Source organism: Rattus norvegicus, chromosome 1 (genome assembly GCF_036323735.1).
Source record: "Rattus norvegicus strain BN/NHsdMcwi chromosome 1, GRCr8, whole genome shotgun sequence".
NCBI lineage: Eukaryota > Metazoa > Chordata > Mammalia > Rodentia > Muridae > Rattus > Rattus norvegicus.
In genome coordinates this window covers 2,555,701-2,627,789 of record NC_086019.1, presented here as the reverse complement: position 1 = coordinate 2,627,789, position 72,089 = coordinate 2,555,701, and the positions used below count along the sequence as shown (strand labels likewise).

The 72,089-nt window shown below is 36.6% G+C and overlaps 1 protein-coding gene and 1 pseudogene across 2 annotated transcripts; one reads left to right on the top strand and one right to left on the bottom strand.

Moving 5' to 3' along the window:
- Positions 1-23,405: 23,405 nt before the first annotated feature.
- Positions 23,406-32,233, bottom strand: LOC134484849 (vomeronasal type-2 receptor 116-like). 2 transcript variants are annotated; one of them, XM_063280747.1, is made up of 6 exons: positions 32,028-32,233; positions 29,113-29,395; positions 27,882-28,685; positions 26,807-27,031; positions 25,455-25,578; positions 23,406-24,289 (listed from the first exon to the last, which is right to left on the bottom strand). In XM_063280747.1, exons 1-6 carry the CDS (start codon positions 32,231-32,233, stop codon positions 23,406-23,408), a joined length of 2,526 nt encoding a protein of 841 aa, XP_063136817.1. The 2 variants fall into 2 exon arrangements, with proteins under 2 accessions (XP_063136817.1, XP_063136816.1); XM_063280746.1 differs by having other exon boundaries at positions 29,113-29,405; positions 32,029-32,233.
- A 21,098-nt stretch (positions 32,234-53,331) lies between these two features.
- On the top strand, positions 53,332-68,422 carry LOC134484938 (vomeronasal type-2 receptor 116-like; annotated as a pseudogene).
- Positions 68,423-72,089: the final 3,667 nt, after the last annotated feature.

Here is a 72,089-nt window from a genome sequence, read left to right as displayed (position 1 = left end):
ATTCAAGCATCCTCATTTTGACCCTCCTTCTTGTTTAACTCTTTGGGTCAGAGGGTATATTCTGGGTATCCTGAACTTTATGGCTTTCCTGTTTACAAGTAGAGATTTTCTGCAATGCAGAAAATTAAAAATTGTCTTATTTTTAATAAGTCAATTGAAAATAACTTGTATTCTTAGTAAACAGTACTGGGCTTATTTGTGGACAAGGATAGGCAGTAAAAATTAGTCTGGTTTACAGAAATAGCATTATTTGGTTTTCCTTTAGGTTGTAAGCCCTCAAGAGTTAAGAGTATATTAGAAGTTATATTTGCCACAGCTCTAGTAGAATATTTGTATTCTTTCTAGGCCTTGTGGTTGTCCACCAGTTTTACAACTGGGTAGGACCTGGATATGATTTCACTATTGGAAACATTTATAGCCTCTTCAGTTAAGCTGAATTATTTTCCTCAGAATGGAAACTTCCTATTTTTAGTTTCAGCTTAGCACTTCTAGGTTCTGCAGCTGAAGTATAAGGTACATTCAGGAAAAGGGCATAGATTCTGGGATGTTGTTGTAAAAATATAAAAAATAAATTGCTGTTTTTTAAACAGTCAATGTCTGACACTGTGGTACCCCAAGATATCTGCTAGATATCTTAAGTTTCAGTCTGCAAAGCCTCTGACCCGCTTTGCTCCATCCCATATCACACTGCCAAAGGCCTCTCTCTGAGCCTGGCAGCAATTTCTCTACCTATCTAGTTCCCAAGGCTGGTCTCTATGCCAGATACCTACATCCCAGTGCTGAGGCAGCCCAGCATCTCTAGCCGCCGCACACTTTCTTACAATTAAATCTAGACATTGAAGAACACACAACACAATAAAATTTGATCCAATTGATAAGATATAATTGCCCACCTAAACATACAATACCCTGTACACATTTATATCAACCTGTAAAGTTACAGTACAGAATCTTAACATCAGCATCCTTGTTCTATTTTGGTGGCTTCTCTCAGTCTCCTACTCTCTTCTGTTCCAGTATTATCCTCTTCCTTCAAAATTCTCTCCCACCCCTCCTTCCTTCTCAACCAAGGACAGGCCTCAATCTCTCTTGCACCTGCCTCATCTGTGATATCATCCCACACTGGGAGGCACTAAGATGAATGACCATAACACAGTTTTCACAGCATTTTCAATTCCCCTATACAATGTCTAGAAATACAGTTTCTCCTATATGATACTGAATTTCATATTAGAGTGTCTGTGGATCTTGGAAGGTTGCTATCAAGCTAAGTAACACAAATATTTTGAATAATACTAAGTTACTGTATATACATTAAAATACTTTGTACATCTAATTCTATTTTTTACACATATTGTTTTTTTAATCTTTATATTGGTTATTTTACTTATTTACAATTCAATTGTTATTGCTCTTAAACAATTCCCTTCCAAACCACCCCCTATTACACCTGCTTCTATGAGGTGCTCCCCCATCAATCCACCCACGCTTGCCTCACCACAGTAGAATTCTGCTAAGCTGGGACATCAAGACTTAACAGGACCAAGGCCCTACATTTCCATCGATGCCAGATAAGGCCATCCTCTTCTACAAATGCAGCTGGAGCCATGGGTCACTCCCTTTTTATTCCTTGGTTGCTGATTTAGTCCCTTGTTCATCTGGGTATTCAAGTTGGATGATATTGTTGTTCTTATGAACATGCAAATAGCTTCAGTTCCTTTATTCCTTTCCCTACCATCACCATTGCTGCCCCTGTGCTATATCTGATGCTTGGGAACAAGCATCTGCATCTGTAATGATAAGACTCTGGCAGAGACTCTCAGAAGACAGCTACATCAGTCTCTGTCAGCAAGCACGTGTTGACATCAGCAAGAGAGACTGGGTTTGGTGACTGAATATGACATGGATCCCAAGGTGGAGCAGTCTCTGGATGCCCTTTCCTCCAATCTCTGCTCCACTTTTTGTCACTGTATATCCTTTAGACATGAGTGAATCTGGCAACATTTTTCAGAAGAGTGGGTGGTCCCATTCCTCAACAGGAGGCAGTGCCTTATCTCTCCAAATGGTCTCTACAGGTTCTCTCTTCCTTTGTTGAGTATTTCAGCTAATGTCATTCCTATTGTATCCTGGAAACCTCTTGCTTTCCTGGCATCTGGGACTTTCCAGTAACTACCTTCAGTTCCCCATCCACTATTGCTATACACCTCTGTTAAAAATCCTTACCCTCTCAAACTTTCCCTCTTGTTTTCTCACCCTTGATTCTGCCCTGCTTTTGCCAATTATCCTCTGCTCTTCCTCCCAAGTCTGTCCCACCCTCTAACCTCCCTGAGTATTTGGATCCACCTAATAAGTATGTCTGAAACATTCACAGCTTGGTCTTCGTTCTTGAACTTCATACTTTTTCTGTGTTGTATCAGGGTATTCCAAGCATTTTCCCCTAAAATCCAATTATCAGTGAGTACATACCATACATGTTCTTTTGTGACTGATTTTCCTTCACTCAGGATGGTATTATTTACTTCCATCTATTTGCGTGTGAATTTTATGAAGTCATTGCTTTTAATATCTGAGTAGTACTGCATTGTGTAATTGTACCACAATTTCTGTTCCCTTTCCTCTTTTCAGGGACATTTTAGTTGTTTCCAGCTTCTGCTACTATAAATAGTCTGCTATGAACATAATGGAGCATATGGCCTTGTTACAGGTTGGAGCATCTTTTGGCTGTATGCCCAGGACTGATACAGCTGGGTCCTCATGTAGTACTATGTCAATTATCTGAGGAATCATTCCACTGATTTCTAGAGTGGTTGTACCAAATTGAAATTCCACCAACAATGAAGGAGTGCTCGTAGTTCTCCATATCCCTGCTAGCATCTATTTTCACATGTGTTTTTGATCTTAGTAATTCTGACTTGCGTGAGGTGGAATCACATGTTCCTTTTGATTTCCATGACCCTGATGACTAGCCATGCTGAACATTTTTTAAGTGTTCCTAGCCATTCAAAATACCTCAGTTGAGAATTCTTTGTTTAGCTCTGTATCCTATTTTTGATAGGGTCATTTGATTCTTTGGAGTCAAGCTACTTGAGTTCTTTTTATATACTAGATATTAGCCCTGTATCAGATGTAGGATTGATAAAGATGTTTTACCAATCTCCTTGTTGCAGTTTTGTCCTATTGACAGTATCCTTTGCCTTACATAAGCTATGCAATTATATGAGTATCCCATTATCTATAGATGATCTTAGATCCTGTGCCACTGTTTTTCTTTTTTTTCCCATCGTTATTGACTTGATTATTTCTTATTTACATTTCGATTGTTATTCCCTTTCTCGGATTGTGGGACAACATCCCCCTAACCATTCACCCTTCCCTTCTATATGGGTGCTCCCCTCACCAGCCTCCCCCCATTACCTCCCTTCCCCCAATAATCACATTCACTGGGGGTTCAGTCTTGGCAGGGCCAAGGCCTTCCCTTCCACCGGTTCTCTTACTAGGCTATTCATTGCTACCTATGAGGGGTCATTCCTCATGCAATTCCATGTATAGTCTTTGGGTAGTGGCTTAGTCCCTGGAAGCTCTGGTTGGTTGGTATTGTTCTTCATATGGGGTCTCAAATAACTGAAAGTTCCTTCAGTCCATTCTCTAATTCCTACAACTGGGGTCCCATTCTCATTTCAGTGCTTTAATGATGGCATTTGCTTATATATTTGCTGTATTCTGGCTGTGTCTCTCAGGAGATATCTGAATCCGGTTCCTGTCAGCCTGCACTTCTTTGCTTCATTCAACTTATCTAGTTTGGTGGCTGTATATGTATGGACCACATATGGAGCAGGCCCTGAATGGGTGTTCCTTCTGCCTCTGTTCTAAAATTTGCCTCCCTATTCCCTCCCAAGGGTATTCTTGTTCCCCTTTTAAAGAAGGAATGAAGCATCCACATTTCAGTCATCCTTCTTGAGTTTCATGTGTTCCGTGCATCTAGGGTAATTCAAGCATTTGGGCTAATAGTCATTTATCAATGACTGCATACCATATGTGTTTTACTATGATTAGTTTACCTCACTCAGGATGATATTTTCCAGTTCCATCCATTTGCCTATGGATTTCATAAAGTCCTTGTTTTTGATAGCTGAGTAGTATTCCATTGTGTAGATGTACCACATTTTCTGTATCTGTTCCTCTGTTGAAGGGCATCTGGGTTCTTTCCAGCTTCTGGCTATTATACATAAGGCTGCATTGAAAATAGTGGAGCATGTGTCTTTGTTATATGTTGGGGCATGTTTTGGGTAAATGCCCAAGAGAGGTATAGCTGGGTCCTCAGGTATTTCAATGTCCAAATTTCTGAGGAAGCTGCAGACTGATTTTCAGAATGGTTGTACCAGTCTGCAATCCCACCAACAATGGAGGAGTGTTCCTCTCTTTCTCCACATCCTCACCAACATTTGCTGTCACATGAGTTTTTGAACTTAGCCATTGTCACTGGTGTGAGGTGAAATCTCAGGGTTGTTTTGATTTGCATTTCCCTTATGACTAAAGATGTTTAAAATTTCTTTTGGTGTTTCTCAGCCATTCAGCATTCTTCAGCTGAGAACCCCTTTTTTTAATAGGGTTATTTGGCTCCCTGTGGTCTAAATTCTTTGAGTTCTTTGTATATTTTGGATATAAGGCCTCTATCTGTTGTAGAGTTGGAAATTATCTTTTCCCAATCTGTCAGTTGACATTTTGTCCCAACAAGAGTGTCCTTTGCCTTACAGAAGCTTTGCAGTTTTATGAGATCCCATTTGTCGATTCTTGATCTTAGAGGATAAGCCGTTGTTGTTTTATTCAGGAAATTTTCTCCAGTGCCTATGTGTTCGAGATGCTTCCTCACGTTTTTTTCTATTAGTTTCAGTGGATGTGGTTTGAAGTGGAGGTCTTGATCCTCTTGGACTTAAGCTATGTACAGGGTGATAAGCATGGATCGATCTGCATTCTTCTACATGTTGACCTCCAGTTGAACCAGCACCATTTGCTGAAAATGCTATCTTTTTTCCATTGGATGGTTTTGGCTCCTTTGTCAAAAATCAAGTGACCATATGTGTGTGGGTTCTTTTCTGGGTCTTCAATTCTATTCCATTGGTCTATCTGCCTGTCACTGTACAAATACCATACTTTTTTTTTAACCACTATTTTTCTGTAATATTGTTTGAGTTCAGGGATAGTAATTCCCCTGGAAGTGCTTTTATTGTTCATGATAGTTTTAGCTATCCTAGTTTTTTTGTTATTCCAGATGAATACACAAATTGTTCTGTCTAACCCTTTGAAGAATTGGATTGGTATTTTGATGGGGATTGCACTGAATCTGTATATCGCTTTTGGTAAAATGGCCATTTTTACTATATTAATCCTGCCAATCCATGAGCATGGCTGATCTTCCCATCTTCTGAGATCTTCAATTTCTTTCTTCAGAGGCTTGAAGTTCTTTTTTTTTTTTTTTCATCTTTATTAACATGGGTATGGGGCTCAGAGCTAAACAAAGAATTCACAGCTGAGGAATGCCGAATGGCGGAGAAACACCTAAAGAAATGTTCAACATCTTTAGTCATAAGGGAAATGCAAATTAAAACAACCCTGAGATTTCACCTCACACCAGTGAGAATGGCTAAGATCAAAAACTCAGGTGACAGCTGATGATGGCGAGGATGTGGAGAAAGAGGAACACTCCTCCATTGTTGGTGGGATTGCAGACTGGTACAACCATTCTGGAAATCAGTCTGGAGGATCCTCAGAAAATTGGACATTGAACTGCCTGAGGATCCAGCTATACCTCTCTTGGGCATATACCCAAAAGATGCCCCAACATATAAAAGAGACACATGCTCCACTATGTTCATTGCAGCCTTATTTATAATAGCCAGAAGCTGGAAAGAACCCAGATGCCCTTCAACAGAGGAATGGATACAGAAAATGTGGTACATCTACACAATGGAATATTACTCAACTATCAAAAACAACGACTTTATGAAATTCGTAGGCAAATGGCTGGAACTGGAAAATATCATCCTGAGTGAGCTAACCCAAACACAGAAAGACATACATGGTATGCACTCACTGGTAGCCACTGATAAGTGGCTATTAGCCCAAATGCTTGAATTACCCTAAATGCCTAGAACAAATGAAACTCAAGACAGATGATCAAAATGTGAATGGTTCACTCCTTCTTTAAAAGGGGAACAAGAATACCCTTGGCAGGGAAGAGAGAGGCAAAGATTAAAACAGAGACTGAAGGAACACCCATTCAGAGTCTGCCCCACATGTGGCCCATGCATATACAGCCATCCAATTAGACAAGATGGATGAAGCAAAGAAGTGCAGACCGACAGGAGCCGGATGTAGATCGCTCCTGAGAGACACAGCCAGAATACAGCAAATACAGAGGCGAATACCAGCAGCAAACCACTGAACTGAGAATAGGACCCCCGTTGAAGGATCAGAGAAAGAACTGGAAGAGCTTGAAGGGGCTCGAGACCCCATATGTACAACAATGCCAAGCAACCAGAGCTTCCAGGGACTAAGCCACTACCTAAAGACTATACATGGACTGACCCTGGACTCTGACCTCATAGGTAGCAATGAATATCCTAGTAAGAGCACCAGTGGAAGGGGAAGCCCTGGGTCCTGCTAAGACTGAACCCCCAGTGAACTAGACTGTTGGGGGGAGGGGGACAATGGGGGGAGGGTGGCGAGGGGAACACCGATAAGAAAGGGGAGGGGGGAGGGGGATGTTTGCCCGGAAACTGAGAAAGGGAACAACACTCGAAATGTATATAAGAAATACTCAAGTTAATAATTAAAAAAAAAACATGGGTATTTCTTATTTACATTACAATTGTTATTCCCTTTCCATATTTCTGGGCCAACATACCCGTAACCCCTCACCTTCTTCTTCTCTATGGGTGTTTCTGTCGCCATCCTACCCCCATGACCGTCCTACCCTAAACAATCATGTTCACTGGGGCTTCAGTCTTGGCAGGACCAAGGGCTTCCCCTTCCACTGGTGCTCTTACTAGGCTATTCATTGCTACCTATGAGGTTGTAGCCCTGAGTCAGTTCATGTATAATATTTGGGTAGTGGCTTGGTCGCTGGAAGCTCTGGTTGGTTGCCATTGTTGTTCATATGGGGTCTTAAGCCCCTTCAAGCTCTTTCAGTCCTTTCTAAGATTCCTTTGGGGTCACTCAAGTATACTATCATATCATCTGCAAATACTGATAATTTGAAATCCTCCTTTCTAATTTGTATCTCTTTGACATCCCTTTGTTTTCTGATTGGACGTGCTACTATTTCGAGTACTATATTGAATATGTAGGGAGAGAGTGGACACCCTTGGCTAGACCCTGATTTTAGTGGGATTGCTTCAAGTTTCTCTCTGTTTATTTTAATGGTGGCTACTGGTTTACTGTAGATTCCATTTACTACATACGGCCCATGAACCCCTGATCTTTCTAGGACTTTTATCATGAAGGGGTGTTGATTTTATCAAATGTTTTCTCAGCATATAATGAAAGTATCATGTATTTTTCTTTGTGTTTGTTTATATAGTGAATTAGATTGATGGATTTCCATATAGTGATCTATCCCTGAACCCCTGGGATGAAGCCTACTTGGTCATGATGGATGAAATTTTGGATGTGTTCTTGGATTTGGTTTGCTAGATTTTTATTGAGTATATATGAGTCAATATTCACAGCTGAAATTGGTCTGAAGTTCTATTTCTTTGTTGGATCTTTGTGTGGTTTATATATAGGCGTGAGGGTAGCTTCATTGAAGGAATTAGTTAATGTTCCTTCTTCTACTTTGTAGAATAGTTTGGAAACTATTTGTTTTAGGTCTACTATAAAGCTCTGACAGAATTCTGCATTAATCCTACCTGGTAGTGGGACATGTTTGATTGGGAAACTTTTAGTCATTGTTTCTATTACTTTAGGAGTTATGGGAATGTTTAGGTGATTTATTTGGTCCTGATTTAACTTTGGTCCCTGTATCTTTCTAGAAAATTGCCCATTTCATCCAGATTTTTCCAGTTTTGTTAAATATAGCCTTTGTAGTTCAATCTGATCATTTTTTGAATTTCATCAGATTTTCTTGTTATGTCTCCCTTCCATTTATGATTTTGTTAATTATGATAATTATGATACTGTCTCTGGGCCCACTTGTTATTCTAGCTAAGGGTTTACCTATCTTGATTATATTCAAAGACCAAACTCCTGGTTTTGCTGATTCTTTGTATATCTCTTTTTTATTATACTTGATTGATTTCAGCTGTGAGTTTGATTATTTCCTGCCATATACTCCTCTTGAGTTTGCCTTTTTTTGTTCTACACTTTTATGTATAGTGTCTATCTGCTAATGTATGCTATCTCCTGTTTCATTGTGGAGGCACTCAGCACTATGAAACTTAAGATATCTAGCAGATATTTCATGTACCACAGTGCCAGACGTTGACTGGTTAAAAGACAGCATTTTATTTTTTGTATTTTTACAACAACATCCCAGAATCTATGCCCATTTTCTGAATGCACCTTATACTTAAGCTACAGAACATGAAAGTACTAAGCTGAACCTAACCAGGATGTTTCCATTCTGAGGAAAATAATTCAGCTTTACAGAAGAAGTTATGAACATTTCCAATAGTGAAGTCAAATCCAGGCCCTACACAGTTGTTAAACTTGTGGACCATCATAAAGCCTAGCAAGAATACACATATTTTACTAGAGCTGTGGCAAATGTAACTTCTAATATACTCTTAACTCTTGAGGTCTTAGAACCTAACAGAGGACCAAATAATGCTATTTCTGTAAACCAGACTGATTCTTAATACCTATCCTTATCCACAAATAAGCACAGTACTGTTTACTAAGAATACAAGTCATTTTCAATTGACTTTTTAAAAATACCAAAATATTCCATGACAAAACCAAATTTACCCAATACCTTTCTACAAATCCAGCCTGACAAAGGATAATAAATGGTAAATCCCAACATAAGGAGGCAAGCTACACCCTAGAATAAGATAGAAACTAATTGTCTTGGCAACAAAACAAAGAGAAGAAAAGCACAGAAATATTATCTCACATCCAAATACCAATATAACAGGAAGCAATAAGCACTATTCCTTAATATTTATCAACATCAATGGACTATATTCCCCAATAAAAGACACAGATTAACAAACTGGATACGCAAAAGACCCTGCATTCTGCTGCCTACAGGAATCACACCTCAGAGACAAAGACAGACACTACCTCAGAGTGAAAGGCTGGAAAACCATTTTCCAAGAAAATGGTCTGAAGAAAAAAGCTGGAGCAGCCATTTTAATATTGAGTAAAATTGATTTTCAACCAAAAGTCATCAAAAAGATAAGGAAGGGCACTTCATATTTATCAAAGGAAAAATCTGCCAAGATGTACTCTCAATCCTAAATACCTATGCTCCAAATACAAGGTCACTTCCATACGTAAAAGAAACATTACTAAAGTTCAAAGCACACATTGAACCTCACACATTAATAGTAGGAGATTTCAACACCCCACTCTCGTCAAAGGACAGGTCATAGAAACAGAAATAGAACAGAGACATATACAGATTAAGAAAAGTCATAAACCAAATTGACTTAACAGATATTTATAGAAAATTCTATCCTAAAGAAAAGGATACACCTTTTTCTCATCACTGCATGGTACTTTCTCCAGAACTAACCATATAATCGGTCATAAAACAGGCCTCAACTGATACAGAAAGATAGAAATAATCCCATGCATCCTGTCAGACCACCACGGGCTAAAGCTGTCTTCAGTAACAATAAGGAAAGAATGTCCACATATACACGGAAGTTGAACAATGATCTACTCAATGACAACCACAGAGACAAAGGTAGAGTCAAGGAAGAAATAAAGAAAGAAATTAAAGACTTTTTAGAATTTAATGAAAATGAAGGCACAACATACCCAAACTTATGGGACACAATGAAGCTGGGCTACGAGGAAAACTCATAGCTCTGAGTGCCTGCAGAAAGAAACAGGAGAGTGCATATGTCACCAGCTTGACAGCAACCAAAAAGCTCTAGAACAAAAAGAAGCAAATACACCCAGGAGGAGTAGAAGACAGGAAATAATCAAACTCAGAGCTGAAATCGACCAAGTTGAAAGAAAAAGGACCATAGAAAGAATCAACAGAACCAAAAGTTGGTTCTTTGAGAAAATCAACAAGATAGACAAAACCTTAGCCAGACTAACGAGGGGACACAGAGAGTGTGTCCAAATTAACAAAACCAGAAATGAAAAGGGAGGCATAACTACAGAAAAAGAGGAAATTCAAAAAATCATCAGATCTTACTACAAAAACCTATATTCAACAAAACTTGAAAATCTGCAGGAATTGGACAATTTCCTAAACAGATATCAGGTACCAAAGTTAAATCAGTAACAGATAAATCATTTAAACCACCCCATAAATCCTAATGAAATAGAAGCAGTCATTAAAGTTCTCCCAACCAAAAAGAGCCCAGTTCCAAACGGGTTTAGTGCAGAATTTATCAGACCTTCATAGAAGACCTCATACCAATACTATCCAAACTATTCCACAAAATTGAAACAGATGGAGCACTACCGAATTCCTTCTATGAAGCCACAATTACTGTTATACCTAAACCACACAAAGACCCAACAAAGAAAGAGAACTTCAGACCAATTTCCCTTATGAATATCGATGCAAAAATACTCAGTAAATTCTGGAAAACCGAATCCAAGAGCACATTAAAACAATCATCCAACAGGATCAAATAGGCTTCATCGCAAGCATACAGGGTTGGTTTAATATACGGAAAACCATCGACGTGATCCATTATATAAACAAACTGAAAGAACAAATCCACGTGATCATTTCATTAGATGCTGAGAAAGCATTTGACAAAATTCAACACCCCTTCATGATAAAAGTCCTGGAAAGAATAGGAATTCAAGGCCAATACCTAAACACAGTCAAAGCCATATACAGCAAACCAGTTGGTAACATTAAACTAAATGGAGAGAAATTTGAAGCAATCCCACTAAAATCAGGGACTAGACAAGGCTGCCCACTCTCTCCCTACTTATTCAATATAGTTCTTGAAGTTCTAGCCAGAGCAGTCAGACAGCAAAAGGAGATCAAGGGGATACATTGGAAAAGAAGAAGTCAAAATATCACTATTTGCAGATAATATGATATTATATTTAAGTGATCCCAAAAGTTCCACCAGAGAACTACTAAAGCTGATAAACAACTTCAGCAAAGAGGCTGGGTATAAAATTAACTCAAATCAATCAGTAGCCTTCCTGTACACAAAAGAGAAACAAGCCGAGAAAGAAATTAGGGAAACGCTGTGAATTCTTTGTTTAGCTCTGAACACCAATTTTAATAGGGTTATTTGTCTCCCTGTGGTCTAACTTCTTGAGTGCTTTGTATGTTTTGGATATAAGGCCTCTATCTGTTGTAGGATTGGTAAAGATCTATTCCCAATCTGTTGGTTGCCGTTTTGTCCTAACCACAGTGTCCTTTGCCTTACAGAAACTTTGCAGTTTTATGAGATCCCATTTGTCGATTCTTGATCTTAGAGCATAAGCCATTGGTGTTTTGTTCAGGAAATTTTTCCAGTGCCCATGTGTTCCAGATGCTGCCCTAGTTTTTCTTCTATTACTTTGAGTGTATCTGGTTTGATGTGGAGGTCCTTGATCCACTTGGACTTAAGCTTTGTACAGGGTGATAAGCATGGATTGATCTGCATTCTTCTACATGTTGACCTCCAGTTGAACCAGCACCATTTGCTGAAAATGCTGTCTTTTTTCCATTGGATGGTTTTGGCTCCTTTGTCAAAAATCAAGTGCCCATAGGTGTGTGGGTTTATTTCTGGGTCTTCAATTCTGTTCCATTGGTCTATCTGTCTGTCTCTGTTCCAATACCATGCAGTTTTTATCACTATTGCTCTGTAAGTTTGATTGAGTCCAGGGATAGTGATTACCCCTGAAGTCCTTTTATTGTTGAGGATAATTTTAGCTATCCTGAGTTTTTTGTTATTCCAGATGAATTTGCAAATTGTTCTGTCTAACTCTTTGAAGAATTGGATTGGTATTTTGATGGGGATTGCATTGAATATGTAGATTGCTTTTGGTAAAATGGCCATTTTTACTATATTAATCCTGCCAATTCATGAGCATGGGAGATCTTTCAATCTTCTGAGGTATTCTTCAATTTCTTTCTTCAGAGACTTGAAGTTCTTATTGTACAAATCTTTTACTTGCTTGGTTAAAGTCACACCGAAGTACTTAATATTATTTGGGACTATTATGAAGGGTGTCGTTTCCCTAATTTCTCTCTCGGCTTGTTTCTCTTTTGTGTAGAGGAAGGCTACTGGTCCATTATATAAACAAACTAAAAGAACAAAACCACATGATCATTTCATTAGATGCTGAGAAAGCATTTGACAAAATTCAACACCCCTTCATGATAAAAGTCCTGGAAAGAATAGGAATTCAAGGCCAATACCTAAACATAGTCAAAGCCATATACAGCAAACCAGTTGGTAACATTAAACTTAATGGAGAGAAATTTGAAGCAATCCCACTAAAATCAGGTATTAGACAAGGCTGCCCACTCTCTCCCTACTTATTCAATATAGTTCTTGAAATTCTAGCCAGAGCAATCAGACAACAAAAGGAGATCAAGGGGATACAGATTGGAAAAGAAGAAGTCAAAATATCACTATTGGCAGATGATATGATATTATATTTAAGTGATCCCAAAAGTTCCACCAGAGAACTACCAAAGCTGATAAACAACCTCAGCAGAGTGACTGGGTATAAAATTAATTTAAATCAATCAGTAACCTTCCTGTACACAAAAGAGAAACAAGCCGAGAAAGAAATTAGGGAAACGTTACCTTTCATATTAGTGCCAAATAATATATAATACCTGGGTGTGACTTTAAACAAGCAAGTAAATGATCTGTACAATAAGAACTTCAAGCCTCTGAAGAAAGAAATTGAAGAAGACCTCAGAAGATGGAAAGATCTCCCATGCTCATGGATTGGCAGGATTAATAGTGTAAAAATGGCCATTTTACCATAAGCGATCTACAGATTCAATGCAATCCCCATCAAAACACCAATCCAATTCTTCAAAGAGTTAGACAGAACAATTTACAAATTCATCTGGAATAACAAAAAACCCAGGATAGCTAAAACTATCCTGAACAATAAAAGCACTTACAGGGGAATTACTATCCCTGAACTCAATCACTATTACAGAGCAATAGTGATAAAAATTGCATTGTATTGGTACACAGACAGACAGATAGACCAATGGAATAGCATTGAAAACCCAGAAATGAACCCACACACCTATGGTCACTTGAGTTTTGACAAAGGAGTCAAAACCATCCAATGGAAAAAAGATAGCATTTTCAGCAAATGGTGCTGGTTCAACTGGAGGTCAACATGTAGAAGAATGCAGATCGATCCATGTTTATCACCCTGTACAAAGCTTAATTCCAAGTGGATCCAGGACCTCCATATCAAACCACATACACTCAAACTAATAGAAGAAAATGTGGGGAAGCATCTCGAACACATGGGCACTGGAAAAAATTTCCTGAACTAAACCCCAGTGGCTTATGCTCTAAGATCAAGAATCGACAAATGGGATCTCATAAAACTGCAAAGCTTCTGTAAGGCAACGGACACTGGGGTTAGGACAAAATGGTAACCAACAGATTGGGAAAAGATCTTTACCAATCCTATAACAGATAGAGGCCTTATATCCAAAATATACAAAGAACTGAAGAAGTTCGACCGTAGGGAGACAAACAACCCTATTAAAAATGGGGTTCAGAGCTAAACAAAGAATTCATAGCTGAGGAAGAATTCATAGCTGAGTAATGCCAAATGGCTGAGAAACACCTAAGGAAATGTTCAACATCTTTAGTCATAAGGGAAATGCAAATCAAAACAACCCTGAGATTTCACCTCACACAAGTAAGAATGGCTAAGATCAAATACTCAGGTGACAACAAATGCTGGCAAGGTTGTGGAGAAAGAGGAACACTCCTCCATTGTTGGTGGGATTGCAGACTGGTACAACCATTCTGAAAATCAGTCTGGAGGTTCCTCAGAAAATTGGACATTGAGCTCCCTGAGGACCCAGCTATACTTCTCTTGGGCATATACCCAAAGATGCCCCAACATATAAAAAAGACAAGTGCTCCACTATTTTCATAGCAGCCTATTTATAATACCCAGAAGGTGGAAAGAACCAAGATGCCCTTCAACAGAGGAGTGGACACAGAAAATGTGGTATATCTACACAATGGAATATTACTCAGCTATGAAAAACAATGATTTTATGAAATTCTTAGACAAGTAGATCGAAGTATAAAATATAATTCTGTGTGAGATAACCCAATCACAGAAAAACACACGTTATGTACTCACTGATCAGTGGATATCAGCTCAAACGCTAGAATTTCCCAAGGTATAATCCACAGGCCACATGAAGTTTACAAACAAGCATGACTAAAGAGGAATTGGGTCACCTCACTCAGCATCTGCTGTCACCTGAGTTTTTGATCTTAGCCACTCACACTGGAGTGAGGTGAAATCTCAGGGTTGTTTTGATTTGCATTTCCTTTTGACTAAAGATGTTGAACATTTCTTAGGTGTTTCTCAGCCATTCGACATTCCTCTTTTAAAAATAGAGTTATTTTGATCAGATTGTACTACAAAAGCCTATATTCAACAAAACTGGAAAAATCTGGATGAAATGGGCAATTTTCTACAAAGATACTGGGGCCAAAGTTAAATCAGGACCAAATAAATCACCTAAACATTCCCATAACTCCTAAAGTAATAGAAACGATTACTAAAAGTCTCCCAATCAAAAATGTACCACTACCAGATATGATTAATGCAGAATTCTGTCAGACCTTTATTGAAGACTGAAAAACCAATATTTTGAAAACTATTCTACAAAATAGAAACAGAAGGAACATTAACCAATTTCTTCAATGAAGCTACACGCCTTCCTATTTCTAAACTGCACACAAATCCAACAAAGAAATAGAACTTTAGATTAATTTCTGCCCGGAATATTGACTCATATATGCTTAATAAAAATCTAATGAACCAAATCCTGGAACATATCCAAAAATTCATCCATCATGACCATGTAGGCTTCATCCCAGGGGTGTAGGGATGGATCACTATATGGAAATTCATCAATGTAATTCACTATATAAACAGACTAAAAGGAAAAAAAAACATGATAATTTCATTATATGCCGAGAAAGCATTTGATAAAATCAACACACCTTCATGATAAAAGTCCTGGAAAGATCAGGAGGTCATGGCCCATATATAGTAAATACAATCTACAGTAAACCAGTAGCCAACATTAAAATAAAAAGAGAAAAACTTGAAGCAATCCCACTAAAATCAGAGTCTAGCCAAGGGTGTCCACTTTCTGTACTTATTCAATATAGTACTTGAAACCCTGCATTTCCAATCAGAAAACAGAAGGATATGAAAGAGATACAAATTAGAAAGGAGGATTTCAAAATATCACTGTTTGCAGATGATGAGATAGTATACTTGAGTGACCCCAAAAGATCACCCAGAGAACTATTAAGCCTGATAACCAATTTCAGCAATGTGCTGTGTACAAAATTAACTCAAACTAATCAGTAGCCATCTTCTACTCAAAGGGTAAACAGACTGAGAAAGAAATTAGGGCAACACCACCATTCATAATAGTCACAAATAACATAAAATACCTCGGTGTGACTCTAAGCAAGTAAGTGAAAGATATTTATGAAATGAACTTCAAGTGGCTGAAAAATGAAATTGAAGATCTCAGAATATGGAAAGACCTCACATGTCCATGCATTGGCAGGAATGATATAGTAAAAATGGATGTTTTGTTGAAAGCAATCTACAGATACAATGCAATCCCCATGAAAATTCCAAGAGGGTTTTTCACAGAGTTAGAAAGAGCAATTTAAGGGGTTGGGGATTTAGCTCAGTGGTAGAGCGCTTGCCTAGGAAGCACAAGGCCCTGGGTTCGTTCCCCAGCTCCGAAAAAAAAATGAAAAAGAAAAAAGAAAGAGCAATTTAAAAACCCAGGATAGTGAACACTACCCTCAACAAGAAAAGAACTTCTGAGGGAATCACCATCCCTAACCTCAAGCTGTATTACAGAGCAATAGTGATAAAATTCTATATGGTACTTGTACAGAGATAGGCAGGAAGACAAGTAGATTGGAATTGAATACCCAGAAATGAACACACATTGCTATGGTCACTTGATATTTGACAAAGGAGGTATAAACCTCTAGTGTAAGAAAGATATAGCATTTTCAACAAATGGTGTTCTTTCAACTTGAGGTCAGGATTTAGAAGAATGAAAATCAAGCCACTCTTACCACCTTAATCTAAGCGTAAGTCCAAGTGGATCAATGATCTCTGCATCAAAGCAGATATGCTCAACCTAATAGATGAAAATTGGGGAATTGTCTCAAGTGCATGGACACTGGGAAAATTTCCTCAAGAAAAAACAAACAAACAAACAAACAAACATGAATGGCTTACGCTCTAGGATCAAGAATCAACAAATGGTACTTCATAAAACTGCAAAGCTCCTTTAAGGCAAACAACAGTGTCATTAAGAGAAAACAACCACCAACAGATTGCGATAACATCTTTACAATCCTGCAACTGATAGAGAGCTAATATCCAAAATGTAAAATAACTCAAAAATAAAACTCAAGAGAGCCACATAACCCTATTAAGAATGGGCTGCAGAGCTAAACAAATATTTCTCAGCTGAGGAATATCAAATGGCTGAGAAGTACATAAAGAAATGTTCAACATCCTTAGTCATCAGGGAAATTTAAATCAAAACAACCCTGACATTCCACATCACACCAGTCAGGATGGCAAAGTTCAATAAATCAGGTGACAACAGATGTCAGGGTAGATGTAGAAAAAGAGGAAAATTCCTCCATTGTTATGTCTCCCTTTCATTTCTGATTTTGTTAATTAGGATACTGTCTCTGGGCCCAATGGTTACTCTATCTAAGGGTTTACCTATCTTGATTATTTTCAAAGAACAAGGTCCTGGTTTTCCTGATTCTTTGTAAAGCTTTTTTTTTTATTATACTTGGTTGATTTCAGCTGTGAGGTTGATTATTTCCAGCCATCTACTCCTCTTGAGTTTATTTGCCTCTTTTCGTTTTAGATCTTTATGCATACTGTCAATCTGCTAATATATGCTATCTCCTGTTTCATTGTGGAGGCACTCAGCACTATGAAACTGAGGATATCTAACAGATTTTTGGGGTACCACAGTGCCAGACATTGACTGTTTAAAAGACAGCATTTTATTTTTTATATTTTTACAACAACATCCCCGAATTTATGCCCTTCTTCTGAGCTGTGGCAAATATAGCTTCTAATGTACTCTTTAACTCTTGAGGGCTTAGAACCTAACAGAGAACCAAATAATTCTATTTCTGTAAACCAGACTAATTTTTAATGCCTATGCTTATCCACAAATAAGCATAGTACTGTTTACTAAGAATACAAGTTATTTTCAATTGACTTATTAAAAATAAGACAATTTTTAATTTTCTGCACTGCAGAAAATCTCTACTTGTTAACATGAAGGGACATCTAACTTTGGGGTGTCCAACCCTATGTGATACATGCACCACATGACACTACCCCCTGGAGTTCATAGGTACCTCATGTGAAGGGACTAGAAGATGGTGAAATCTAGAGCATTAGGGTTCGTGCTAAGAGGAAATATCCTGTATGAAATAGTGGAGCTGCACCTTGCTAACATAATAAGTGAATCACCTAAGGAAGACATTCAAAATGACATGTTGGCATGCCATACGGAAGGGGACATTTTCACATAACCATACAACTAAGTGGATAATGGTATGCATTCAACTGATGCTGAGAGATGGACTTTTACTTCTTCTATGTTATATGACATCCTATGTATCGTCATCATTAGGAAAACTTGTTTCACATACATTTATGAGGCTTACCATTAATATGCATAAGCATCAATCAATAAATCAATAAACAAATCAATCAATTTTAAAAAATTACTTGCACGAAATTGTGAACTGTAAGATTGCATCCAATCTGTTCTCTATAATAGTCCTGTCAGTGCCAACTACATAACTGAAGATCACTTAAAAGATGTATTTAGAAGAAATCTAATAATTTTAACTGGATGTTTTATGTATTTACATTTCAAATGTTATCTCCTTTCCCTCCCTTCTATCCACCTTCCCCTCCACATTCTTCCATGAAGATTTTCCATTCCCATGCACCCTTCCCAATTCAGTGCCCTGGCATTATGCTATATTTGGGAAATGAGCCTTCACAGGGCCAAGGGCTTTTCCTCCTATTGATGCTGGATATGCCATCCTCTGCCACATATTTGGCTGAAGTCATGGGTCCCACCATTTTTGTTTGGTGGTCCAGTCCTTGTAACTGTGGGTGGAGGTCTAGCTGGTTGATAGTTCTGTTCTTCCTATGCGGTTACAAACCCCTTCATCTCCTCCAGTCCTTTCTACAACTTCTCCATTGTCTTCCCTGTGCTCAGTCTTATGATTGACTTCAATCCTTATTCCTATTAGTAAGGTTCTGATAGAGCCTCTCTGGAGATATCCAAATCAGGCTCTTGTCAGTAAGCACTTTTTGGCATCAGCAATAGTGACTGAGTTTGGTGGCTGCATATGGGATGGATTCATAGCTGTGTGAGTTTCTTAAAGAGTTTTTGTTCAGTCTCGGCTCCACTCTTTGTTCCTGTATATCTTCCTGTGAGTATTTTGATTTACCTTAAAAGAAAGACTGAAGCATGCTCATTTTGGTCTTCCTTCAACTTGAACTTCATATGGTCTGTGAATTGTTTCTTGGGTATTCAGGACTTTTGGGCAAATATCAACTTATCAGTGTGTACAGATCATGTGTGTTCTTTTGTGAGTGGGTTAAATGACTCAGGATGATATTTTCTAGATCCACCCACTTGCTTAAATATTGCTTTTAGTCATTGTTTTAATAGCTGAGTAGTTTTGCATTGTGTAAATGTACCGCATTTTCTGTATTCATTTTTCTGTTTGAAGGGCATCTGGCATCTTTGTAGCTTTTGGCTATTATTAAGTAAGGCTACTAAGAACACATTGGGCCATGTGTCCTTGTTATATGTTGGAGCATCTTTTGGGTATATATTCTGAGCTGTAGTATAGCTGGATCCTCAGGTACTACAATGCCAAGTTTTCTGGGGAACTGCCACAGTGATTTATAGAGTGGTTGTAGCAACTTGCAATCCCACCTAAAATGGAGGAATGTTCCTTTTTCTCCACATCCTTGCCAACATGTGAAGTCACCTGAGATTTAATCTTATCCATTCTGTCTGGTGTGATGTGGAATCTCAAGGTTGTTTGGTTTGGCATTTCCATGACAACTAAGGATGTTGAGCATTGCATTAAGTTCTTTGTGTCCATTCGAAATTCCTCAGTTGAGAATTCTTTGTTTGGTCCTGTATTCCATTTTTAATAGTATTATTTGGTTCTCTGGTTGACAATGGGTGTTCTAAATCCTCTTGCCAAAATCTTGCATTCCATTTGACATTATACAAGAGAATTAATAATTCTGAACTGTGACACCAAGAAGAAAGTGAGAAACATAAGGACTAGAAGATGGAGTTTCTTAGAAAGGTTCATGTTTTATTTTTCTTGTGCCAGTGCCCTCAACTGAGAGAATGAGTGATGCTGTTGATTCCAGAAGATTCTACAATCCACCAAGCTTTCTAGCCAATATTCAACATAGGGAAATGAAACTTTTAAAGCTGAGAGAATCTTTGCTATTTCTTGTAAGATATTGTCTCATCATTTATGTTAGTCATAAGGACACTGTGTAGAAAAGATGTTTTTGATTAACTTATAGTCCTCCCATACGCCTTCTTCACAAGATTACAGGCATTTGGCAGCAATTCTACACACCTTCCCAGAGAACATTTATGTGTGTGTGACTGCTGCTGTTTTACTTGTTATGTGGTTTATATGAGGGATTGCTTTTTCACATTAGGAAGTACATCTGCGAAGTGTATAGATGCATGCCATAATCCCTTAGGGATGATTGGCTTGAAAATTGAATTTGCAGAACTAGTATGAGTTCTTGAATTTGAGCCTAAAATAAGGTTATGTCCAAATATCTTCAATTCGGAAAAAATAAATCTGGGAAAAATTTCAAAGTATATTTGCTGTCTTTTCATTTGTTTTGTTTTCCCATTTATTTTAAATCCTATCTGTGTGATTGGAGAGACTCATATGTTCATGAGTGCATGATGACAAAAGAGGATTATGAAAATCAAAAGATGTATTTATAGGTGCTTGTGAGCCTGGGAACAACATTCCCTTAAATAACAAACATTCTCCACAGTCCCAAATACAGAACATTTAATATATCTATTTAAATTAAAAGTACAGATACTTACAAATGCTAGATGTGATCTAGCATCACTCAGCCTGGTTTTAACTTTGTTTCTCTAAATCCATTCTTACCTCATCCTAAATATTGAGAATATTACTATCATTTGCCACCATGCCTGGCATTATGTTTTCATTAAAAAGCAATTGCTTAAAAAACACTTCAATCATATTGTTTTGTGATTAAGACCCAGTCCTTGATTTATATCAAATTATGCAACAAATTCGCATTTGATTTCTGTTACTGTGCTAACAGAAAATTGGGGAATTTTAGGATTCCTAAAATTCCTGTTTATGGAATTGTATTCCTGCTTATAGAATTGCATGGTAATCTACAGCTCCGAAAAAAAAGAACCAAAAAAAAAAAATGAATTGCATGGTAAAAACTTAAGCATGAATTAAAGGAAGCCATAGAGGAATAAAAATTACTGACTTCCTAAGTATGCTTTTCGACACTGCACTGGGCTGACAAGCCAAGTATAGCATTTCTCACATTGCATTGAGTCCAGCTACACTGATGACTAATGAAAGAAGCACCTTAAACTCATGTTCTCATTTCCTCCTCTCAAATGGTTCTAATTTTATCAAGGTTATAAAAATTAAACAGTACAATATTTTGCATATGCTTTATCAAATGAATCTGTGGAGATGCATAATGTGAAAGTCACAAAGAAGAAATAAAAAGATAAATATTTAAATTAAATTAAATGAAAAAAAGAACTTGGTGAAAAAGTCATCTGTGGAAGGAACCTGATCTTAAAAATCTGTCAAAGGATTTCAAACTATTGCACATCATATGAGTACATATCAAACGTTGACCATTGCTGATGATGTGTTCAATGATCAAGTAGAATTTCCGAAAAAGTTACTTGACACTGTTTTATCAGACTAACAAACTTCCTTCACAGTCAGGGAAATGTGACAGTATGCAGAAAATGGAGATTTCACATTTTATATATCTCCATATATAAAATATAGAAGGTGTGGTAGTCAGAAACCAGAAGCTTTAGTTCTAAATACTAGAATTCAAATTGGTAGAAATTACACTACATGTTTCCAGAGTAAAGGTAAAGAGTATAAAAATGAATGTATCCTCTTACAAAATTTTCCCTCACCCAAAGATACGAAACAAAACACAACAAACAAACAAACCAAAAAGTTAAACCAAACAAAACCAACCAACCAACCAACCAACCAAATGAACAGCAATAACAACAACAACAAATACAAAATCAATAGTAACAACAACAAAAACTCCAGGGATTAGTGAAGAAGTTGGTGGGAAAGATCTTCAGTGTCAAAGGATGAGGAAGTTAGCTGTGAAGAAGAATATTCTAAGAAGAACATAGGTAGAAAAAAAAGTTTTAGGAATATGACTCCAACAATAAAATCTGAGGAAGAATCATCACACTGTGCATGTCAGCATGGAAGGAAGAAAGCTTGCAAAGCTTTTAGGCTACACAACAATTTAAAGGAATCTCTAAGTAAGAGAATAGGACACATTGTCATTGCAAGGGAAAGAAACAAAGAATTGTTGGTTATGTAGTATCAAATGGTGAGCCATGAGAACATAAATGTATGTAATTTTTGCATGGTTCCTACAGTTTATATTTCAAAATGTACATGTATATAAAATACATATATGTATTCAGCAATATTTAATGATATAAGAGCACTTGTGCTTTTTGGGAGTGCAGAGAGAGGTTAAAAAAAGGTGTGTTAGAATCAGGATTTGTAAAGTAAAAAAGCAATTAAATTACACTCTGAACAGTAAAGTACCAAATAACAGTAAAAAATAAGAAATCAAAAACCATTATTTTGAAAAATGACACTATTTCACAAACTATTGTTCAGAAATAGTAGTGTGTTATGTTCTTTTTAATCTGTGTGTTTGTGTATCTAAAATGAAATAAATAATCTTCAATTATTCCTATTTGGAGAAAGTGCATGAGATTCTTCATCTGAAGTATTTTATATGTTTGCAGAATTCACTCACCAAATTTTGAAAATGGTAATTTGTACTACATTATTTTTCTTATCAATTTTTCTCAGTATATGAGACACTCTTACATTTTGTAATGATATGGTGTGTTTTCATATAAAGATCAAGAGCAGGCAAAATCTGACCCCCATAGTCCTTTTCATATACTGTACTATTCTTAGTATGTTATTGATATTCTGAATATCTTAATAGTATATTATAAATCTATTCCAATATCTCATCCATAATATATGGCAATCCAATTCCCACATAAGGCAATTTACCAATTAGCTGATGTTTTAGTTTCTGTTGCTGTAAAAAACACCATGGTCAAAACATATATGAGAAAAGTGTTATTTCCCTATGTACCTTGGTCACCCTTAATTGAATGAAGCCAAGAAAAATAACATGGATGAAGGGATTCAATGATAGACCATGGAATAATGCTGATTACTGGCTTCCTGTCCATCCTATGACAGTTTTCTTCCTTATAACTCCCAGAACATCTTGCTTGGAAGTTGTCTTGCATACATGGAGCGGAATCAACTTATATTAATCTGTAATTAAGAACATTTCTTAAACACATATCTACAAATCAAAGTGATTGTAGCCTCTCAGTAATGGATATTTCCTGTTCTCAATATGTTTAGGCTTCTGAGAGCTCATTTGCCACCAAAACTTACTAATTGATATTGCTTTAGGCAGTGCTGTTCTGTGTTACAAATACTATCCCTAGATATTACTTAATTTTCTTTGATGATTTATGAACACTTTTCTTAAGACAAAGCAAAATAGATATGTTGAGCAACATCTAAAATTTTAAAACTCTCAAAGGTTCAATAAAGCAATTTATCTTTTTATTTCTGAAGAACATTTAAATCTGGTCGAACTAAAAGAACATAACACTTTTGGAAAAATATACACCCTAGCAACCCTGCACTAGAAGCCAAGATGGAGAAAACCTCCACAATAACCATAACCTTCCCCCTGGTGCTGTGGTAGACAGGGAGGAAGGTGATCCAAACACTGTAGAACACCAACATGCTGAATGTTAGGAACTTGGCCTCATTGAATCTGTCAGGAAGGTTCCTAGCCAAGAAAGCCACAGTGAAGCTCCCCAGAGCCAAGGAGCTCAAATATCCCAAGACAAAGTGGAAGGCAGTGACTGAGCCTTTGTTGCAAATGATGATTACCTTCCCATGTTCAGATTGTATATCTCTGTCAATAAATGGAGGAGATGTCACCAACCAGATTGCACAGAGAACAAGTTGGATTAGGGTACAAATGGGAATGAGCAAGTTAGTTGCCCCTTTTATCATCATCTTTCTTATCCTTCTCCCTGGAGTAGTGAGCTTGAAAGCTGTGACCACAGTTATTGTTTTGGCCAACACAGTAGAAATAGCAACAGTGAAAAATATTGCAAACGTGGCCTGCTGCAGGATGCAGGTGGCCTGGTTGGGATGTCCAATGAAGAGCAATGAGCAGAGAAAACAGAAGACTAGAGATATGAGCAGGATGTAGCTGAGAATACGGTTATTGGCTTTCACAATGGGAGTATCCCTGTACTTCACAAAAGTGACTAGTACTAGAATTGTGATGGCTGAAAAGGACAGGGCCATGCAGCCTAGAGCCATCCCCAATGGATCTTCATAAGCGAGAAATGTCACAACTCTTTGGAGGCACTCGGTTTGTTCTAAGTTGGCATATGAATCATCTGGACATCTCACACACTGCTCCATATCTGTTAGCAAAGAACAATAATCCCTTATAAGATATCATAATCATGTAGTTAATAATTATATATTTGTTTTTTTTCAGAGGATATATCAATAAATAATTTGGGGTTGAGAATATATTACACTCATTATTGCTTCAGGGACTACTAACTTATGTTACCTGTCTATTAACCTATGCTTTGTGATAGAACAAATCATCATCACAGAAATTGGAAAAGTTATCACTTAAACAAAAATGAAATAAAAATATGATGATTACTAATATGCATAATCTCAGTTTATTTTATTTCTCAATCCATAAATTTACTATTCAGATACAAGGGTAGTATGCTGACATATTTATTGATGCTGGTTGATGAAAAACATTATGTATTTTGTTTGCTTTTGGTATTGTGCACTTTGTGTCTACATCTAGGCTTGTGAACATACAATTCCTCATTCGAAAACCTTTTGTGTATAGGAATATTTTCATTCTTGAAGCCGTATGTCTCATAAAGTTATGCATGTCCTTCTTGTTGTCGTACAATTTCTATTCCCCCAACTATACTTTCCATGGTTATGGCTATAGAAGGTTATGGCATGAAGATTATTGATATTCACATTCATCCCGCTTTCCTTATTTACGCTGTGATTAATGATAAGCACTACTCCTATTTCTTGTTGCATTCTTGATATCTTCACTCTTTTTCTAATTCTTTGTTAGGAAATGCCTAATCCTTTATGCCATGTAAGCTCTTAAAATATGTTTCACTAGAGAACACTTGTTGTTCTGACCATCTTGTCTTTGTCAGGGTCTAAGCTTGGCGACAAAAAGTTTGTGGACTGTACATGTAGTCAAGATTCTTCGTACAAAGGATCAAAGAAGAATATACATCAGCTTTGGTTATGTCTAAAATTATCTTTTAAAAAATGTTAGACATGTATGTCCCCCTAAGCATTTTCTGCATAGTATAAAAGCATTAACCATTATATTCTGAGACATGGGTTGTTTTTGAAAGAAATTGCAGGTAATTAACTGGGTCCAAGGGAAACTGATATTATTTAACCAATTAAATTTTGAAACATGGAGATTTTTGGGCTGTAGTTTCCATCTAGGACATATCATATTTCTAGTTTGTAAAGAGAAGATATTCAAATTCAGCAAATTTTTCTCTGCATGCAAGCATGTACCTGTATCATTGGCAATCTCATTTTCTTGGCACTGGACACAATCAAAGCAGCAGTCGGCTGTTTGTTTCTGATGACTTTTTCTGAACCCTGCAGTACATGTCTCACTACACACTGAGGAGGGAACCTGAGTCAATACACGTACAGACACACAGACACACAGACACACAGGCACACACACATATAAATATAAATTATATATAAATAATATATATATATACATGAAATATGCACATTATATATGTTATATAAATATGTATTTAATATGTATGTCTGTGTGAAGATCATGAATACATCATATATAAAATGAACTATAGATTAATATTTTGGAATTTAACAGATGTATTCCTCTGAAAATTTATTATTTTATATTACCCTGAAATGCATTGAATATAATACAATAATTTGTGTCATGAATATTATATATGCAACATTTTAGGTGTAATAATTTAAATTTTCTCCTTGCTAAAGTGATTAATTCAAATGTAACTTTTATGTGTCATCAGTTTTTCTCTTAAAAACTGATAAATAAAATAATAAGAACACAGAGTTGTATGGAAAGAGAAGGTTGGATATCTCAAGTAGACTTGTTCAATAAATAAGAAAAAAGTATGTCATATAAGACTCTCATACAATTAATGAACTTTTCCTAAGTGTAAAAGAAAACATTTAATCCCCATTCCATCCCACCCCTGCCCCTGCATCTATTAAAGAGCTCCCCAACAATCTGGCCACTCTGGCCTCAATGATCTAACATTTTCACATTCTTTGGCATGCACCCTTCACAGGACCAAGGGTCTCTCTTCACTCTGATGCCAGATGAGGCAATATTCTGCAGAGGAGGGGAAACTGGGAAGGAGGATAATATTAAAATGTAAATAAGTAAAATTAATAATAAAAATCTATAAATTAAAAAAAGTTTTAATCTAGGAAAATACTTCTTATAATGAATCTATGCTATACTTAATTAGACTACAACTATGTTCATACATAATCAGGTTATATATAGTTTATATGTAGTAACAATATATATATATGTATATATGTGTACATATATATGTGTGTGTGTGTGTGTGTGTGTGTGTTTAACTGTATATATTGCTATAAATTAAAAAAATATGTTTCTGTAGGGTAGGGTAAATGGTCATATGGATGCAATTGACCATAGGATTCAGAGTCCTTTGATCCCTATAACCAGATCAAATGAATTTCAGTGTCATTTAATTTTGGTGCTTGTAACTGAGAATGGTCATTTGCAAGAATATTAATTGGTCTTGACCACAGGGATATTGTTGAGTGCTTCCCATTTTAAAATTTAGATATCTTTAAAAAAATAAAAATTGTAGTGTACCTACCAATGTTTCTCCTGTAACCCATTCCCAGTCTTCAGATATATGAAGATGTTGACTCTGTTGCAAACAAGGAAAATAGCTTCCTATTTTCACTTTTAATCCAAGGCCTTTTGGAAAATTCCAAATGATGAAAATGTCATACTTGGCACACTGATTTTCCTTATGATTCATGTTCACCAGCTCTCCAACAGGGTTAGTAAATACCCTAGTTTTCAGCAAAGAAGCCACCTGAAAGAGATGAATCATTATATGATTACAAATGCATATCAATACAGAAAATACCAAATTGAGAATGTCCCATAATTTTTTAATGTCTTTCAGAAAATACAGGTATATTATAGTAACCCCATGTAGTAAAATACACTATACTGTATTATTACAAGTTATAATTACATGTTATATTGTATAATTACAATTTAATATACTTCACATTAATTGTTGCTGGTTAAGAAAGCTAGAATAAATGATTACCAGAGAACAAATCACATGGTATGTGTGTGTATGTGTACATGTCTGTCTAAAATAATATTTAAAAGCTAAAGCCAAATATGTAAGAAAAAAGGGGGAGTTATAAAATATGGAAGTTTTGGAAGTAAAGAATGGTAGTGGGTCAATCATGGACATACTGCATAGATGTATGAAATACCCATTAACTTAATGAAATGTGTACTCTTAATCATACGTGTTGTTATAAATATTATTAATTTAAATGAATAGCTATTATCAGAGCACATGTACTCATTTTTGAGAAATTCTTCTTGAGAAAAATATTCTAGTCTAGTTATCACTTAAGGATTTTATGATGAAACTCTTGCCTCCTTTTAAATTTTGAACTTATTTGGTTAAATGTTAAAACAAATTTTCACATAATTCACTTATATTTATGAAAATGTATTGTCTCCTATTAAATCTTATCACTGTGCATGATATATATCCATGTAAAAAATTCATTTTGGAGTTTTGCAGTATAGAAAACTTTATACCAAGAGATAACCTGTAACAAATGTATGTGAACTTCTCAGCAGCCTGAAAGGTCACATTGCTATATCTAAGCATAATGAAATGTAAGAAACGTTACCTTCTGACAGTCAGTGAATAGTCCTTTGGGTTTGGCCATTTCCTGAGACTCTACTTGTTGAAAAATGAGTTCGTGATAGGTGTGGGCCACAGCATACACAGCATTATACAAATTGTAACCTTCTTCACTCAGGACCATGTCAAATGTGTGCTGTGTTAACCATTCCAATGGGTTTTTCAACATAAAAAAATCCATTTTCTTCTTATTCTTTGAGATTGAACAGTTAAAATGATTCCACTGCCCCATAGACTGAGAAATATCTACTGGATACTTGGATGTGTTTATTGTTTGCATAAAATTTCTAAATGTAGCGATGTCATTGTGGTGGTGGACAAAAATGACAGTCCCGTGGAAGAAATCAAGGCTGAAATCTTTATCATATGTGATGACATCCAATTTTGAGGTTGTGATCCAGATTCTCCGTGCAACTAAATATGCCCATCTTCTAAAGCTGAGTCCTAGAGTGGAGATCATTTTGCCATAAATGATTGTAACCTTTGCTGAAGATGTCATAAGTTGTTGGTCATATATCTTAAACTTTGTGTTGTATAACTTAATGCTTTCTGGGATCATAATCACAAAAGCTAAACAGATCGCATGCCTTTGCATTTCTTCTCTCAAGTCTGAGTGAAACTGAATACCTTGGTCATCATCTGTGATGACCAGTCCTATCCAAGTCCATTCAAAATGAAACATCAAGGAGACCATGCCATGGAGCAAATATGTGTCCTTGGTTGCTATCTGATAGATATAGGGAAACTGGTCATGGTCACTCAGGTTAGGATTAAATGGTCCAAAGAAAATCTAAAGGGTATAGAAGAGAGGATGAAACATCCACATGAAGAAGATGATTGTTAGGAGGTTTGGACATAAATACAAGTAATGCAACTCACCATTCAGAACTCAGATTGAGGGTAGTAAGATTGCACAATACATATCATAGATTTTTACTGATATATTCTAGAATATTCCTGACAAAACTGTATGTTCTAGAAAACAGCTTTTTTTGTTTGCCCAGTATTGTTATACACTCTGATTATTTTATTTTCTCTCTCTCTCTCTCTCTCTCTCTCTCTCTCTCTCTCTCTCTCTCTCTCTCTCTCTGTGTGTGTGTGTGTGTGTGTGTGTGTTTAGCAGCATACCTATAAATGCATGGGGTCCAAGTTTTCTTGTAGGCACATGTAAATGGAATTTAAAAGTTGGTAATTCGTCCAGTGTCACACATTATTACCTTTGGTGCCCTTGAATTAACTGAAAGTTTTAAGGAAGTTTTCCATGATGGTCCTGTAAGTTTTACATCACAACGTTTCTTTCTTCCACAGTTATAATTAAGTAGATCGAAATAGTTGTTCTGATGTAAATATGCTTTATCCAGAACTCCCATTGTATCTTCACACATACCAAAAATGAAGGAAAATATCAAAGACATGTTGGATAAAAGATAAGGATTCTTGTTGATCTCATCAGTAGCAAAAAACATTACCAGAAAAAATTCATATTTTCTTGCTGGTATCCTAAAACCAAGCATAATGATGATTAAGGGAGATGCTTGAAAAAGAAACTTTCAATTGCAATTAAGTTTGTATCACAAGGCATTCTATATTTCTGTCTAAATGTCATGAAATAAGTCTCATTAATTAGAGATCTTAAGATTTGAATACAATTTAAAAGTTCATAGACCCATGATACTAACCTATGATAAATTTTGTAACTTTGACAATCAATAAGGGGACTATTTTACCTCTGAATACCATCTTCAGACTTCATTAGCGTCCAATTGATTAAGACTGTTATAATATAATCTTGGAGATATAATTCCACAAATACAAAATAAAAAGCATGACATAAACAACACATGAAATACATAACACATTTGAATTATAATTTTAGTAATTAAATGTAATTTATATTAAACATGTTAATAATTTTAATATTTTTTGAATCATATATTACATCAAAAAATTTTGTTCAACTTCTGTGTTCATGTACTTTTTAACCCTAAAAATATCATTAATGCATATTTAAGAATTTCTATTGCTTATGATCCTATACCAAATGTTGCATAATAAATTGTATAAAAATTCAAAATAATTTTTGAGTATCAAGCAGAGCAAAAGAACATAAAAGATTAAAAAGGGAATCCCATTTATTAAAAAGGGAATATATTCAAAAGCCCTTATATAATAATACCTAACACAGAGTAAGTTTATGCAAAATGAATTATGTATCTGTGTAAATTATCTAGCAATCAGTTTACTTCAAAAGGAGTATCAGTGTTTTGAGGAGAGAAATTATTATATCAGTAAGAACATTTTTCAAATTTCAAATTAGGAATAACTCGTTGAAGTTATACAATATGAAAATGCTAATTCTATGCATAGCATAGTAGGAAACATTATCAATAATGTTTCCATGTCCATAGAACATGCATTTAATAGTTTCAACTGTTAATATACATTAAACAATACATATTTAAAGATATCTTCCACTTAAATTTATTTATTCATTTCAAGTACATAAAATGATGCAATATATTGTGCAACCTGAATATTATCCTTTTGGCTCCTATCACGTCAACATGAAGTCACCTTTTAGTGTGTTGCTACTATTTTAATTTTGTAAAAGTGGATTGAAATTTCTCTTAACACTTCAGGTCTCCTAATTCTTTAAGGTCCTTTAATAGATGTCTTAACCCTAAGATCTTTCATTTCAAATGTGTTCCTCTGCCCAAGCATAGTTGGCAGTTCATCTGTTCATCTGTTACTACTAGCAAATACCTCTCATCAGGACTAAAACACCAAACAGGCTCTTTTTGCTGAAATTTTCACTTTTAATTGACTGTTTGAATCTAAGTTTTTCTTTCTAAACCTTAAAAGTGTATTGATACAATTCATATATTTGTAAATTTAAATCTTATTATGACTTGTAGAAGTGTCACTTATGAGAATGTCCACTATTTTTTCCAATGAGATCTGGAATGATACAGAATGCATCAGAAATTGAATTTCTACTGACCTAACACAGAATTACAATAATGTGAAGCCACCACCAATATCAATGTGTACAAAGTATACTGTTGCTAACAATTAGAAAATATTTTGTTTAAATCGGAAAGACCCAAATTTGAATAAGAAATGGGATGAGAGTCAGGGATAGAAAAGTGCAGAAAACTTCAGTTTATGAAAGAATGAAGTCACAAGCTCATGGATTAGTTAAAATTTGAGTGATTTCAACATCCCTTCTCTCATGATTTGCAGGCACAAATGATAACATCTCACACTTGGAATCTAAGAACTATGTAGCCACATTGAGAACAGCTTCTTATCAACAAGAAATACATTTATTCTCCTAGATTTTCCATAATGTTACATTTTTTAAAAGTAAGAAAAATATTGAATATCTATATGATGCAGATAATAATTCTACTATGTGACTGAGTGTTTGCATCACTGGATGAAAAGATATTCTGGTAACAGAATAAGAAATCTGGCAGGCATTTTCCATATTCAGTGACAGCTCCAGAATGACAGGAGAGGCTCATTTAAAGAGTATTTTATAATGCAAGACATATATATATATGTGTATATATAAATATATACGTACAAATATGTACATATATATACACTCATAAGTATATAAGTAATAATATACATTTAATCATATATAGTAGACATCATTCCACCACCACCACCACACGTTTCAATGTCTCAGTGTATGCCCAACTTTTAGAGGCCAAAATTAGATAACCATTTTATTGAGGCCTTTAGATGCATGCTTATAAAGGAAAGGTTGGCAGAAAATTGAAAAGAGGCAGTGATGCAGTCTCTTCATATTGAGATTTTGCCAAAAGTGGGAATTATGAACTCAAGGTAAAGGTAAAAACATATTTCAATGTATATCAACAAAGATTCAAGAGATAGAATCCAGTCTCTCTTGTTTTCCAGCTTTGTGAACTAAAGCCAATGTACTAAAGCTAACGTAAACTTTGACACATTTGAAAGTATCAAAACACTGATTGAAGTTATAATTAATATTCTGTGGTTCCTAAAGTTACAAGGGGAAAAAAAGACAGTATCTTACAGGGTGTGTGCAGTTATATACTTCTAATTCATAATATTGAAACAAGAAATTAAGTTAGTAACTTACCTAAAATTAATAATGTGATTATAAAAATTTTCTTCAATAGGGCTCTCAAGTGTAAAAAGGACAAAACCACAGTCATTTTGCAAATCTCCATCATAAACTTCGATCTTCTTTATCCTCCAAAAGCAATTGGGTTCAGTCAAACTGCACAAAATGAGACAAAACTTCAGGGGAAAAAAGGCAATAGTGAAAGCACACAGCTTCTTCATGTCTGCTAGGATCTAGCATGGAGCAATTGTGAAACCTGATTCTTACGTAGGCAAACATAAGACACACATTTACACCAGTTTGTATATTTTAAGGCTTCTGCTGACGGGCGATCCACTTAATTATATTCAACAGTTTCTTTCCGTTCATCATATGTTCTGCTCCCTGGATACAATGGGAAAATTCTGGCCTCAAGCTCTACATCTGAGGTCTGAAAACTTTTGATCAAAACATTTCCAAAAACATGTTTTGAAGATAATGTTCTCCATCCACAGCGGCCATGATTTCATTAACATCCATGCCACAAATATTCCAAAGGCCAATCTTCTCTTGAACAGCCTTCAACAGACCATGTGTCAACAGCAATATTTATGAACCCAATAGATTTTCTCAGAACTTTTATAGTAAGACAAGAGTTGAGAAGTTATCAATGTTCGATATCATTTGGACTTTGAGTTGAATCGTGGCACATTATGACTTTCATTCCCTGGTGTAGGGAAGGAAAGTTTCACATGCAACACTGAGCCAGGAGTTGAGCATGTTCACAAAATCTTCTTAAGCTCCCCATGATTCTTGTGATCTGGAGAATATGTCATTATGCTAAATCCAATAATTCCTGGAATCATACAGATTCAACGTGCATCCTGTTCAATATCAATTCCTATGAAGACATTTAATGGGTTGTAATGTTGATCTCTTGCCTGATAATCAGTTCTTGAAACTCAATGACATTTGGTAAATATTTTTCTCTTTGATGTTTGTTCACACCTCAATAAGATGGTTGAGAATAATTTTATGTGTTTTCTTTAAAGGAATGAAAGAATATACCTGTCATTTATGAGAGAGAATTTTATTGCTAATATTATTATATAACCTATATTTGTATGCCTAGTTGGTATATGTTTTGAAATGGTATTGTCTTGGTTTACATTGCAACAAGACAGATGCATGTCTGATATGTAGGTTGATTTCTATAGGTAGCAGAGGGCTGGTACCAGTTAGGTCAATGCCATGATTGTACAGTAAAAAAAAAATTAGGTGGGAGAGAAAAAGAAGAGAGAAAAATCAAGATGGAGACAGAGAAGAGTGATCTGCATCTGGGTGGTCTTGAATTGTCAAGGTAGATGGCGTGGATTTCTGTAATCAAATTTATATTTTCTAGGCAGGCAGCTTATATCCTTATCAACTGTTTGTAAGTTTATTGTTTGGATGTATTTTGGATTGAAAATTTATCATACAAATCCGATTGTTGTGTTAGAGTTTGTTGCATCTTGATATTTATGTTTAATTGGGTATTTCTTATTTACATTTCAAATGTTATTCCCTTTACCGGTTTCCTAACCACAAGCCTCCTACAACCCCCCTTCTATATGGGTGTTCCACTCTCTATCCATACCCCTTACTGTTTCTCCACCCCAAAAATACCCTCCACCAGGGGTATGCCCTTGGCAGGACCAAGGGCTTCTCCTTCCATTTATGCCTAGCAAGGTCATCCTTTGCTACATATGCAGTTGTAGCCATGGGTCAGCCTGTGTAGTGGTTTACTCCCTGGGAGCTCTGGTTGGTTGACATTTTTGTTCTAATGGGCCTTTAGCACTTTCAATCCTTTCTCTAATTTCTCCAATGGGAGTCCTATTCTCAAGTCAGTAGTTTGCTGCTATCATTCACCTCTGTACTTGACTTGTTCTGGCTGTGTCTCTCAGGAAAGATCTATATACAATTCCTGTCAGCATGCATTTCTTAGCATCATTCATCTTATTGAGTTTTGGTAGCTGCATATATATGGGCCACATATGGGACAGGAGCTGAATGACTGTTCCTTCAGTCTGTGCTCTTAACATTGACTCCCTATCCCCTCATATGGATATTTTTGTTTCCATTTGTAAGGAGTGAGGCATCCCCATTTTGATCATCTTTGTTCTTGAGTTTCATGTGGTCTGTGGATTATATTTTGGGTAATCAAAATTTAGGGCTATTATCCAATTAACGGTGAGAGCATACCATTTGTGTTTTTCTGTGATTTGGCTACCTCACGCAGGATGATATTTCTAGTTCATTCCATTTGCCTATGAATTTCATGATGTCATTGTTTTTTGATACCTGAGTAGTATGCCATTGTGTAGATACACCATATTTTCTGTATCCATTCCTCAGTTGAAGGACATCTGGGTTATTTCTAGCTTCTGACTATTATAAATAAGGCTGCTATGAACATAGTGGAGAATGTGGCTTTGTTGTTTCTTGGTGCATCTTTTGGGTATAAGCCCAGCAGAGGCAGACCTGGGTCCTCAGGTAATACAATGTCCACTTTTGTGAAGAACCTTCTCACTGATTACCAAAGAGGTTGTTCCAGGTTGCAATACCACCAACAATGGAGGACTGTTGTTCTTTCTCCATATCTTCACCAACATCTGCTATCAACAGGTTGTTGATCTTAGCCATTCTGACTGGTGTGAGGCGGAATCTCAGGGTTGTTTTGATTTGCATTTCCCTGATGACTATGGATGTTGAACATTTCTTTATTTGCTTCTCAGCCATTAGATATTCCTCAGCTGTGAATCTTTGTTTAGCTCTGTACCCCATTTTTAATAGGGATATTTGGCTCTCTGGAGTCTAACTTCTTGAATTCTTTGTATATTTTGGATACTAGCCCATTATTGGATGTAGGATTGCTAAAGATCTTTTCCCAATCTGTTGGTTTGCATTTTGTCCTAATGACAGTGTCCTTTGCCTTACAGAAGCATTGCAGTTATATGAGGTTCTATTTGTTGATTCTTGATCTTAGAGCATAAGGCATTAGTGTTCTGTTCAGAAAAATGTTCCCAGTTCCCATGTATTATAGACTCCTCCCCATGTTTTCTTCTATTAGTCTGAGTGTTTCTGGTTTGATGTCAAGATCAATGATCCACTTGGACTTACGCTTTATACATGGTGATAAGCATGAATTGATTTGCATTCTTCTACATGTTGACCTCCAGTTGAACCTGCACAATTTGCTAAAAATGCTATTTTATTTCAATTGGATGGTTTTGGCTCCTTTGTCAAAAATCAACTGACCATAGATGTGTGGGTTCATTTCTGAGTCTTCAATTCTATTCCATTTGTCTATCTGTCTCTCTCTGTACGAATATCATGCAGTTTTTATCACTATGGCTCTGTAATACTGCTTGAGTTCATGGATAGTGATTCCCCCAGAAGTCGTTTTATTTTTGAGGATACTTTTAGCTATCCTTGGTTTTTTGTTATCCCACATGAATTTGCAAATTGTTCTGTCTAACTCTGAAGAATTGGATTGGTATTTTGGTGGGGATTGCATTGAATCTGTAGATTGCTTTTGGTAAAAATGGTCATTTTTACTATATTAATCCTGCCAATCCATGCACATGGGAGATCTTTCCATCTTCTAAGATCTTCAATTACTTTCTTCAGAGGTTTGAAGTTTTCATCATACTGATCTTTCACTTGCTTGGTTAGAGTCACCCCAAGGTATTTTATGTTATTTGGGATAATTATGAAGGTTGTAGTTTCCCTAATTTCTTTCTCGTCTTGTTTCTCTTTTGTGTAGAGGAAGGCTACAGATTTATTTAAGATAATTTTATACCCAGCCACTTTGCAGAAGGTGTTTATCAGTTTTAGTAGTTTGTTGGTGAAACTTTTGGGATCACTTAAATATAGTATCACATCATCTGCAAATAGTGATACTTTGACTTCTTCTTTTCCAATCTGTATCCATTTGATCTCCTTTGGTTGTCTGAAATCTGTAGCTAGGCCTTCGAGAACTATATTGAATAATTGGAGAGCAATTGGGCAGCCTTGTCTAGTCCTTGATTTTAGTGGGATTGCTTCAAGTTTCTGTCCAAGTTAGATTAATGTTGGCTACTGTTTTGCTGCATATTACTTTTACTATGTTTGCGTATCGGCCATGAATTTCTATTCTTTCCAGGACTTTTATCATGAAGGGGTGTTGAATTTTGTCAAAGGTATTCTCAGCATCAAGTGAAACAATCATGTGGTTTTGTCTTTAAGTTTATATGTATAGTGGATTCCGTTAATAGATTTCTGTGTATTAAACCATCCCTGCATGCCTGGGATGAAGCCTACTTGATCATGATGAATGATTGTTTTGGTGTGTTTTTGGATTCTGTTTGCAAAAATTTTTGTTGAGTAATTTTGCGTTGATAGTCATAACGGAAATTGGTCTGGAGTTCTCTTTCTTTGTTAGGTCTTTGCGTGGTTTAGGTATAAGAGTAATTGTGGCTTCATAGAAGGAACTCGGTAGTGCTTCGTCCATTTCCATTTTGTGGTATAGTTTGGATAGTATCGATATGAGATCTTCTCTGAAGGTCTGATAGAATTCTGCACTGAACCCGTCTGCACATGGGCTCTTTTGGTTGGGAGACTTTTAATGACTGCTTCTATTTCTTTAGGGGTTATAGGGTGGTTTAAATGCTTTATCTGTTCCTGATTTATCTTTGGTACCTGGTATCACTCTAGGAAATTGTCCGTTTCCTCCAGATTTTCAAGTTTTGTTGAATATAGTCCTTGGTAGTAGGATGTGATGATTTTTTGAATTTTCTCTGATTCTGTATTTATGTCTCCCTTTACATTTCTGATTTTGTTAATTTGGACACACTCTCTGTGTCCTCTGGTTAGACTGGCTAAGGGTTTATCTATCTTGTTGATTTTCTCAAATAACCAGCTTTTGGTTCTGTTGATTCTTTGTATAGTCCTTTTTGTTTCTACTTGTTTGATTTCAGCTCTTAGTTTGATTATTTCATGCCTTCTACTCCTTCTGGGTGCGTCCTTCTTTTTGTTCTAGAATTTTAGGTGTGCTGTCAAGCTGCTCATATTTGCTCTCTCCTATTTCTTTCTGCACGCACTCAGAACTATGAGTTTTTTTCTTAGCACAGCATTCATTGTGTCCTATAAGTTTGGGTATGTTGTACCTACATTTTCCTTAAATTCTAAGAAGTCTCTAATTTCTTCTTTATTTCTTCCTTGACCAGGTTATCATTGAGTAGAGCATTGTTCAACTTACATATATATGTGTGAATGCTTTCCTTATTTTTATTGAAGACAAGGTTTAGCCCGTGATGGTCTGATAGGATGCATGGAATTATTTCTATCTTTCTGTTTCTGTTGAGGCCTGTTTTATGACCTGTTTTATGGTCCATTTTGGAGAAAGTAACATGAGATATTGAGAAGGTATATCCTATTATTTTAGGATAAAATGTTCTATAAATATCTGTTAAGTACATTTGGTTCATGACTTCTCTTAGACTTTGTATGTCTCTGTTGAATTTCTGTTTCCATGATCTGTCCATTGATGAGAGTGGGGTGTTGAAATCTCCTACTCTTATTGTGTGATTGACATTGTGTGCTTTGTGCTTTAGTAAGGTTTCTTTTATGTGTGTAGGAGCCCTTGTATTTGGAGCATAGATATTTAGGACTTGAGGGTTCATCTTGGTGGATTTTTCCTTTGATGAATATGAAGTGTCCTTCCTTATATTTTTGGTTACTTTTGGATGAAAATTGATAGTATTCGATATTAGAATGACTACTGCAGCTTGCATCTTCAGACCATTTTCTTGGAAAGTTGTTTTCCAACCTTTTACTTTGAAGTAGTGTCTGTCTTTGTCTGTGAGGTGTGTTTCCACTGTGGAGCAAAATGTTGGGTCCTCATTGCATATCCAGTTTGTTAATCTGTGTCTTTTTATTGGGCAATTGAGTTCATTGATGTTGAGAGATATTAAGGAAAAGTGATTGTTGCTTCCTGTTATATTCTTTTTGGATGTGATATTATGTTTGTTTGCTTGTCTGCTCTTTGTTTTGTTGTCAAGATGATTAGTTTCTTGCTTTTTCTAGGGTGTAGCTTGCCTCCTTGTGTTGGGTTTTACCATTTATTGTCCTTTGTAGGGCTGTATTTGTAGAAAGATATTGTATAAATTTGGTTTTGTAATGGAATATCTTGGTTTCTTCATCTATGTTAATTGAGAGTTTTGCTGGATACAGTAACCAGGGCTGGCATTTGTGTTCTCTTAGGATCTGTATGACATCTGTCCAGGAAATTCTGGCTTTCATAGTCTCTGGTGAGAAGTCTGGTATAATTCTGATAGGTCTGCCTTCATATGAAGTGTCCTTATCTTTTTTGATGACTTTTAGTTGAAAATCGATATTATTCGTTATTAGAATGGCTACTCCAGCTTGCTTCTTCAGACCATTTGCTTGAAAGTTGTTTTCTAGACATTCACTCTTTGGTAGTGTCTGTCTTTATTGCTGAGGTGTGTTTCCTGTAGGCAGCAGAATGCAGGATCTTCATTGCCTATCCAGTTTGTTAATCTATGTCTTTTTATTGGGGAATTGAGTCCATTGATATTGAGAGATCTTAAGGAATGGTGACTTTTTCTTCCTGTTATATTCATATTTGGATGTGAGATTATGTCCGTGTGCTTTTTTTCTATTTTTTGCCAAGAGAATTAGTTTCTTGCTTTTTCTAGGGTGTAGCTTGCCTCCTTGTGTTGGGCTTTACCATTTATTATCTTTTTTAGTGCTGGATTTGTAGAAAGATTGTGTATAAATTTGGTTTTGTCATGGAATATCTTGGTTTCTCCATCTATGTTAATAGAGAGTTTGTGGGATACAGTAACCTGGGCTGGCATCTGTGTTCTCTTAGGATCTGTATGACATCTGTATAGGATCTTCTGGTTTTCATAGTCTCTGGTGAGTAGTCTTGTATAATTCTGATAGGTCCGTCTTTATATGTTACATGATCTTTTTCGCTTACTGCTCTTACTATTCTTTCTTTGTTTTGTGTATTTGGTGTTTTGATGATTATATGATGGGAGGAGTTTCTTTTCTGGTCCAATCTATTTGGAGTTCTTTAGGCTTCTTGTATGTTTATGGGCATCTCTTTCTTTACGTTAGGCAAGTTTTCTTCTATGATTCTTTTGAAGATATTTACTGGCCCTTTGAGCTGAGAGTCTCCACTAACTTCTATACCTAATATCCTTACGTTTGATCTTCTCATTGTGTCCTGGATTTACTGTAAGTTTTGGACCAGTAGCTTTTTCTGTTTTACATTATCTTTGACAGTTGTGTCAATGATTTCTATGTAATCTTCTGGTCCTGAGATACTCTCTTCTATCTCTCGCATTCTGTTGGTGATGCTTGTATCTACGGCTCCTTGTCTCTTTCTTTGGGTTTCTATATCCAGGGTTGTTACCCTTTGTGCTTTCTTTATTGCTTCTATTTCCATTTTAATTCCTTTACCCCATTACTGTGTTTTCCTGTAATTCTTTCAGGGATTTTTTTCTGTTTCCTCTATATAGGCTTCTGCTTGTTTATTTGTGTTTTCCTGCATTTCTCTAGGGAGTTCTTTATGTCTTTCTTGAAGTCCTCCATCATCATGATCAATTGTGATTTTAAATTTAGATCTTGCTCTTCTGGTGTGTTTGGATATTCAGTGTTTGCTTTGGTGGGAGAATTGGGCTCTGATGGTGCCATGTAGTCTTGGTTTCTGTTGCTTGGTTTCCTACGTTTGCCTCTCCCTATCAATTTGCTTTGGTGTAATCTTGTTCTGCTATTTCTGTCACTGACTAGACCGTCCTAATGGCCTCTGTTTCTGGAGTGCTGTATACCTGTTTTCCTGTTTCCTTTGAGCCAGTTATGGGAACAGTGTGTTCTGCTTTTACGAATGTAGTCTTTCCCATCTACTTGTCTTCAGCTGCTCCTGTGGATATGTGTCCTGAGTCCACCAGGCAGGTCACTTGGAGCAGAAATGTTGGTCTTACCTCTGATCTCCCGTCTGAATTTGCTCCTCGGTGCTGGGTTTCAGCTCTTCGTGAGGGCAGCAACCAGAAGGGCCTGGCCCCACTTCTCTCATGTCCCAGTTCACAGGGTGTCCAGATGGTGCTAGGCATTTTCCTTTCTGGTCTCCGGCCTGAAGTCGCCCCTCTTGTATGGGTTTCATCTGTCTGTGAGTGCAGCAAGCAGAAGCAAATTTAAGTTTTTATTCTGAAGTTCTTTCTCTAGTTTTATTAGAGTCATGGCAGAATATTTTTTTATCATTTGTGTCCATTATGAAATATACTGTTTCCCTGATTTCTTGCTCAGACCATCCATCATTTGAGTAAAGGGCAGATACAAATTTTTGAATCAATTTTGTATCCAAACTCTTTGCTAAAGATATTAATCAGCTGAATGAGTTTTGTGGGAGAAAAGTTGGCACCATTTTTACTATCACATCATTTATATATAGCAAAACTTTGACTTTTCCTTTCAAATTTGTATCCAATTGATCTCCTTTGGTTGTCATATTTCTCTATGTAGTATCTCAAGTACTATTTTGAGTAGACATGTAGAGAGTGGACAAATGTTTTTGTCCATGATTTTAGTAGAATTAACTAAATTTTCTCTTCATTAAATTTGAGGTTGGCTGTTAGTTTGCTGTGTATTGATTTTGTTATGATTATACATTACCTTCTGTCTCAGATTTCTTTAAGAATTAACATGAATTTATGTTACATTTTGTCAAAGGCTTGTTAATCATCCAATAAGATAATTATGTGACCTTTATTTTTAGTTTGTTTATATGATAAATTACATTGATGGACTTTCATATATTGAACCATATCTGCATGCAATGGATGAAGCCTACTTGATTGTTGTCGATGAAGTTTTTGATATGTACTTAGATTTTGGTTGTATTTCATTGGGGATTTTTATATCAGAGTTAACTAAAGAAATTTGATCTGAAACTGTCTTTCTTATCAATTTGATTCTGGCCTCATGTAATGAGTTTGGCACTGTTCCTTCTATATTACTTGTTTTCATTTGTTTATCTTGACTTCTATTTTACTGTTAAGGAAGTTATTTTTTGTTTTGTGTTTCTTTTTTTTATTAACTTCAGTACTTCTTATTTATATTTCGAATATTAATCCTTTTCCAGTTTGCCAGGCCAACATCCCCCTAACGCCTCCCCCTCCCCTTCTTTATGGGTATTCCCCTCCCCATCCTCCCCCCATAACCGCCATCCCCCCAACAATCACGTTCCTGGGGGTTCTGTCTTAGCAGGACCAAGGGCTTACCCTTCCACTGGTGCTCTTACGAAGCTATTCATTGCTACCTATAAAGTTAGAGTCCAAAATCAGTCCATGTATAGTCTTTGGGTAGTGCCTTAGTCCCTGGAAGCTCTGGTTGCTTGGCATTGTTGCTCATATGGGGTCTCCAGCTCCTTCAAACTCTTCCAGTCCTTTCTCTGATTCCTTCAATGGGGGTCCCGTTTTCAGTTCAGTGGATTGCTGCTGGCATTCACGTATGTATTTGCTGTATTCTGGCTGTGTCTCTCAGGAGAGATCTACATCCGGTTACTGTCAGCCTGCACTTCTTTGCTACATCCACCTTGTCTAATTGGGTAGCTGTATATGTATGGGCCACATGTCGGGAAGGCTCTGAATGTGTTTCCTTCTGCTTGTGTTTTAATCCTTGCCTCCCTATTACTTGCCAAGGGTATTCTTGTTCCCCTTTTAAAGAAGGAGTGAAGCATTCGCATTTTGTTCATCCGTCTTGAGTTTCATGTGTTCTGTGCATGTAGGGTAATTTAAGTATTTGGGCTAATAGCCATTTATCAATGAGTGCATACCACGTGTGTTTCTGTGATTGGGTTACCTCATGCAGGATGATATTTTCCAGTTCTCTCCATTTGCCTATGAATTTCATAAAGTCATTGTTCCTGATAGCTGAGTAATATTCCATTGTGTAGACGTACCACACTTTCTGTATCCATTCCTCTGTTGAAGGGCATCTGGGTTCTTTCCAGTTTCTGGCTATTATAGATAAGGCTGCTATGAACATAGTGGAGCACGTGTCTTTGTTATATGTTGGGGCATCTTTTTAGTATATTCCCAAGAGAGGTATAGCTGGGTCCTCAGGTAGTTCAATGTCCAATTTTCTGAGGAACCTCCAGACTGATTTCCAGAATGGTTGTACTAGTCTGCAATCCCAACAAAAATGGAGGAGTGTTCCTCTTTCTCTACATCCTCGCCAGCATCTGCTGTCATCTGACTTTTTGATGTTAGCCATTCTCACTGGTGTGAGGTGAAATCTCAGGGTTGTTTTGATTTGCATTTCCCTTATGACTAAAGATGTTGGACATTTCTTTAGGTGTTTCTTAGCCATTCGGCATTCCTCAGCTGTGAATTCTTTGTTTAGCTCTGAACCCCATTCTTTAATAGGGTTAGTTGTCTCCCTGCGGTCTAACTTCTTGAGTTCTTTGAATATTTTGCATATAAGCCCTCTATGAGTTATAGGATTGGTAAAGATCTTCTTGCAATCTGTTGGTTGCCGTTTTGTCCTAACCACAGTGTCCTTTGCCTTACAGAAGCTTTGCAGTTTTATGAGTTCCCATTTGTCGATTCTTGATCTTAGAGCATAAGTCATTGGTGTTTTGTTCAGGAAATTTTTTCAAGTGCCCATGTGTTCGAGATTCTTCCCCACTTTTTCTTCTATTAGTTTGAGTGTATCTGGTTTGATGTGGAAGTCCTTGATCCACTTGGACTTAAGCTTTGTTCAGTGTGATAAGCATGGATCGATCTGCATTCTTCTACATGCTGACCTCCAGTTGAACCAGCACCATTTGCTGAAAATGCTCTCTTTTTTCCATTTGATGGTTGTGGCTCCTTTGTCAAAAATCAAGTGACCATACTTGTGTGTGCTCATTTCTGGGTCTCCAATTCTATTACATTTGTCTGTCTGTCTGTCTCTGTACCAATACCATGCAGTTTTTATCACTATTGCTCTGTACTACTGCTTGAGTTCATGGATAGTGATTCCCCCAGAAGTCCTTTTATTGTTGAGGATAGTTTTAATTATCCTGGGTTTTTTGTTATTCCATATGAATTTGCTAATTTTTCTGTCTAACTCTTTGAAGAATTGGATTGGTATTTTGATGGGGATTGTATTCAATCTGTAGATCGCTTTTGGTAAAATGGCCATTTTACTATATTAATCCTGCCAATCCATGAGCATGGGAGATCTTGCCATCTTCTGAGGTCTTCTTCAATTTCTTTCTTCAGAGACTTGAAGTTCTTATTGTACAGATCTTTAACTTGCTTGGTTCAAGTCACACCGAGGTATTTTATATTATTTGGGACTGTTATGAAGAGTGTCGTTTCCCTAATTTCTTTCTCGGCTTTTTTCTCTTTTGTGTAGAGGAAGGCTACTGATTTACTTGAGTTAATTTTATACCCAGCCACTTTGCTGAAGTTGTTTATCAGCTTTAGTAGTTCTCCGGTGGAAGTTTTGGGATCACTGCATCTGCATCTGCAGATCATACCATCTGCAAATATTGATATTTTGACTTCTTCTTTTCCAATCTGTATCCTCTTGATCTCCTTTTGTTGTCTGATTGCTCCTGCTAGAACTTCAAGAACTATATTGAATAAGTAGGGAGAGAGTGGGTAGCCTCGTCTACTCCCTGATTTTAGTGGGATTGCTTCAAGTTTCTCTCCATTTAGTTTAATGTTAGCGACTTGTTTGCTGTATATGTCTTTTACTATGTTTAGGTATGGGCCTTGAATTCCTATTCTTTCCAGGACTTTTATCTTGAAGGGGTGTTGAATTTTGTCAAATGCTTTCTCAGCATCTAATGAAATGACCATGTGCTTTTGTTCTTTCAGTATGTTTATATAATGGATCACGTTGATGGTTTTCCGTATATTAATCCATCCATGCATGCCTGTGATGAAGCCTACTTGATCATGGTGGATGATTGTTTTGATGTGCTCTTGGATTCGTTCTGCCAGAATTTATTGAGTATTTTTGCGTTGATATTCATAATGGAAATTGGTCTGAAGTTCTCTTTCTTTGTTGGGTCTTTGTGTGGTTTAGGTAAAAGAGTAATTGTGGCTTCATAGAAGGAGTTCGGTAGTGCTACATCTGTTTCAATTTATTCAATAGTTTGGATAGCATTGGTATGAGGTCTTTATGAAGTTCTGGTAGAATTCTGCTCTAAACCCATCTGGACCTGGGCTCATTTTGGTTGGGAGACCTTTAATGACTGCTTCTATTTCATTAGGAGTTATGGGGTTGTTTAACTGGTTTATCTGTTCCTTATTTAATTTTGGTGCCTGGTATCTGTCTAGGAAATTTTCCAATTTCTGCAGATTTTCAAGTTTGTTGAATATTGGCTTTTGCAGTAGGATCAGATGATTTATTGAATTTCCTCTGTTTCTGTAGTTATGTCTCCCTTTTCATTTCTGATTTTGTTAATTTGGACACACTCTCTGTGTCCTCTCACTAGTCTGGCTAAGGGTTTATCTATCTTGTTGATTTTCTCAAAGAACCAACTTTTGGTTCTGTTGATTCTTTCTGTTGTCCTTTTTGTTTCTACATGGTTGATTTCAGCTCTGTGTTTGATTATTTCCTGCCTTCTACTCCTCCTGGGTGTATTTGCTTCTTTTTGTTCTAGAGCTTTTAGGTGTGCTGTCAAGCTGGTGACATAGGCTTTCTCCTGTTTTTTTGTGCAGGCACTCAGAGCTATGGATTTTCCTCTTAGCACAGCTTTCATTGTGTCCCATATGTTTGGGTATGTTATACCTTCAATTTCATTAAATTCTAAGAAGTCTTTAATTTTTTCTTTATTACTTCCTTGACCCGGTTATCAGTGAGTAGAGCATTATTCAACTTCCATGTGTATGTGGGTGTTATTCCCTTATTGTTATTGAAGACCAGCTTTAGGCCGTGGTGGTCTGATAGGACGCATAAGATTATTTCTAACTTTCTGTATCTGTTGAGGCATATATTTTGACCAATTATATGGTCAATTTTGGAGAAAGTACCATGAGGTGCTAAGAAGAATGTATATCCTTTTGCTTTAGGATAAGATCTTCTATAAATATCTGTTAAGTCCATTTGGTTCATGACTTCTCTTAGTCTGTCTATGTCTCTGTTTAATTTCTGTTTCCATGATCTGTCCATTGATGAGAGTGGGGTGCTGAAATCTCCTACTATTATAGTGTGAGGTGCAATGTGTGTTTTGAGTTTTAGTAAGGTTTCTTTTATGTATGTAGGTGCCCTTGTATTTGGGACATAGATATTTAGGATTGAGAGTTCATCTTGGTGGATTTTTCCTTTGTTGAATATGAAGTGTCCTTCCTTATCCTTTTTGGTGACCTTTAGTTGAAAATTGATTTTATTTGATATTAGAATGGCTACTCCAGCTTGCTTCTTCCGACCATTTGCTTGGAAAGTTGTTTTCCAGCCTTTCACTCTGAGGTAGTGTCTGTCTTTGTCTCTGAGGTGTGTTTCCTCTAGGCAGCAGAATGCAGGGTCCCCATTGTGTATCCAGTTTGTTAATCTATGTCTTTTTATTGGGGAGTTTAGACCATTGATGTTGAGAGATATTAAGGAATAGTGATTTTTGCTTCCTCTTATATTCATATTTGGATGTGAGGTTATGTTTGTGTGCTTCTCTTCTCCTTGTTTTATTGCCAAGATGATTAGTTTTTTGCTTTTTCTGGGGTGTAATTTGCCTCCTTAAGTTGGGCGTTACCATTTATTATCCTTTGTAGTGCTGGATTTGTAGAAAGATATTGTATAAATTTCGTTTTGTCATGGAATATCTTGGTTTCTCCATCTATGTTGATTGAGAGTTTTGCAGGATACAGTAACCTGGGCTGGCATTTGTGTTCTCTTAGGGTCTGTATGACATCTGTCCAGGATCTTCTGGCTTTCATAGTCTTTGGCGAGAAGTCAGGTGTGATTCTGATAGGTCTGCCTCTATATGTTACTTGAACTTTTTCCCTTACCGCTTTTAATATTCTTTCTTTATTCTGTGCATTTGTTGTTTTGACGACTATGTGTCAGGAGAAGTTTCTTTTCTGGTCCAATCTATTTGGAGTTCTGTAGGCTTCTTGTATGCTTATGGGCATCACTTTAGGTTACAGAAGGTTTCTTTTATGATTTTGTTGAAGATATTTACTGGTCCTTTGAGCTGGGAGTCTTCACTCTCTTCTATACCAGTTACCCTTAGGATTGATCTTCTCATTGAGTACTGGATTTCCTGTATGTTTTGCACCAGTAGCTTTTTCTTTTTTACATTTTCGTTGAATGTTGTGTTGATGATTTCTATGGAATCTTCTGCTCCTGAGATTCTCTCTTCTATCTCTTGCATTCTGTTGGTGATGCTTGTATCTATGGCTCCTTGTCTCTTCATTTGATTTTCTATATCCAGGGTGGTTTCGCTGTGTCCTTCTTTATTGCTTCTATTTCCATTTTTAATTCCTTTACCTGTTTGATTGTGTTTTCCTGGAATTCTGTCAGGGATTTCTGTGATTCCTCTCTGTAGGCTTCTACTTGTTTATTTATGTTTTCCTTTGTTTCTATAATGGAGTTTTTCATGTTTTTCTTGAAGTCCTCCAGCATCATGATCAAATGCGATTTTTAATCTAGATCTTGCTTTTCTGGTGTGTTTGGATATTCAGTGTTTGCTTTGGTGGGAGAATTGTGCTCTGATAATGCCATGTAGTCCTGGTTTCTGTTGCTTGGGTTCCTGTGCTTGCCTCTCGCCATCAGGTTGTCTCTGGTTTAACCTTGTTCTGCTATTTCTGACAGTGGCTAGACCATCCTGTAGGCCTGTGTGTCAGGAATGATGTAGACCAGTTTTCCTGTTTTGTTTTAGCCAGTTATGGGAAGAGTGTTCTCCTTTCCGAGGTGTAGTATTTCGTGTCTACTGGTCTTCAGGTGTTCCTGTGGTCCTGTGTGTGAGTAAACCAGACAGGTCGCTTGGACGAGAAAAGTTGGTCTTACCTGTGGTCCCGAGGCTCAAGTTGCTTGTGGGGGGCTGGTTTAGAACTCTCTGTGAGGGTAGCAACCACCTTTTTCCTGGGCCCCCGTGCACCGGGGTCCCAGATGGCGTTAGGTGTTTTCCTCTGGAGTCAGAAATGTGGGCAGAGTGTAGTCTCTTCTGGCTTCAGAGGCATGTCTGCACATTTGAAGGTTTAGCTCTCACTCCCACAGGCTTTGGGTGCAGAGAACTGTTGATGGTTTACCTTCACGTCCAGGTGGTGTCTCTCAGTGTGTCTGTTATAAGAATAAGTATATGTAGTAGTTCAAAAAGTTAAAAATAAGATTAAATGATCCATCTGTGTCACTCATTGTAGTCAAACTAAGTTATATAAGTTTGCATATCAGTGTTGCAGTAAAGAAACAAAACAAACAAAAAAACAAACAACAACAACAAATAAAAACAGCTGAACCAGTTCCCATGTGTACCCTTGCTATCATGCTCTTGCTAGTTTAGGCTATAGCAGGCCATTTGAACTAGCACTAAATTATCTCAGCTGCACCATGCTACCCCAAGAAAACAGGTCTAGAGGAGGACTGATACACAGGTCAATAAGAGGGTCAGGCCACCTTCAGAAACAAAAAGACAAACTAACACAGAAGATAACCTGATGGCGAGGCAAGTGCAGGAACACAAGCAACAGAAAGCAAGACTACTTGACATCATCAGAGCCCAGGCCTCTCACCAAAGCAAACACTGGATATCTAAATACACTGGAAAAGCAAGATTTAGATTTAAAATCATGTTTTATCATCATAATGGAGGAAGTTAAGAAAGTCAAAAATAACTCCCTTAAGGAAATATGGGACAGCAAAAGCAAACAAGTAGAAGCCGTTAAAACGGAAACACAAAAATACAATAAAAAATTACAGAAAACCGCAACCAAAGAGGAGAAGAAATTTAACAAAACCATGCAGGAGTTAAGATGGAAATAGAAACAATAAAGAGAGCACACAGTGAGAAAACCATGGAGATAGAAAATTTGTGAAGATATCAGGAGTCATAGATGCAATCATCACCAACAGATTACATGAGATAGAAGAGAGAATTTCAGGAGCAGGAGATATCATAGAAAACATTGACACAACCATCAAAGAGAATGGAAAATGGAAAAAGCTGCTAGCCCTAAACATACAGGAAATCAGGACACAGATCAAAGTTCAAACCTAAAGATAATAGGTATAGAAGAGTGTGGAGACTCGCAACATAAAGGGCTGGTAAATATCTTCAACAAAATCATAGAAGAAAACTTCCCTACCCTAAAGAAAGAGATGGCCATAAACATACAAGAAGCCTACAGAACTCCAAATAGATTGGACCAGAATAGAAATTCCTTCTGTCACAAAATAGTCAAAACAACAAATGCACAAAACAAAGACTAAATATTAAAACAGTAAGCGAAAAAGGTCAAGTAACATATAAAGGCAGACCTATCAGAATTATACCAGAATTAGTACCAGGGATTATGAAAGTCAGAAAATACTGGACATATATTATACAGACCATAAGAGGACACAAATGTCAGCCAAGGTTACCATATCCAGCAAGACTCTAACTTAACACAGAGGGTAAACCAAGATATTCCATGATGAAAAAAATTTTAAACAAAATATTTCTACAAATCCAGCCCTACAATGAATAATAAATAGAAAACTTCAACACAAGGTAGGAAACTTCACCCTAGATAAAGCAAGAAACTAATCTCCTTGCAACAAAACCAAGAGAAGAGAGACACATAAACATAATGCCACCTCTAACAATGGGAATAACAAGAAACAACAACCACTATTCCTTAATATCACTCAACATCAGTAGATTCAATTCCCCTCAAAGAGATAAACCTTGTAAGTAACCTCAAAACTCCTTAAGAAATAGAAGCAGTTATTTATAGTCTCCCAACCAAAAGGAGCCCAGGACCACATGAGTTCAGTGCAGAATTCTATTAGACCTTCATAGATGATCTCATACCAATACTGTCCAAATTACTATACAAAATAGTAACAGATGGAGCACTACCAAATTCTTTTTTGTGAAGCCACAATTACTCTTACATCTAAGCCACTAAAAGACCCATCAAAGAAAGAGACCTTCAGATGAATTTCCCTTATGAAAATGGATGCAAAATTACTCACTAACATTCGTCAAAACCAAATGTAAGAACACATCAAAAAGATGATCCAACATGATCAAATGGGCTTCAACCTAGGTATGCAGGGATGGTTCAATATACAGAAATCCAATAACGTATATCATAATATAAACAAACTGAAACATAAAAATTACATGATTATTTCATTAGATGCTTAGAAAGCATTTAATAAAATTCAACACAACTTTGTGATAAAAGTCCTAGAAAGATCAGGAATTCAAGGTCCATACCTACACACACTAAAAGCGTTATACAGCAAACCAATAGCGCACATCAAAATAAATGGAGAGAAACTTGAAGCAATCCTACTAAAATCAGGGACTAGACAAGGCTTTCAACTATCTCCCTACTTATTAAATATACTTCTCGATGTCCTGGACACAGCAATCAGACAACAATAGGAGGTGAAAGGAATACAAATTGGAAAGGACGAAGTCTAAGAATCACTATCTGCAGATGATATAATAGTATATTTAAGTGACCAGAAAAGGTGAACCAGAGAACTACTAAAGCTGATAAATAACGACGACAAAGTGGGTGGGTATAAAATTAACTCAAATACATCAGGAGATTTATTATACTCAACGGATAAACAAAATGAGAAATAAATTAGGGAAACAACACCCTTCATAATACTGCCAAATAATATAAAATACCTTGGTGAGACTTTCACCAAGCAAGAGAAAGATTTGTTTGATAATATCATAAAGTCGTAAAGAAATAAATGAAACAAGATCTCAGAAGATGGAAAGACCTCCAATGCTCATGGGTTGGAAAGATTAATATAACAAAAATGGCCCTTTTGCCAAAAGCAATCTACATATTCATTGAAATCATCACAAAAATTCAAATTCAATTCTTCAGAGATGTAAAATAGCAAGTTGCAGAATAATTTGGAATAACAAAATCCCAGGATAGCTAAAACTATCCTCAACAAAAAAAGGACTTTTTGGAGAATCATCATCCCTGACCTCAAGCATTATTACAGAGCAATAGTTAAAAACCTTATATGGTATTGGTACAGAGACAGGGAGACAGATCAGTAGAAAAGAATTGAAGACATAGGAAGGAACACACACACCTATAGTCATTTGATCTTCATCCAAGGAGATAAAACCATCCAGTGGAAGAAAGGTAGCATTTTCAACAAATGGTGCTGGTTCAACGGGCGGTCAGCATGTAGAAGAATGCAAATCAATTCATTCTTATCACCCTGTATAAAGCTTAAGCCCAAGTGGATCATTGATCTTCACATCAAACCAGATACACTCAGACTAATAGAAGAAAACATGGGGAGGAGTCTCTAATACATGGGCACTGGGAACATTTTTCTGAACAGAACACTAATGTCTTATGCTCTAAGATCAAGAATCAACAAATAGAACCTCATAAAACTGCAATGCTTCTGTAAGGCAAAGGACACTGTCATTAGGACCAATGGATTGGGAAAAGATCTTTAGCAATCCTACATCCAATAATGGGCTAGTATCCAAAATATACAAAGAATTCAAGAAGTTAGACTCCAGAGAGCCAAATATCCCTATTAAAAATGGGGTACAGAGCTAAACAAAGATTCACAGCTGAGGAATATCTAATGGCTGAGAAGCACATAAAGAAATGTTCAACATCTGTAGTCATCAGGGAAATGCAAATCAAAACAACCCTGATATTCCACCTCACACCAGTCAGAATGGCTAAGATCAACAACCTGTTGACAGCAGATGTTGGTGAAGATATGGAGAAAGAACAACACTCCTCCATTGTGGTGGTATTGCAACCTGGAACAACCTCTTTGGTAATCAGTGAGAAGGTTCTTCACAAAAGTGGACATTGTATTACCTGAGGACCCAGGTATACCTCTCCTGGGCATATACCCAAAAGACGCACCAACATACAACAAAGCCACATTCTCCACTATGTTCATAGCAGCCTTATTTATAATAGTCAGAAGCTAGAAATAACCCAGATGTCCTTCAACTGAGGAATGGATACAGAAAATACGGTGTATCTACACAATGGCATACTACTCAGGTATCAAAAAACAATGACTTCATGAAATTCATAGGCAAATGGAATGAACTAGAAATATCATCCTGCGTGAGGTAGCCAAATCACAGAAAAACACAGGTGGTATGCTCTCACCAATAAGTGGATAATAGCCCTAAATTTTGATTACCCAAAATGCAATCCACAGACCACATGAAACTCAAGAACAAAGATGATCAAAATGGGGATGCCTCACTCCTTACAAATGGAAACAAAAATATCCATACGGAGGGGATAGGGAGTCAATGTTAAGAGCACAGACTGAAGGAACAGTCATTCAGCTCCTGTCCCACATGTGGCCCATATATATGCAGCTACCAAAACTCGATAAGATGGATGATGCTAAGAAATGCATGCTGACAGGAATTGTATATAGATCTTTCCTGAGAGACACAGCCAGAACAAGTCAAGTTCAGAGGTGAATGCTAGCAGCAAACTACTGACCTGAGAATAGGATTTCCATTGGAGAAATTAGAGAAAGGATTGAAAGTGCTAAAGGGGCTTGCAACCCCATTAGAACAAAAATGTCAACACCCAGAGCTCCCAGAGACTAAACCACTACCCAGGCTGACCCATGGCTACAACTGCATATGTAGCAAAGGGTGACCTTGCTAGGCATAAATGGAAAGAGAAGACCTTGATCCTGCCAAGGGCTGACCACTGGTGTAGGGAATTTTTGGGGGGAGAAAGGGTAAGGGGTTATGGATGGAGAGGGGAACACCCATATAGAAGTGGGGGTTGTAGGATGTTTGTGGTCAGGAAACCAGTAAAGGGAATAACATTTGAAATGTAAATAAGAAATACCCAATTAAACATAAAAATCAAGATGCGACAAACTCTAACACAACAATCGGATTTTTATGTTAAATTTTCAATCCAAAATACATCCAAACAATAAACATACAAACAGTTGGTAAGGATATAAGCTGCCTGCCTAGAAAATATAAATTTGATTACAGAAATCCACCCCAACTACCTTGACAATTCAAGACCTCCCAGATGCAGATCACTCTTCTCTGTCTCCATCTTGATTTTTCTCTCTTCTTTTTCTCTCCCACGTTATTTTTTTACTGTACAATCATTGACCTAAGTGGTATCAGCCCTCTGCTGCATATAGACATCAACCTACATATCAGACATGCATCTGTCTTGTTGCAATGTAAACCAAGACAATACCATTTCAAAACATATACCAACTAGGCATAAAAAATATATGTTATATAATAATATTAGGAATAAAATGCTCTCTCATAAATGACAGGTATATTCTTTCATTCCTTTAAAGAAAACACATAATATTATTCTCAACCATCTTATGGAGGTGTGAACAAACATCAAAAAAATATTTATCAAATGTCATTGAGTGTCAAGAACTGATTATCAGGCAAGAGATCAGCATTACAACCCATTAAATGTCTGCATAGGAATTGATGTTGAACAAGAGGCACGTTGAATCTGTATGATTCCAGGAATTATTGGATTTAGCATAATGACATATTCTCCAGATCACAAGAATCATGGGAAGCTTAAAGAGATTTTGTGAACATGCTCAACTCCTGGCTCAATGTTGCATGTGAAACTTCCCTTCCCTACACCAGGGAATGAAAGTCATAATGTGCCACGATTCAACTCAAAGTTCAAATGATATGGAACATTTATAACTTCTCAACTCTTGTCTTACTATAAAAGTTCTGAGAAAATCTATTGGGTTCATAAATATTGCTGTTGACACATGGTCTGTTGAAGGCTGTTCAAGAGAAGATTGGCCTTTGGAATATTTGTGGCATGGATGTTAATGAAATCATGGCCGCTGTGGATGGAGAACATTATCTTCAAAACATGTTTTTGGAAATGTTTTGATCAAAAGTTTTCAGACCTCAGATATAGAGCTTGAGGCCAGAATTTTTCCACTGTATCCAGGGAGCAGAACATATGATGAACGGAAAGAAACTGTTGAATATAATTAAGTAGATCGCCCGTCAGCAGAAGCCTTAAAATATACAAACTGGTGTAAATGTGTGTGTTATGTTTGCCTGCATAAGAATCAGGTTTCACAATTGCTCCATGCTAGATCCTAGCAGACATGAAGAAGCTGTGTGCTTTCACTGTTGCCTTTTTTTCCCTGAAGTTTTGTCTCATTTTGTGCAGTTTGACTGAACCCAATTGCTTTTGGAGGATAAAGAAGAGCGAAGATAATGATGGAGATTTGCGAAGTGACTGTGGTTTTGTTCTTTTTACAGACGAGGGCCCTATTGAAGAAAATTTTTATAATCACATTATTAATTTTAGGTAGGCTATTAACTTTCTTTCCTGCTTCAATATTATGAATTAGAAATATGTAACTCTGTACACAACTGTGAGATTCTGTCCTGTTTTTCCCCTTGTATCTTTAGGAACGACAGAAAATTAATTATAACTTCAACCACTATTTTAGTAGTTTCAAATGTGTCATGGTTTACCTTAACTTTACTACATTGACTCTAGTTCTCTGGAAAACGAGAGAGACTGGATTCTATCCCTTGAATCTTTGTTGATATCATATATTGAAATATGTTTTTACCTTTACCTTGAATTCATAATTCCCACTTTTGGCAAAATCTCAATATGAAGAGTCTGCATCGCTGCCTCTCTTCAATTTTCTGCCAACCATTCCTGTATAAGCATGCATCTAAATGCCTCAATAAAATGGTTGTCTAATTTTGGCCTCTAAAATTTGGGCATAAACTCAGACATTGAAATCTGTGTGGTGTGGTGGTGGAAGGATGTCTACTATATATGATTACATGTATATTATTACATATGTACTCATGAGTATGTATATGCTTTTCATTATAAAATAGTCTTTAAATGAACCACTCCTGTCATTCTGGAGTTGTCACTGAATATGGAAAAAGACTTCCAGATTTCTTATTCTGTTAGTAGAATATCTTTTCATCCAGTGATGCAAATACTCAATCACATATTAGACTTATCTGTATCATACAGACATTCAATATTTTTCTTAATATTTAAAAATATTTTACATTAGAGAAAATCTAGGAAAATAAATGTACTTCTTGTGGATAAGAAGCTGTTCGAAATGTGGCTACACATTTCTTAGAGTCCAAGTGTGAGATGTTATCATTTGTGCCTGCAGATCATGAGAGAAGAGATTTTGAAATCTCTCAAATTTTAGCTAATTAATGTGCTTGGGACTTCATTCCTTCACAAACTGAAGTTTCCTGCACTTTTCTATCCCTGACTCTCATCCCATTTCTTATTCAATTTTTGTGTCTTTGGTATTTAAACAAAATATTTTCTAATTGTTAGCCACAGTATACTATGTACACTTTGATATTGGTGGTGGTTTCACATTATTATAATTCTGGGTTAGGTCAGTAGAAATTTCATTTCTGATGCATTCTATATTATCCCAGATCTCATTGGAAGAAATAGTGGACATTCTCATTACTGACATTTCTATAAGCCTTAATAAGATTTAAATTTACAAACATATGAATTGTACCAATACACTTTTACGGTTTAGAAGAAAAACCTAGCTCCAAACATTTAATTTAAAAGTGCTAATTTCAGCAAAAGAGCATGTTTGGTGTTTTACTCCTGATGAGAAGTAATTTCTAATAATAGCAGATGAACAGATGAACTGCCAACTGTGCTTGGGCAGAGGAACACATTTCGAATGGAAGATCTTACTGTTCAGACATCTCTTAAAGGACCTTAAAGAATTAGGAGGCCTGAAGTGTTAAGAGAAATCTCAATCCACTTTTACAAAATTAAAATAGTAGCAACACACTAAAAGGTGTTGATGTGTAATGGAGCCTATAAGATATTATTCAGGTTACATAGTATATTCTATCATTTAATGTACTTGAAATGAATAAATAAATTTAAGTGGAATATATCTTTAAATATTTTAATGAATATTGACAGTTGAAACTATTCAATGCATGTTCTATGAACAAGAAAATATTATTGATACTGTTTCTCACTATGCATAAAATTAGCATTTTCATAATGTTTAACTTCAAAGAGTTTTTCCTAATTTGAAATTTGAAAAATGTCTTACCGATACAATAAAGTCTCTCCTAAAAGAACTGATGCCCATTTTCAAATAAACTGATTGTTAGATAATTTGCACAGATACATATTCATTTTTTGTACATTTACTCTATGTTAGGTAGTATTATATAAAGACTTTTGAATATATTTCTAAATGATTCACCTTTTAATACTTTATGTTCTTTTACTCTGCTTGATACTCAAATAATATTTTGAGTTTTGAAACCATTTAATATGCAACATTTGATATACGATCATGAGTAATAAACATTAAATATTCATTAATGATATTTTTGGGTACAAAGGTATATGAATATAAAAGTTGAACAAAAATTTTTGATGTAATATGTGATTTGAAAAATATAAAATATTATTAACATGTTTGAATATAAAGTACATTTAAATAATAAAAATATAGTGCAAATGTGTTATGTATTTCATGTGTGGTTTATGTCATGGTTTTTATTTTGTATCGGTGGAATTACATCTCTAAGACTATTTTACAACAGTTTTACTAAATTGTACTCTAATGTAGTTTGACGATGGTATTTAGAGATAAAATAGTCCCCTTATTGACTTTCACAATTACAAAATTTATCATAGGTTAGGGTCCTAGGTCTATGAATTCTTAAATCATATTGAAATCTTAAGATCTCTAATTTATGAGACTTATTTCATGACATTTAGACAGAAATTTAGAATGCCTTATGGTACAAACTTAACTACAATTGAAATTTTATTTTTCAAACATCTCCCTTAACCATCATTATGCTTGGATTTAGGATACCAGCAAGAAAATATGAGTTTTTTCTGGTACTGTATTTTGCTATCGATGAGATCAACAAGAATCCTTATATTTATCCAACATGTCTTTGATATTTTCCATCATTGTTGGCCTGTGTGAGGATACAATGGGAGTTCTGGATAAAGCATATTCACATCAAAGCAAAATTTTCAAACGAATTAATTATTTCTGTGGAATAAAGCAACGTTGTGATATAAACCTGACAGGACCATCATGGACAACTTCCTTAAAACTGTCAATTTATTCAAGGACACCAAAGGTAATAATGTGTGACACTGGACAGATTACCAACTTTTAAATTCCATTTACATGTGCCTAAAAGAAAACTTGGACCCCATGCATTTGTGGGTATACTGCTACACAAACACACACACACACACACACACACACACACACACACACACAATAAAATAATCAGATTGTATAGCTATCCTGGGCAAACAGGAAAAACTGTTCTATAGAACATTCAGATTTGTCAGGAATATTCTAGAATATAATATGAAAAAATATGATATGTATAGTTTAATCTTACTACCCTTAATCTGAGTTCTGAACAGTGAGAAACATTACTTGTATATATGTCTAAACCTCCTAACAATCATATTCCTCATGTGGATGTTTCATCCTCTCTTCTATACTCTTTAGATTTTCTTTGGCTCATTTGACCCCAATCTGAGTGACCATGACCAGTTTCCCTATATCTATCAGATAGCAAACAAAGACACATATTTGTTCCGTGGCATGGTCTCCTTGATGTTTCATTTTGGATGGACTTGGATAGGACTGGTCATCTCAAATGATGACCAAGGTATTCAGTTTCTTTCAGACTTGAGAGAAGAAATGCAAAGGCATGCAATCTGTTTAGCTTTTGTGAATATGATCCCAGAAACCATGCAGATATACAAGACAAGAGTTAAGATATATGACCAACAACTTATGACATCTTCAGCAAAGGTTGTTGTCATTTATGGTGAAGTGAACTCCACTCTAGAACTCAGCTTTAGAAGATGGGCATATTTAGGTGCACAGAGAATCTGGATCACAACCTCACAATGGGATGTCATCACACATAAAAAAGATTTCAGCCTTGATTTCTCCCACGGGACTGTCACTTTTGCCCATCACCACAATGACATCGCTATATTTAGAAATTTTATGCAAACAATAAACACATCCAAGTATCCAATAGACATTTCGCAGTCTATGCTGCAGTGGAATCATTTTAACTGTTCAATCTCAAAGAACAAGAAGAAAATGGATTGTTTTACGTTCAACAACCCATTGGAATGGTTAGCACAGCACACATTTGACATGGTCCTGAGTGAAGAAGGTTACAATTTGTATAATGCTGTGTATGCTGTGGCCCACACCTACCATGAACTCATTTTTCAACAAGCAGAGTCTCAGAAAATGGCAGATCCCAAAGGAGTATTCACTGACTGTCAGCAGGTAATGTTTGTTACATTTCATCATGCTTAGATTTATCAATGTGACCTTTCAGGCCGCTGAGAAGTTCACATACATTTGTTAGAGGTTATCTCTTGGTATAAAGTTTTCTATACTGCAAAACTCCAAAATGACCTTTTTACATGGATATATATCATGTGCAGTGATATGTTTTAATAGGAGACAATACATTTTTATAAATATCAGTGAATTGTGTGAAAATGTGTTTCAACATTTAACCGAATGAGGTCAAAATTCAAAAGGAGCCAAGAGTTTTATCAGAAAATCCTTAAGTGATGACTAGACCAGAATATTTTTCTCAAAAAGAATTTCTCAAAAATAAATACAAGTGCTCCAATAATAGCTATTCATTTAAATTAATTATTATTTATAACAACACATATGATTAACAGTGCACATTTCATTAAGTTAATGATTATTTCATACATGTATGCAGTATGTACATGATTGATCCCATACCATTCTTTACTTCCAAAACTTCCAGACTTTTTTTTTCTTTTTTTTTTTCCGGAGCTGGGGACCGAACCCAGGGTCTTGCGGTTGCTAGGCAAGTGCTCTACCACTGAGCTAAATCCCCAACCACTTCCAGACTTTTTTACTTCCCCTTATTTCTTACATATTTATTTGGCTTCAGATTTTAAATATAATTTTTGACAGACATGTGTACACATATACACACATACCATGTGATTTGTTCTCTGGTAATCATTTATTCTAGCTTTTTTAACCTTCAAACATTAATTTAAAGTATATTAACTTGTAATTACACAATATAATATGTAATTATAACTTGTAATAATGCAGTATCATGCACTTTACTACATGGGATTAATTTAACCTGTATTTTCTGAAAGACATTAAAAAATTGTGGAACATTCTCAATTTGGCATTCTCTGTATTGATATGCATATATAATCATCTAATGATTAATCTCATTTAGGTGGCTTCTTTGCTAAAAACTAGGATATTTATTAACCCTGTTGGAGAACTGGTAAACATGAATCATAAGGAAAATCAGTGTGCCAAGTATGACATTTTCATCATTTGGAATTTTCCACAAGGCCTTGGATTAAAAGTGAAAATAGGAAGCTATTTTCCTTGTTTGCCACAGAGTCAACAACTTCATATATCTGAAGACTGGGAGTGGGTCACAGAAGAAACATTGGTAGGTATATTACAATTTTTATTTTTTAAAGATATCTGAATTTTAAAATAGCAAACATTCAAATAATATCCATGTGGTTAAGACCAATAAATACACTTGCAAATGACCATTCTCAGTTACAAGCACCAAAATTTAATAACACTGAAATTCATGTAATCTGGTCATAGCCATCAAAGGACTCTGAATTCCATGTTCAATTACATCTATGTGACTATTTACCCCATACTACAGAGATATACTTATTAAATTTATAGCAATATATATATGTATATATATAAACAATGAATTTATCTGATTATATGAACATAGTTGTAGCCCAATTAAGTATAGAATGGGTTGATTAAGAGAAGTATTTTTCCAGATTCAAACTTTTATTTTTCTAATTTATAGATTTTTATTATTAATTTTATTTATTTACTTTTTGATATTATCTTCCTTCCCAGTTTCCACTCCTCTACAGAGTATTGCCTTATCTGGCATCAGAGTGAAGAGAGGACCTTGGTCCTGTGGAGGGTGCATGCCACAGAATATAAGAATATTGGATCAATGAAGCCAGGGTATCCATATTGTTGGAGAAGCTCTCTAATAGAAGCAGGGGGAGGGATGGAATGGGATTTAAAGGTTTTCTTTTACACTTAGGAGAAGTTCATTAATTGTATGAGAGTCTTATATGACATCCTTTGTTCTTACTCACTGAGCAATTCTTTCTTGATATATCCTACCTTCTCTATCCTTAGAACTCAGTGTTCCTATTATTATACTTCTTTTTTTTTATTAACTTGAGTATTTCTTATATACATTTCGAGTGTTATTCCCTTTCCCGGTTTCCGGGCAAACATCCCCTCCCCCCTCCTCTTTCTTATCGGTGTTCCCCTCATATCCTCCCCCCAATGCTGCCCTCCCTCCAACAATCTAGTTCACTGGGGGTTCAGTCTTAGCAGGACCCAGGGCTTCCCCTTACACTGATGCTCTTACTAGGATATTCATTCTACCTATGAGGTCAGAGTCCAGGGTCAGTCCATGTATAGTCTTTGGGTAGTGGCTTAGTCCCTGGAAGCTCTGGTTGTTTGGCATTTTTGTTCATATGGGGTCTCGGGGCCCTTCAAGCTCTTCCAGTTCTTTCTCTGTTTCCTTCAACTGGGGTCCTATTCTCAGTTCAGTGGTTTGCTGCTGGCATTCGCCTCTGTGTTTGCTGTATTCTGGCTGTGTCTCTCAGGAGCGATCTACATCCGGCTCCTGTCGGCCTGCACTTCTTTGCTTCATCCATCTTGTCTAATTAGGTGGCTGTATATACATGGGCCACATGTGGGGCAGGCTCTGAATGGGTGTTCCTTCAGTCTCTGTTTTAATCTTTGCCTCTCTATTACCTGCCAAGAGAATTCTTGTTCCCCTTTTAAAGAAGGAGTGAAACATTCACATTTTGATCATCCGTCTTGAGTTTCATTTGTTCTAGGCATCTAGGGTAATTCAAGCATTTGGGCTAATAGCCACTTATCAATGAGTGCATACCATGTGTGCTTTTCTGTGATTGGGTTACCTCACTCAGGATGATATTTTCCAGTTCCAACCATTTGCCCACGAATTTCATAAAGTCATTGTTTTTGATAGCTGAGTAATATTCCATTGTGTAGATGTACCACATTTTCTGTATCCATTCCTCTGTTGAAGGGCATCTGGGTTCTTTCCAGCTTCTGGCTATTATAAATAAGGCTGCCATGAACATAGTGGAGCACGTGTGTTTTTTGTATGTTGGGGCATCTTTTGGGTATATGCCCAACAGAGGTATACCTGGGTCCTCAGGCAGTTCAATATCCAATTTTCTGAGGAACCTCCAGACTGATTTCCAGAATGGTTGTACCAGTCTGCAATCCCACCAACAATGGAGGAGTGTTCCTCTTTCTCCGCATCCTCACCAGCATCTGCTGTCACCTGAGTTTTTGATCTTAGCCATTCTCACTGGTGTGAGGTGAAATCTCAGGGTTGTTTCGATTTGCATTTCCCTTATGACTAAAGATGTTGAACATTTCTTTAGGTGTTTCTCAGCCATTCGGCATTCCTCAGCTGTGAATTCTTTGTTTAGCTCTGAACCCCATTTTTTAATAGGGTTATTTGTTTCCCTGCGGTCTAACTTCTTGAGTTCTTTGTATATTTTGGATATAAGGCCTCTATCTGTTGTAGGATTGGTAAAGATCTTTTCCCAATCTGGTGGTTGCCGTTTTGTCCTAACCTCAGTGTCCTTTGCCTTACAGAAGCTTTGCAGTTTTATGAGATCCCATTTGTCGATTCTTGATCTTAGAGCATAAGCCATTGGTGTTTTGTTCAGGAAATTTTCCAGTGCCCATGTGTTCCAGATGCTGCCCTAGTTTTTCTTCTATTACTTTGAGTGTATCTGGTTTGATATGGAGGTCCTTGATCCACTTGGACTTAAGCTTTGTACAGGGTGATAAGCATGGATCGATCTGTATTCTTCTACATGTTGACCTCCAGTTGAACCAGCACCATTTGCTGAAAATGCTATCTTTTTTCCATTTGATGGTTTTGGCTCCTTTATCAAAAATCAAGTGCCCATTGGTGTGTGGGTTTATTTCTGGGTCTTCAATTCTGTTCCATTGGTCTATCTGTCTGTCTCTGTACCAATACGATGCAGTTTTTATCACTATTGCTGTAATACTGCTTGAGTTCAGGGATAGTGATTCCCCCTGAAGTCCTTTTATTGTTGAGGATAGTTTTAGCTATCCTGGGTTTTTTGTTATTCCTGATGAATTTGTAAATTGTTCTGTCTAACTTTTTGAAGAATTGGATTGGTATTTTGATGGGGATTGCATTGAATCTGTAGATCGCTTTTGGTAAAATGGCCATTTTTACTATATTAATCCTGCCAATCCATGAGCATGGGAGAACTTTCCATCTTCTGAGGTCTTCTTCAATTTCCTTCTTCAGTGTCTTGAAGTTCTTATTTTAGATCTTTTACTTGCTTGGTTAAAGTCACACCGAGGTACTTTATATTATTTGGGTCTATTATGAAGGGTGTCGTTTCCCTAATTTCTTTCTTGGCTTGTTTCTCTTTTGTATAGAGGAAGGCTACGGATTTATTTGAGTTAATTTTATACCCAGCCAATTTGCTGAAGTTGTTTATCAGCTTTAGTAGTTCTCTGGTGCAACTTTTGTGATCACTTAAATATACTATCATATCATCTGCAAATAGTGATATTATGACCTCTTCTTTCCCTATCTGTAACGGCTTGACCTCCTTTTGTTGTCTGATTGCTCTGGCTAGAACTTCAAGAACTATATTGAATAAGTACGGAGAGAGTGGGCAGCCTTGTCTAGTCCCTGATTTTAATGGGATTTCTTCAAGTTTCTCTCCATTTAGTTTAATGTTAGTAACTCGTTTGCTGTATATGGCTTTTACTATGTTTAGGTATGGGCCTTGAATTCCTATTCTTTTCAGGACTTTTATCGTGAAGGGGTGTTGAATTTTGTCAAATGCTTTCTCAGCATCTAATGAAATGATCATGTGGTTTTGTTCTTTCAGTTTGTTTATATAATGGATCACGTTGATGGTTTTCCATATATTAAACCATCCCTGCATGCCTGGGATGAAGCCTACTTGGTCATGGTGGATGATTGTTTTGATGTGCTCTTGGATTCGGTTTGCCAGAATTTTATTGAGTATTTTTGCGTCGATATTCATAAGGGAAATTGGTCTGAAGTTCTCTTTCTTTGTTGGGTCTTTGTGTGGTTTAGGTATAAGAGCAATTGTGGCTTCATAGAAGGAATTCAGTAGTGTTTCATCTGTTTCAATTTTGTGGAATAGTTTGGATAATATTGGTATGAAGTCTTGTATGAAGGTCTGATAGAATTCTGCACTAAACCCATCTGGACCTGGGCTCTTTTTGGTTGGGAGACCTTTAATGACTGCTTCTATTTCCTTAGGAGTTATGGGGTTGTTTAACTGGTTTATCTGTTCCTGATTTAAGTTCGGTACCTGGTATCTGTCTAGGAAATTGTCCATTTCCTGAAGATTTTCAAGTTTTGTTGAATATAGGCTTTTAAAGTAAGATCGGATGATTTTTTTTAATTTCCTCTGAATCTGTAGTTATGTCTCCCTTTTCATTTCTGAATTTGTTAATTTGGACACATGCTCTGGGTCCTCTCATTAGTCTGGCTAAGGGTTTATCTATCTTGTTGATTTTCTCAAAGAACCAACTTTTGGTTCTGTTGATTCTTTCTATGGTCCTTTTTGTTTCTACTTGGTTGATTTCAGCTTGAGTTTGATTATTTCCTGCCTTCTACTCCTCCTGGGTGTATTTGCTTCTTTTTGTTCTAGAGGTTTTAGGTGTGCTATCAAGCTGCTGACATATGCTCTCTCCTGTTTCTTTCTGCAGGCACTCAGCGCTATGAGTTTTCCTCTTAGCACAGCTTTCATTGTGTCCCATAAGTTTGGGTATGTTGTACCTTCATTTTCATTAAATTCTAAAAAGTCTTTAATTTCTTTCTTTATTTCTTCCTTGACCAGGTTATCATTGACTAGAGCATTGTTCAATTTCCACGTATATGTGGGTGTTCTTCCCTTATTGTTATTGAAGACCAGTTTTAGGCCATGGTGGTCCAATAGCACACATGGGATTATTTCTATGTTTCTGTACCTGTTGAGGGCAGTTATTTGACCAATTATATGGTCAATTTTGCAGAAAGTACCATGAGGAGCTGAAAAGAAGGTATATCCTTTTGTTTTAGGATAGAATGTTCTGTAAATATCTGTTAAGTCCATTTGGCTCATGACTTCTCTTAGTCTGTCTATGTCTCTGTTTAATTTCTGTTTCCATGATCTGTCCATTGATGAGAGTGGGGTGTTGAAATTCCTACTATTATTGTGTGAGGTGCAATGTGTGTTTTGAGCTTTAGTAAGGTTTCTTTTACGTATGTAGGTGCCCTTGTATTTGGGGCATAGATATTTAGGATTGAGAGTTCATCTTCGTGGATTTTTCCTTTGATGAATATGAAGTGTCCTTCCTTATCTTTTTTGATGAATTTTAGTTGAAAATTGATTTTATTTGATATTCGAATGGCTACTCCAGCTTACTTCATCCGACCATTTGCTTGGAAAGTTGTTTTCCAGCCTTTCACTCTGAGGTAGTGTCTGTCTTTGTCTCTGAGGTGTGTTTCCTGTAGGCAGCAGAATGCAGGGTCCTTGTTGCGTATCCAGTTTGTTAATCTATGTCTTTTTATTGGGGAGTTGAGGCCATTGATGTTGAGAGATATTAAGGAATAGTGATTATTACTTCCTGTTATATTCATATTTGGATGTGAGGTTACATTTGTGTGCTTTTCTTCTCTTTGTTTTGTTGCCAAGACGATTAGTTTCTTTTTTCTTCTAGAGTATAGCTTGCCTCCTTATGTTGGGCTTTACCATTTATTATCCTATGTAGTGCTGGATTTGTAGAAAAATATTGTGTAAATTTGGTTTTGTCATGGAATATCTTGGTTTCTCCATCTATGTTAATTGAGAGTTTTGCAGGATACAGTAACCTGGGCTGGCATTTGTGTTCTCTTAGGGTCTGTATGACATCTGTCCAGGATCTTCTGGCCTTCATAGTTTCTGGCGAAAAGTCTGGTATGATTCTGATAGGTCTGCCTTTATATGTTACTTGACCTTTTTCCCTTACTGCTTTTAATATTCTTTCTTTATTTTGTGCGTTTGGTGTTTTGACTATTATGTGATGGGAGGTGTTTCTTTTCTGGTCCAATCTATTTGGAGTTCTGTAGGCTTCTTGTATGCCTATGGGCATCTCTTTTTTTAGGTTAGGGAAGTTTTCTTCTATGATTTTGTTGAAGATATTTACTGGTCCTTTGAGCTGGGAGTCTTCACTCTCTTCTATACCTATTATCCTTAGGTTTGATCTTCTCATTGAGTCCTGGATTTCCTGTATGTTTTGGACCAGTAGCTTTTTCTGCTTTATATTATCTTTGACAGTTGAGTCAATGATTTCTATGGAATCTTCTGCTCCTGAGATTCTCTCTTCCATCTCTTGTATTCTGTTGGTGAAGCTCGTATCTACAGCTCCATGTCTCTTCTTTTGGTTTTCTATATCCAGGGTTGTTTCCATGTGTTCTTTCTTGATTGCTTCTATTTCCATTTTTAATTCCTTCAACTGTTTGTGTTTTCCTGGAATTCTTTCAGGGATTTTTGCGATTCCTCTCTGTAGGCTTCTACTTGTTCTCTAAGGGAGTTTTCACGTCTTTCTTGAAGTCCTCGAGCATCATGATCAAATATGATTTTGAAACTAGATCTTGCTTTTCTGGTGTGTTTGGATATTCCGTGTTTGCTTTGGTGGATGAATTGGGCACCGATTATGTCATGTAGTCTTGGTTTCTGTTGCTTGGGTTCCTGTGCTTGCCTCTCACCATCAGATTATCTCTAGTGTTACTTTGTTCTGCTATTTCTGACAGTGGCTAGACTGTCCTATAAGCCTATGTGTCAGTAGTGCTGTAGACCTGTTTTCCTGTTTTCTTTCAGCCAGTTATGGGGACAGAGTGTTCTGCTTTCAGGTGTGTTATTTTTCCTCTCTACAGGTCTTCAGCTGTTCCTGTGGGCCTGTGTCTGGAGTTCACCAGGCAGGTCACTTGCAGCAGAAAAGTTGGTATTACCTGTGGTCCCGAGGCTCAAGTTTGCTCATGGGGTGTTTTCCTCTGGCGTCAGAGATGTGTGCAGAGTGCAGTCTCTTCTGGTTTCCCAGGTGTGTCTGCCTCTCTGAAGGTTTAGCTCTCCCTCCCATGGGATTTGCGTGCAGAGAACTGTTTATCTGGTAGGTCCCTTCAGGTTATGGCAGTGTCTCAGGCACAGCAGTCCTGCTGCTCCTTGGCCCTCCTCTACGGGAACCCACATGCCATATACAGTTTCCTCTTGGGCCAGGGATGTGGGCAGGGGTGGGCAGTGTTGGTGATCTCTTCTGCTCTGCAGCCTCAGGAGTGCCCACCTGACCAGGCGGTGAGGTCTCTCTCCCACGGGGTTTGGAAGCAGAGCTATTATTATATTTCTAAATCTTGAGAGAAAAACTGATGCCACAAAAATGTTCCATTTGAATTAACAAGTTTAGCAAGGACAATATTTAGATTCTGACACGTGAAATGTTACATTATAATATTACATGACATAGTAATTATTGTATGACATTCAGTGCATTGCCGGGTAATACAAAATAATAAATTGTCAGAGGAATATATCTGTTAATATCCCATATATTAATCTGTGTGTCATTTTACATATGATGTAATCATGAATTACACACACATGTACAAATTAAATACATATTTATATATCATATATAATGTGCATAGTTCATGTTTATATGTGTGTGTGTGTGTGTGTGTCTGTGTGTAGGGGTGTGTCTGTCTGTGTGTGTATGTCTGGATGTCTGTGTGTCTGTGTGTCTGTATGTGTATTGCCTCAGGTTCCCTCCTCAGTGTGTAGTGTGACATGTACTGCAGGATTCAGAAAAATTCATCAGAAACAAACAGCCGACTGCTGCTTTGATTGTGTCCAGTGCCAAGAAAATGAGATTGCCAATGATACAGGTACATGCTTGCATGCAGAAGAAAATATGATGAATATGAATATCTTCTCTTTACAAACTAGAAATATGATATGACCTAGATGGAAACTACAGTCCAAAAATCTCCATGTTTCAGAATTTAATTAGTTAAATAATATCATTTTCTCTTGGACCCAGTAAATTACCTGCAATATCTTCTACAAACAACTCATGTCTCTCACAATATAATGGTTAATGATTTTATATCATGCAGAAAATATTTAGGGGGACATACATGTGTTACAATTTTTAAAAAATAATTTTAGGTGTAACATAAGCAGATGTTGCTCTTTTTTGATTCTTTGTAAAAAGAGTCTTGACTACATGTACTGTCTACTATCTTTGTGTCACCCGGCTTAGTCCCTGACAAAGACAAGATGCTCAGAACAACAAGTGTTCTCTATTGAAACATATTTTAAGAACTTACATGCCATAAAGGATTAGGCATGTCCTATCAACGAATCAGAAAAAGAGTGATGATTTCAAGAATGCAACAAGAGATGAAAGAGTGCTTGTCATTAATTACAGCCTAACTAAAGAAAGCAGGATGAATGTCAATATCAATAATCTTCATGCCATAACTTTCTATACCCATAATCATGGAAAGTTTAGTTGGGGGAAAGGAAATGATGCCACAATAAGAGGGACATGCATAAGTTTATGAGCCATACAGCTTCAAAAATGAAAATATTCCTTCACACAAACAGCATTTGAATGAGGAATTGGATGTTCACAAGCCTATGTGTAGATACAGACAAAGGGCACAATTTCCAGAGCAAATACAATACCTAATTGTTTTCATCAACAGGCATCAAAAAATATGTCGGCAATAGCAAATTTATGGTTTGAGAAATAAAATGAACTGAGATTATGCATATTAGTAATCATCATATTTTTATTTCATTTTTGTTTAAGAGATAACTTTTCCATTTTCTATGATAATGATTTGTTCCCTCACAAAGCATAGGTTAATTGACAGCAATCTTAAGTTAGTAGACCCTAGAGCAATTATGAACAAAATGTATTCTCAACACCAAACTATTTATTAATATATCCTCTGAATAAAACAAATATATGATTATTAACTACATGATTATGATATCTTATAAGGGATTATTGTTCTTTGCCGGCAGATATGGAGCATTGTGTGAGATGTCCAGAGGATTCGTACGCCAACTTAGAACAAACCGAGTGCCTCCAAAGAGTTGTGACTTTTCTCGCTTATGAAGATCCATTGGGGATGGCTCTAGGATGCATGGCCCTCTCTTTCTCAGCCATCACAATTCTAGTACTAGTCACTTTTGTGAAGTACAGGGATACTCCCATTGTGAAAGCCAATAACCGCATTCTCAGCTACATCCTGCTCATATCTCTAGCCTTCTGTTTTCTGTGCTCATTGCTCTTCATTGGACATCCCAACCAGGCCACCTGCATCCTGCAGCAGACCACATTTGCAATATTTTTCACAGTTGCTATTTCTACTGTGTTGGCCAAAACAATAACTGTGGTCACAGCTTTCAAGCTTACTACACCAGGGAGAAGGATAAGAAAGATGATGATAAAAGGGGCAATTAACTTGCTCATTCCCATTTGTACCCTAATCCAACTTGTTCTCTGTGCAATCTGGTTGGTGACATCGCCTCCATTTATTGACAGAGATATACAATCTGAACATGGGAAGATAATCATCATTTGCAACAAAGGCTCAGTCATTGCCTTCCACATTGTCTTGGGATATTTGGACTCCTTGGCTCTGGGGAGCTTCACTGTGGCTTTCTTGGCTAGGAACCTTCCTGACAGATTCAATGAGGCCAAGTTCCTAACATTCAGCATGTTGGTCTTCTACAGTGTTTGGATCACCTTCCTCCCTGTATACCACAGCACCAGGGGGAAGGTTATGGTTGTTGTTGAGGTTTCTCCATCTTGGCTTCTAGTGCAGGGTTGCTAGGGTGTATATTTGTCCAAAAGTGTTATGTTCTTTTAGTTCAACCAGATTTAAATGTTCTTCAGAAAGAAAAACATAAATTGATTTATTGACCTTTTGGTACTTTTAAAATGTTAGATGGTGCTCAACATATCTATTTTGCTTCGTCATAACAAAAGTTTTCATCAATCATCAAATAAAATTAAGTAATATCTAGGGATAGTATTTGTACCACAGGACAACACTGCATAAAGCAATACCAATTAGTAAGTTTTGGTAGCAAATGAGCTCTCAGAAACCTAAACATATTGAGAACAGGAGATCTCCACTAAGGAGAGGCTACAATCGCTTTGATTTTTAGAGATGTGTTTTTAAGAAATCTTTTTTTTTACATTATAATCGGTCTGAAACAGGCCTCAACAGATACAGAAAAACAGAAATAATCCCATGTGTCCTATAAGACCCCCACAGCATAAAGGTGGTCATTGATAACAATAAGGAAAGAATCCCCACATATACATGGAAGTTGAACAATGCTCTACTCAATGATAACCCGGACGAGGAAGAAATAAAGAAAGAAATTAAAGACTTCTCAGAATTTAATGAAAATGAAGGTACAACATACACAAACTTATGGGACACAATGAAAGCTGTGCTAAGAGGAAAATTCATAGCTCTCAGTGCTTGCAGCTAGAAACCGGAGGGAGCATATGTCACCAGCTTGACAGCACACCTGAAACTCTAGAACAAAAAGAAGCAAATACACCGAGGAGTAGAAGGCAGGAAATAATCAAACTCAGAGCTGAAATCAACCAAGTAGAAACAAAAAGGACCATAGAAAGAATCAACAGAACCAAAAGCCGGTTCTTTGAGAAAATCAACAAGATAGATAAACCCTTAGCGAAATTAACCAGAGGACACAGAGAGTGTTTCCAAATTAACAAAATCAGAAAAGAAAAGGGAGACATAACAACAGAGTGAATGGAAATTCAAAAACTCATTAGATCCTACCACAAAAGACTATATTCAACAACACTTGAAAATCTGGAGGAAATGGACAATTTCCTAGACAGATACCAGGTACCGAAGTTAAATCAGGAACAGATACACCATTTAAACAACCCTATAACTCCTAAAGAAATAGAAGCAGGCATTAAAAGGCTCCCAAACAAAAAGAACCCAAGTCCAGATGGGTTCAGTGCAGAATTCTATCAGACCTTCATAGAAGACCTCATACCCATACTATCCAAACTATTGAACAAAATTGAAACAGACAGAGTGCTACCAAATTCCTTCTATGAAACTACAATTACTCTTATACCTAAACCACAAAAAGATCCATCAAAGAAAGAGAATTTCAGACCAATTTTCCTTATGAATATCGATGCAAAAATACTCAATAAAATTCTTGCAAACTGAATCCAAGAGCACATCAAAACAATCATCCATCATGATCAAGTAGGCTTCATCCTAGGTATGCTGGAATGGTTTAATATGCAGAAAACTATCAACCTAATCCAGCATATAAACAAACTGAAAGATCAAAACCACTTGGTCATTTCATTAGATGCTAAAAAAAGAAGGCCAATACCTAAACATAGCAAAACCCATATACAGCAATCCATTAGCTAACATTAAACTAAATGGAGAGAAACTTGAAGCAAACCCACTAAAATCAAGGACTAGACAAGGCTGCCCACTCTCTCCCTGCTTATTCAATATAGTTTTTGAAGTCCTAGCCAGAGCAATCAGACAACAAAAGGAGATCAAGGGGATACAGATTGGAAAAGAAGAAGTGAAAATATCACTATTTGCAAGTGATAGGATAGTATATTTAAGTGATCACAAAAGTTCCACCAGAGAACTACTAAACCTGAGAAATCCCTTCAGCAAAGTGTCTGTGTATAAAATTAACTCAAATAAATCAGTGGCCTTCCTCTAAACAAAAAAGAAAGAAGCTGAGAAAGAAATTAGGGAAAGACACCTTTCATAATAGTCCAAAATAGTATAAAGTACCTCGGTGTAACTTTAACCAAGCAAGTGAAACATCTGTATGATAAGAATTTCTGGCCTCTGGAGAAAGAAATTGAAGATCTCAGAAAATGTAAAGATCTCCCATCCTCGTGGATTGGCAGGATTAATATAATAAAAATGGCCATTTTACCCAAAGATATCTACAGATTCAATGCAATCCCCAATGAAATTCCAATCCAATTCTTCAGAGAGTTAGACAGAACAATTTGCAAATTCATCTGGAATAACAAAAAACCCAGGATAGCTAAAACTATCCTCAACAATAAAAGGACTTCGGCGGGAATCACTATCCCTGAACTCAAGCAGTATTACAGAGCAATAGTGATAAAAACTGCATGGTGTTGGTATAAAGACAGGCAGATAGAACAGCGGAACATAATTGCAGATCCAGAAATGAACCCACACACCTATGGTCACTGGATTTTTGACAAAGGAGTCAAAACCATCCCATCGAAAAAAGATAGCATTTTCAGCAAATGATGCTGGAGGTCAGCATGTAGAAGAATGCAGATCGATCCATGCTTATCACCCTGTACAAAGCTTAAGTCCAAGTGGATCAAGAACCTCTACATCAAACCAGATACACTCAAACTAATAGAAGAAAAAGTGGGGAAGAATCTCAAACACGGAATGATCCTGGGCTCCAACTACATAAGTAGCAATTAATAGCTTAGTAAGTGCACCAGTGGAAGGCAATCCCTTGGTCCTGCCAAGGCTGGACTCCTAGTGAACAGGAGTCTTGTTTGAGAGTTCAGTAATGGTGGGAGTACTGCACAAGGTACACCCATATAGAAGTGTAGGGGGAGGGATTGGGTTGATGTTGGCATGAAAACTGGGAAAGAGGATAACATTTGAAATGTAAATAAGAAATACCCAATTTAATAAAGATGGGGGAAAAAAGGTGGGAAAACAAAAGGGAAAGGATTTTGAACAGAGGTATAAAGGAATGGTGAATAAAAACTGAAGGTAATTACTGGAAAGTCGCAGATTCCATGGAAGCAAGAAGTTTCCAGGATGCAATAGGAATGACCTTACCTGAAGGACTCAACAAGGGAGAGAGAACCTATAGAGATCATTTGGAGAGAAAAGGCACTCCCTCCTGTTGAGGAATGAGACCACTCACAGTTCCCAAAATTTTTACCAATATCACTAATGTTTAAAGGAAATACAATGACACAAAGGGGGAAAGAGATTGCAGGAAAGGACTTTCCACCTGGGGATCCATGTGGAACCCACTCCCTCTTGCTGAAGCCAAGAAGTGCTTCTTGACAGGGACTGTTGTAGCTGTCTTCTGAGAGGCTCTGCCAAAGCCTTATCATTAAAGATGTAGATGCTTTTTCCCAACCATCAGATATAGCACAGGGGCAGCAATGGACATGGTAGGGAAAGGACTGAAGGAACTGAAGGTATTTGCAAGGCAATAAGAAGAACAATATCATTCAACCAGAACTCCCAGAGCTACCAGTTACTAAGCCACAAAGCAAGAAATAAACACGGAAGTACCAATGGATCCAGCTACATTTGTAGAAGAGGATGGACTTTTCTGGCATCATTGGAAAGGTAGGCCCTTGGTCTTGTTAAGTCTTGATGTACAGCTTAGCAGAAATCTAGTGTGGTGAGGCAAGAAGGCATGGATTGATGAGGGAGCACCTCATAGAACCAGGTGGAATAGGGGTTTTTTGGAAGGGAATATTGTAAGAGGAATAACAATTGAATTGTAAATAAGTGAAATAACCAACATAAAAATAAAAAATACAATAAGTGTAATAAAA

What these genes read in the sequence shown, in the direction of transcription:
- LOC134484849 (XM_063280746.1), bottom strand. Translation starts at nt 32,233, where the DNA reads ATGAAGAAGCTGTGTGCTTTCACTATTGCCTTTTTTCCCCTGAAGTTT. An exon ending in TAATCACATTATTAATTTTA is followed by an intron (nt 29,406 to 32,028) that starts GGTAAGTTACTA and finishes TCATCATTATGC; the next exon opens with TTGGTTTTAGGATACCAGCA. An exon ending in TGAGATTGCCAATGATACAG is followed by an intron (nt 24,290 to 25,454) that starts GTACATGCTTGC and finishes CTTTGCTAACAG; the next exon opens with ATATGGAGCAGTGTGTGAGA.